The sequence below is a fragment of the Dermacentor variabilis genome, chromosome 7 (assembly GCF_050947875.1).
Source record: "Dermacentor variabilis isolate Ectoservices chromosome 7, ASM5094787v1, whole genome shotgun sequence".
NCBI classification, from domain to species: domain Eukaryota; kingdom Metazoa; phylum Arthropoda; class Arachnida; order Ixodida; family Ixodidae; genus Dermacentor; species Dermacentor variabilis.
The window spans coordinates 74,597,317-74,669,405 of NC_134574.1; the positions used below are offsets into that span (position 1 = coordinate 74,597,317).

The 72,089-nt window shown below is 47.3% G+C and overlaps 1 protein-coding gene and 1 pseudogene across 1 annotated transcript; both read right to left on the bottom strand.

The window, feature by feature from the left end:
• Nucleotides 1–4,093: 4,093 nt before the first annotated feature.
• Nucleotides 4,094–4,621, bottom strand: LOC142586848 (uncharacterized). The gene has a single exon (XM_075697719.1). It carries the CDS (start codon nt 4,619–4,621, stop codon nt 4,094–4,096), a length of 528 nt encoding a protein of 175 aa, XP_075553834.1.
• A 21,558-nt stretch (nt 4,622–26,179) lies between these two features.
• LOC142588162 (uncharacterized) lies at nt 26,180–41,149 on the bottom strand (annotated as a pseudogene).
• Between the last annotated feature and the right edge of the window lie 30,940 nt (nt 41,150–72,089).

Consider the following 72,089-nt stretch of genomic DNA (forward strand, 5'->3'; position numbering starts at 1 on the left):
TTTTGTAACGCTAATGTTATTCAAAGTAATATGCGGACACAAGTACCAAAATGTAGCACATACGTATACAGACAACCTGCAATGTTCAGTCCGTATATTTTTCAGAAGAATCGGATGACAACTTAAAAAATTTTGATACTACATTTACGCCGTGCGAAATAATGCATTTGTAGCTGCCTGAACGAGATGGTGCCACCATACTGAGGGAGGCTGGGGAGCACCTTTATTGTGTGTCTCGTCTGAATAGCATCCTGTCGTTTGCGCCTGCGTGCCTGCACAGAGTAGCAACATGGCGGTTGCTGATTTCAATGCGTGGGCGCTATGGGGAGCTTTTCCTCTAGAGTTGTTTGCATTAACTCTGTTCTTTCTGGCCTTTTGTTCGCTTCAACAGCATAACTTGACTGCCTATTGCTGTAGTGACGTCTTAGACCTTTGCTTCTCGATGCTCAAGTTATAAATGTTTTTCGTTCTGACATTTAACTTGTGCGTGCCCAACAAGTTCCATACGCCACTAAAAGTAACTGGCTCTGTGACAGCCTTCTGGCGGAGTTCCGGCAGTGACATAAATGAATCGTCTTGCTTTGTGTAGCGGATCAGCCGGACGCGAGGGCGGAACAGACAACGTTTATTGATGCAGTGCCCTTTTATAGGGTGATGAACATGTGATCCGCTGATTGCTGCTTGTGTGGCTGATAAGTGATACTCATGAAAATGCAGTGTAAGTGTGACATGCGATGTTGGTATACAACATTCCTTTCTGCTAAGATTACTTACACAATTGCAAAATGTCTGGTTAGTCATCAATGCCATAACATGCGACAGGCCGTCTAACGCGTAGTGATCTTTGCGGCTCGACTGGGTCTTCGATAGCTTGGCGCGGACTTGCCCCTTTGGCTGCTTCCATGCTGGCGAGCAACTGTTGTGGCCCTCTGGCTGTAGGAGGAAGCCTGACGTGGTAGTCCGCACTTGGGACTGGATCGTTTTCAAGCCTCGTCCAGGCATTCCTCAACTGGTACCGGTGCCTGTGATGGCGCTCGCCGTTGTCCAGCTGGACCATGTACGACACCGAGCCTCGGACAGCCACAATCCCGACCACCTTCCACCTTGGACCTGGGCAAAAGCTTTTAGCAAAGACCACGTCACTGACACGGAACCTCTTAATCTCCGGTCATTGCGGCTCAGACGCTTGTTGCCGGTCCGGATTAAGGCTGTCCTGAGCCTTCGTCCTATCATTAATTGTCGGAGATTTTCCCGTGCCCGAATGTGGCGTCGTGTGCGGTTTAATCAGAACCGCGAAATCTTGCACTGCGTCGAAGCTTCCTGTTGCTTCTTTAACTTCTCTTACCATCCTCTCCGCCCTACCATTACTGGGGGGATTATAAGGTGCAGTGAAAATAGCACGCACACCATTACACTTTAAAACGGTTTGCAACTCCGATCTAGTGAATGCTGTGCTGTTATATGAAAAGATAACGTATGGCACACCATGTGTCGCAAACATGTTCCTTAAGCTGGTGACGACAGTTGTAGCCTTCATGGATGACATGACTTCAACCTCAGTCCAGTTGCTGTACGCGTCTACCACGATTAACAATATGTGTCCATTAACTGGACCAGTGAAATCAATGTGTAGGCGACGCCAAAGTTGATCTGGCTTCATCCAACAGTGCACTGGCACCTTGGGGTCGCTTTGCCGGTTACTCTGACATGGCTGACAGTGCCCTACAAACTCGTCAATTTCGTGGTCCATTTTCGGCCACCACATGAGCCCTCTAGCTGACGCTTTCATGGCACTCATCCCACGGTGATTTGCATGCAGGAGTTGAAGTTCACTTTCTCTTCCTACATAAGGATTTACAACGCGATTCCCCCACAGTATGCAATCACGATGCAACGACAACACTGACGTCCAGTTGTGTTGACGGCCAGCCACTAAGGATTCATTCCTTTATCATGGATAAGAGTGTCCTTGATCAGCGCAGCGATGTCTGCTGCCTGCAGCGGTGCGCACTCGACCGCTTCCAACAGAAGCACGTCTCCACGAGGCTATGGCTCGTTTTCGTCTCCCGGAACTGGCAGACGACCGAGTGCATCGGTGTTGGAGTTGTCTTGGCTTCGCCTGTAGTGAAGGCTGTAGTTATACGCAGACAAACATAAAATCGAACGGAGCATTCTGGGTGACACAACTTCAGACACTCTCGTGTCCGTGTTAAACAGGCCCAGTAGCGGCTGGTGGCCGGTTATTATCGTAAATTCTTGCCCAGCAAGGTACTGGTGGAACCGTTTTACGCCAAAGACAACAGCCAAGCCCTCTTTATCAATCTGAGCATAGTTACGTTCACTGCTGCAAGCGTCCGGAAAGCATAAGCTATGGGCTGTTTCTTCCCGTCAGTCGCACCATGGGCTAGCATTGTCCCCACTCTCACAGGAGATGCGTCGCAGCATAAAATTAAACGACGCTTGGTGTCATAGGGCACGAGTGCAGAGTCGGAGCTAAGCATCTTTTTTTAGTCTCAAACGCACGTTGGTGCTCACCTGTGCCCTTCCATTCGTGGTCATTGTCGAGCAGTTTATACAGTTGTTCTGCCGCTTCAGTCTTGCCCTTGAGGAAACTGCTGCAAAAATTTAGCAACCCCAAGAAGGCTTGCAGCTCCTTTTTGCTTGTGGGTGCAGGCGCTTTATGCATGGCGTCCTGGCGTCCGTCTTGCTTCGGCTCGGATGTATTTCCGTGTCGTCAATGCTGAGACCCAAGAATTCAATGCTCGGCTGGTTTAATTCGCACTTGTCCTTATTTACTCTTAACTGTGCATTCTGCAGACACGATAGCACGGTCTCTAATCTCTCGGCGTGCTCTTCTGCGTTACAGCCAGAAACCCAGATATCATCAAGGTAGGCTTTCACGCCAGGAATGCCTGCTAACAGCCACAGCGTGGGTTGAAACACCCACGGCGCCAGCGAAATTCCAAACGGCAGCCGTTTGACTTTGTGCAGTCCATTTATCTTCTTAATTGTGAGCACTTCTGCCGACTCGTCGTCTAGCGTAAGCTGTTGATAAGCTTGAGCTAGATCCGGCTTTGTAAAAAAAATTCCTTCAACACAGCGCTACGAGCGTTTTAGCGGTAGTGGGCAAAGCGTACCCGCTGCTTTTAATAGTTTTGTTTACGGTGCTACGGTAGTCGCCGCACAATCGTAAAGTTCCGTCCTTTTTTCTTACCACTACCTGCGGTGTGGCCCAGCTGGAGTACGCGACGCGTTGCATACCACTTGTTGCGCCAAGCGATCCATTTCCTTACCCACGTCGTCATTGAGGGCCAGTAGAACTGGTCGGCTTTTGAGAAACACTGCCTGGGCGTCGTCTTTGTGTTCGATGTGAACTGGTGGTCCGCTGAAGCCAGGAAGGTCCCTGCGAAACACCTCAGAAAATCGTGAGAGCACCTCTTCCGCTCTAACTTGCTGGATTTCCCGCAAGCAAATGCCTGACGGCCTAAACCAGTTTCGCCCGATCAGGCTGTTGCCTCGATTATTTACTACCAACAAACCCAGCTTTGCCTTCCGGCAGTTGAATTCTACCAAGATGGCTGCTCGACCCAGCAGCTGTAACGTCTCCTTTGATTAGGTTACAAGAATTCTTCCAGAATCTTGGAGGGGTATTTCATCCCGATTTCTCTAGATTACTCGAAAAGTATCTTCACTCACAATTGAGCACGAGGCACCGGAATCAACCTCCATCGGGACTTCTTGCCCTTGTATCTGTACATTAATCATAAGCTTCTGTTCTTGCTCATTCGCTTCGCAGAGTGAAAACAATACTCATTTCGTACACGCCCTTGCTCTTTTCAAATTTCCTCTTTTGCTCAGGCGTCCTCTTCCGGGCCGCTTTACTTTCGTCTTTGGAACGACAAGCCCTCGCTATATGTCCGACCCTTTTGCATTTGAAGTATGCCACTTTTATAAAACTGCATAAATGCTGAGCGTGCTTACCGTTGCAACAGTAGCAACTAGATCCCTCTGCCATGGCGTCTTGCTTCTTGTGGGTTGCTTGTATCATGCCCTGGCAGTCCTTTGTCTCGTCTCGGCCTTGCATGCGTATGTCTCACTGTTGCTTGGCCGTCGCTTCTGCGTTTGCGGCCATGTTGTACGCAACGCTGAACATAAAAATGACGTCGTGTTCTGCGAGAAGTCGCTGCTGAACTGCTTCGTTCTGGAGGCCGCATACGAAACGGCCTCGCATCATGATGTCCAACGGGGGCTGCTCGTCGCCAAAACCGCAGTCTTCGGCTAGCTTCCGAAGCGCCGTGACGTAGTCCGCAACCGATTTCTCGGCAGTCTGGTTTCTCTTGATGAACAAAAACCTTGCGTACAGCTCTGAAGGCCTTGGATGCAGGTGCTTGCGAACCGACGTCTTAATTTCATCGTAGCTTGCTGCTTTCGGTCTTGCTGGCTTCACCAGAGTTACGATGAGCCCGCACGATTCTTCGCCGCAACAAGTCAGCAGGACGGCTCTTTTCTGTTCTTCTTTCACCATCTTGTTCGCTTCGCAGAACATTTCTAGCGTCTTGACGTATTCGTCCCATGACGCGTTTGTGCCGAGACGATACTCGCCGATCCTGCCGACGGCCATCGCCGTCGCTTCCTCGTCGCCAACTGTAGCGTATCAGCCGGACGCCAGGATGGAACAGACGTTTAATGACGCAGTGCTGTTTTATAGGGTGATGAACATGTGATCCGCCAACTGCTCCTTGCGTGGCTGATAAGTGATACTCATGAAAATGCAGTGTCAGTGTGACATGTGAGATCGGTATACAACGCTTTGCTTTCAGGTGGGGTGATCCTGCCGACGGCCAACGCCGTCGCTTCCTCGTCGCCAACTGTAGCGTATCAGCCGGACGCCACGATGGAACAGACGTTTAATGACGCAGTGCAGTTTTATAGGGTGATGAACATGTGATCCACCAACTGCCCCTTGCGTGGCTGATAAGTGATACTCATGAAAATGCAGTGTCAGTGTGACATGTGAGATCGGTATACAACGCTTTGCTTTCAGGTGGGGTAATTATGTTGTTTATGGTTTATTGTCTACCAGCGACTGGTCACCATCTACAGAGAAAACCAATGTTGACGACCAAGTAGATCAGTTTACAGATCTTGTTGGGAGCAAAATACGCAAATACGTTCCGCGGTATGACCTAACCTCTCTAAATATCCCCACGTGTTCTCATGTGAACTTGTAACTACTTTAAAGCATAAAGATCCCGCGCGCCGACAATTTGAGATTCCTGTGTATAACTCGAGAGTAGAGTTCCGTTTTCTGCGGACTCTATGCAAATTCCTCTGTAAGGAAGATTACGACTGATATACTGTATATTAATGAAGAGGGGCTCTCACTGGCCGGCCGTATTTCGGAAGCATATCCGTAAACGCTCTAGTAAAAGTTGAAAGTGTTTTCGTTTGCTTGACTCTAGCGGTAAAGAAGTCTAAGCACTCATCTGTGTTGCTGCCCATTATTATTCTCACGCGAAGCTTCAGGTTTCGGCGCTGGCGTCAGTCAGCAGTACACTGACGCGCACATTAAAAGTGCAGTGCTGTCTTGTCATCGGGGGATGCCTTAAGAGCATGAAGCGTTCCATATCATACGGCACTGATGACAGCCCCTTCAGAATTCTAAAAGCTTACGGCAGTATATTAGCCACCTAACTAATGAAATCTCTCTCTCTCTCTCTCTCTCTCTCTCTCTCTATATATATATATATATATATATATATATATATATATATCTATATACATATATATATTGGCGTGACATACAGGGCTAGAATCTCTTCTTTTCTTGTACATCTTTTACACCTTGTGGTGTGGTTGTGGGCAATATTTATGAACTTTCTCTTACTGAATATCAAAGTAAGATGTTATGACTCTTTCTTTTCCAGTATGGAACTCCATGACAGCATGTTCCTTTCACATGCAGGGATGGACCAATACACTTCGCTGTGATAAATACTGTTCTGTTGGTACGGGGTGATTTACGCACCTACACACTGTTTCTCTGGTGCAGTTTAAGCTGGTTGCTATTTCTGTATACTTGTGCAGTGCACAACAGTTTTCTTAAACAATGTGTGCCATTACCTGTGATATTCTATGAAGCAGTTACCTGTGACCCTTCTAGATGCAAGAACAACGGGATGCAATGTTTATTTCAACGTGTCTGTGATATGTTGAATTATGTCTCTGCTACTGCAGTACTCATGATTCTCGCACTTCTTCAATGTAGAGGCTGTCGCACGTGATGTGTACAGAAACAAGTGTTACTGTCAAAAAAGGTCTGTACGTTGAAGGCTGAAATAATTCAGAAAGCTGCAGTTTTCTTCTAGTGCTTTTATTTGCCTGTCGCTACTATATTTGCAGTGCTAGCTTGCGCTGTATAAATATTGCTCTGTAACATTCCAGTTACTAGTTCTGCCATCTACAACTGAGAGCAATTTGTTGAAATCTATGAACTTGTCATGCGTGCACGCACTTCACGGAGCCACAGCGTTTGACATGTCGGATGACCAGTTGGACGTCATTTTCGTCACTAGACAGGAACTTTGCGGTTGTTGTGAGAGAAAATGGTGGCGGACCCAGAAGGTGCGCGTATAACAGCATGGTCAATGGAGCGGAAGATGCGATGCGCACTGTGCATTGTGGTTTCTCTGCGCCAGTAGAAAGCGAGGAGACAGGCGCTTGTGCCCATGAATGCCTAAGGGAGCAAGAGAACTCTCACCGATGCGAGCAAGAATAAAAATGACAACTGCTGGCTACATGCATGGCACGCAGGGCATCTTAGTGGAAAGCACCACTAAGAGACTGTCATTCGCTTTCTCTAAACCATAATATACTTAATCGGGTGACTTCAATTCTATACTTGGGTGTCACACTAGACGAGCATCTTTATTGGAAGCCTCGCAGTGCATTGCTGTGTAAAAAGTTGAGCAAGGCTTGTTTTATGCTGTGCAAATACCGTTATTACTTCGACCCTGCCACTCTGAGAACAACTTACTTTAGCATATTCCATAGCCATCTATCCTACTGTATTGCATCTTTGGTTAACACGTACGTTTTATATGTTGAACCTATTGCACAGGCGCCCAAATCTTTAACTGGCGCGCGCGAGCGGCGACTTTTCCGTGCGTCAGCGCCGTATGACGGGGCGCGGCTGCAAAGAGTCTGAGGCTAAGTGCATACGGACAAAGCGCGCTCAGCTGGGCCCATCGTCTGCTAAGCTGTTTCCAGCCTCGCCCCGTCATACGGCGCTGACGCACGGAAAAGTCGCCGCTCGTGCACGCCAGTTAAAGATTTGGGCGCCTGTACTTCTTCAGAAAAGGGCCTTGCGATTTATGACCTTTTCGGATTACGATGCTAAATCAATGCCGCTGTTTCAAAGCTTAAATATACTGCCTTTTAATTTATTACTAAATCTTAAAACTGTATTGCTTAGTCATAATAGCATAACCACTAACTGTCCTTTGAGTGTATCAATTTTCTTACTTTCCAGAAGCAATACACGCAGCGCACTTAAGGGAAATTTTCTCTTGCCAAAAATGCATAATGTATACGGAAGACGAAGGTTAAACAACACTGGAGCACTCCTATGGAACAGTTTACCATCGGAAGTAAACCAAGCAAAATGTTTTTCACTATCAGTGAAATCCCATTATCACTCACTACTATTATCTGCATAGAGTTTTCATCTGGATGGTGTACATAAGTTTACCTTTTTGACTTGCAGTGTATACTTTACTAAATACAAATTCCTTTCTGTGGCTTTCTCGTGGCTATTACACGTAGCCTGCCTTGTGTTTTTAAATTAATGTTTTTGTATATATGATTTATTTATACTTTTTCGTATTGGATGTTAGGATTGTGAATGATAACTAGCATGGATCGCAACTAGCCTTGAGCTAGGGATTCATATGTCCTGTGCAACATTTCCTGTGAACTTTCCTATTTTGAATAGGTGACGACAGCAGCAACAAGCAAATTATGACAGACACTTTGAAAATGCGCTTATTTTTAGCTTGCTTTCAATTTTATATGTCACCACAAACGATACTGTTTGAATTACTATAAATGCAGGCTTTACATAAGCCTTCGCTACACAACTTTTACATTTCTCAACAAATCATGAATGCTTTGCATTACGTAGACATCAACTACAACTGAGCATGGGAACTATATCTGCAATTCCACAACGTGAAATGCGCAATGCAGTTAGCATCTGTTGCAAGCACCTAGGGATGCTGACGCTGCTGTTGAAGTCTCAGCTGCCATCGCACACTCCGCTGGTAACGCATGTGCTGCGCACGGTTTGTGCCAAACATGTCAGTAACAGTGTCTCAAACAGCCCGCCCTCTGAAATAATTCATTCTAGACCCTATGTTTTGGGGCAGGCCGTGTGGAATGGGGTCGCCGTCACCGTCGAGCTCACTAGTTATGCTGCTGCACCTGCTGTCGCCATCGCTGTCATCGCCCGATTCTATGTCGCCCTCAGAAAGGCAAAGGTTGTGCAACATAGCACATGCAGCGACAATGTTGGCTGTACGTTCCAACTCGTACGTTCCAGTTCGTTGTTGCTTGACTTTGACAAAGAACAATGACCACATCGTACTGACATAATCAGCCGGGTTGGGAGCTGGCTTCGTCACATTAAAATTCATTTATAGCCATCAATTGCTCTACCCTTCACAGCCACTCGGCAGTATCGCCACCGGCTTTCAAAATCTCAACAAACCGATGCACATTTTCACGGAAATAAATTCGCGTAGGTCGTGCGTCGGGATCGCATAGTATCCTGCCATTCGAGAGTGTCAAATACTGTGGAGGCCCATTAACATTATTAAATCAAACGGAACTACATCCTCGTTAGTAATGGGTAGATACCGTGTTTCATGAAGGTGGAGAAGAAATTTTCTTTATCGTTCTTTTTAGTACGTCCCAAAAATACCCCTCCCCAAGAAAGAATAAAACGTGATCTATCGTTTCTGGTTGTTTGCAGATAAGGCAGTGAGATCCCCATGAAAGAAATAAGCCCTTTTCTTGTAAAAATATTTTTACTGGCAACGCTTCAGTGTGTAACTTAAAAAAAAAGGTTTTAACCCATGCAAAACTTGCATATGCTTTACTCTCTTTAGCACGTCCTTTCCAGGGTCTCCACTGTACAAGGCTCTGTACATAATCTCCGGCAGAACAACGTCACACAAACTGTTGTACAACTTTTTCTTTTTGACAGTAGATAAATATTCATTTGAAAACCTTGTTGCAAGGAATCGTACACTTGCGACAACTTCTCTAACATATCCAAGAATACCTCCCGTGAGTGTTTCGGTTGAAACAACAAAGTCTGGCAACGCACGCCCGAGCCTCACTTGGCATGTGGTGCGCATAAAAGGATCGCTGACGTCACGAAGGAAAAGAAACCTGTTAACAATCTGCCGCAATAAAGGTGTCCCAGGTCCAAATCGCCATTCTTGACTCCTCTGAACAAATTCGTTCAGCTGCACCTTCCTTTACCATTGCACAGCTCACACAAAAATGGCGAAATTCGATGCAGCTTCTGTAGATTGAGCCTTGCGCAATGTAGCATCTGCATTACATACCATACCCTATTGAGAATGAACAGATTGCACACGGTGGCTCTAACAAAAATCGATAAGTTCGTTCCTTTCCACCTTTCCGCCTTTTTAAGTGTATCATGCGTCTGCGGTGTCCAATATGTCTGGCTATCACGATAGCATTCTAGAGGTACTGCCAAGTACTTCGTTGGGGTCGTCCCCCAGGACACGTTCGCAAAGCGGTCGTCCATTACCATTCTCCGTGCTAGAGCCCAGGTGACTTGGCTAAGTTCATTCTGCTGCCTCAGACTTGGCAGAAATCTTCTCACGTTCAATAGCCTCAGATACACCTTCCCGACTGGTTGAAAAAACTGCCGCATCATGCGCATAATGTTAGCCCTCTTTTGTTTTGCATCTACATGGGGGCGATGTGCTCAAACATTGTGAAAAAAGCGACAATTCCTGGCTTTCGGTTGGAAGCAGCGGAAGTCAAGCTGCCGGAGCAGGGTGCGATATCGCTGAAGACAGCGGAAACGGCGCTTTAAGAGCCCACTGCACCTCTCCACTGCGGAACGCATGGCGGCATGTGCTGTGTTCTGCTGCCCCTCGGCTGTCTGCACTGGAGGATGGCTGGGAACTGGGGTCAGGAGCCCCGACTCCGAGGGGTAGCTACTGTCAGCTGCACGAAGCTGGAAATAGTACATTGAGTACTCCTGTGAGGCGAGGCAAGTTGGCAACTGATAAAAGCTTCAGCATCATGCAACTAAGATAGACTTCAGAGGTTGTGAGTCCCAAGTAAAAGCATGAGTTGAGGATGTCTGTGTTCGACGCAACTGTTAATCAATTTATAAGTCACTACGCGGTGCCTGCCAGAAGCACAAGAAATCAACACTTCTTGGTGCTAGCAATGACAGTAGTAGTAGTAGCACTAATGGGTGTTCATTTCTTCTGCTTCTGGCAGGCATTGGGTGCAGTAGCAGCGTTAATACGTGTTGCTTTCGTCTGCTCCTCGCAGACATAATGTGCTTGTAACTTAAGACTTCGAACATTGCCAATGGTGGCAGTAAATGTCTTCATTTTTTTACTCCTGACTTACTTATGGGCTTGTAATTTGGTTAAATGTTTGGGTTGGAGCGGACACGGCGTTCTGCTCGCTACTGAAGAGTGACTGCGCCAAAAAAGTTTTGTTTCACCGAGGAGGTATCCCTCGGGATTCGCAATGCGTCCCGCTTGGAACCGCCGGCGCAGCCATGTCGTCCGCCAGACGAACGCGTCGTGGTCCGACCCCGGTCGAACAGGGTCCAAGGCCAGGATCTTCATGTCCGCGTCGCAGATCTGAGGTAAAACGAAAACAGAGAAAGTGCCCGTTGACAAGAGCACCATAATGTCAAAAAGAATCGGCGCCAGAAAACGCGAGGTTTACTTACGAACATGCTGTTGAGGGTGTAGTATCCCTTGCGGAACATGAATGCAGCCTTGCGCTCATCCTTGGGTGCGATAATGGCTATGAGGCTGCCGTCAAAGCATGCGATGTCGCCGCGATTAGCACAGCGCCGAAGGGAACCCTCCTTCATGGCTGCCTTTTCCTCGGCCGTCTTTGGAAAATGGACCCACTTGTGGCGGACCCCTGCGTTCACAAAAGCCTCTACCACGCGTCGCACGCACTCGCTCACCGTTGACAGCGACACACGGATCGGCTCCTCGCTCCCTACGGACGCTTGGAAAATCCCGGTGGCAAAGAAGCGCCACACAAACAACACCTTCTGCTTTACCGGCAGTCCCGTCGCTCGCTCCGCTTCTAGCTCCCCCGCCAGTTCCTCGCATAATAACCGCACCGTTTCTTTCGAGAGGCAAAAATGCCGTCGAAAATGGTCATCCGACATGTCGAACGCGTCCTCTGGCTGCCCGTGCTCACGTTGGCGACGGCAAAAAGCCACGGCCATATCGATGAGAGGGGCAGCCATTTTTGATTTCTTTGGAAACGACCCTGCCTCTGGCTGTGCCAGAAATTCATGCCTTATGCTCCTCATAATGATTGCGTCAACGTCACTTTGACGTTTCTGGTTTTTGCGGGTTCCTGACCTTGCGTGATTGACAGATAAAATGGGCGCGGCCCGTAATTTTCGACCAATGACAGCGCGGCGATGGTGGCAAAAGGCATCAAAAATGTAATAGAATTCCTACAAAATCGCACCCCTGGAGTCCCGACTAACATCATTCTAGTCTGGAGAAAGCCGCTGATACGCCACAATAAACTCCAAAGCTAAAATTCTAAAAACCTTCCTACAGAAACTCCTGCTTCCTAGGGAAACCTTAATGCGCCTTATTTGTCAATATACCCGCCGTGGTTCCTTAGTGGCAATGGTGCTGAGTTCTTAAGCACGAGGTCGCAAGATTGAATCCCGGCCACGGCGGCAGCATTTTGATAGGGGCGAAATGCGAAAACATCCGTGGTACTTAGATTTAGGTGCACGTTAAAGAACCGCAGATGGTCCAGATTTCCGGAGTCCCCCAATATGGTGTACCCCATAATCAGATAGTGGTTTTGGCACGTAACACCCCATAATTTAGTTCAATTTGTCAATACAATCATCGACACATTGAAGAAGGACATTGCACGGAAGAGAATAATATAATTCTGTCCGTCGTACGTGAATGTCCAAAAGAGCCTCGGAAGAAGACGGTGTGAGGATAAACTCGGAAGCTTTCGACGCCCTGTTATGTTGTAAGCACCAACCTTCAAAGCTGCCTGCAAAACACGTAGTCTTATCTCAAAAGTAATTCATTGTGTGTCATACCGGCGAATAAAGAGGGTGGTCTTGCCGTTTTTTTTCCATGAATGTTTTTTAGAGAAAGCCGGTAAAGCGATTTCTGCAGTGTTCAATGAACGCAAAGATGAGTTACCTGCGAAAGTAGCAGCGAGAGCAAGTTAATTTTACAGGAAATTGAGCCTCGATAGACCACTGAAATGTATAATGAAACCAAATGAGAAAGTCCTTGAGGTATTCTTTTAGTTCTAAGGCGCAAAGGAGGATGTTCCTTTTCGGGTTAAAATTTGTGAAAGGGGGCACCTGGCAGAAGCAAGCTGCCATGTACCTGCTTTAAAAGCTGTATGTTCTCGACCTTGATGACCATTTTTCGTAAAACGTTCTGACGAAGTCCTTGATTTTGTTAGGTGCCACGCCGAAAAGGGATTCAAGGCTTTCTCTGATGATGTTAATCAATTATATTATTCTATCCAGCACAGTGAAATTTTTAAATGCGTCGTGGATTGTATTGACAAATATGGCGCCATAAGGCTTTCATAGGAAGCAGGTGTTTCATTAGAAGCGTTTTTAGAATTCTTGTGTTTTTGCCTCTCAACTTTTGTACAGTGGCACAACAGGCCGCATTTGCAGAAGGAAGGCATTTGTATAGGGTCATGTCTAGCTCCCGTCCTTAGCAACCTATACTTGGCACATCTAGATAGGCACTTGTAGATTTAGCATTCAGATTTGTCGACGATTTTTTAGTGTTTCTAGATTGCGCTAGTAAGTATTTCCAGGAAAAATGTGCTAATGTCTTCACCATTGTTCGTAAGTTTTCAGAACTCTTGACGTGACTTCTGAAGTGCCTGTCGACCACGAGCTTCGGTTTCTTGACGTTCAGTTCATATCCACTGCCAGTAGGACCTGCTGGTCTTACAACCAATCAGATAATAAACCTGTTCTCTTATTTCATTCAGACCATTCGATGTTGATGAAGACGGGCACAACCAAAGTGTTTCAAAAGCGCCCTTAAAAATTCATGCCCACGTCTAATGAAAACCAGTCTCCAGCAGCAGTCTGCGCGTCTTAAGGCTCGTCATGCTACCCATGTGTTGGTATCGGTGGTGGAAAGGCTGCTAAAACAGGAACGTTCCAAAAATTGTTCCCGTGAGAATGCGAGAGCTAGTGGCCGTAAGCAGTATAAAACCGCCGTGATTCCGCACATAGACCAGCTATCACATAGCCTGGAAAAGATGGGAAGTCGCGCTAACGTGCGGGTTTTTTTTCAGCTCCAAATCAGTTAAGTACCATGTGCAAAACCACTAACCCAATGAAAACAAAAAGGCTGGTGTGTGGTAGGAATCGCAAATATCCGTTTGTTGGATGCGTGGTAGGGGTAGCCTATCGTATTACGCTGTCATGTGGTAAATGCTACATAAGCTTAACCGGAAGTTGCATGAAAGAGCGCTTAAGAGAGCTCAGAAAGGAGTGTCAGGGTGTATCAGGCGACGGTTTTCTTGCTTTTCATTACAAAACGTGTCTACAGTATATCGGCCATGTCACCCATTGCTAGAATATGCCACTATTATAATGGGGATAAGCGCGAGTGTGTAACATTAATATTAGAAACCGAGCAAATCATCGTGGCCGCTGACCAATGCATCAGCAAACCGTCACTATCCATGCCATGAAAGCTGACCGCATTTGCAATTTGTCATTTAGGTTTTCTTGTGTTTTCCTGACGTACCGGTGTTAGATTGCTTTCATGCCGTCATGTATGTGTATTTTCATGGTTGATATCGCTGTGCACGTGGAAATAAATTTTCGTTGTTGATAGTTAGCGCTTGCCTTCGTCTTTATTTCCTCTAGTGTCCTTGTTTTCCTGCGTTATCCAGTTACCTTTCCATGCATCAATTATTTGGCTGTGAAATGTTTTCTCGCGGTGAAACGAGAGGCAGCACGAAGTGTTCACTTCTCGCTGCCGGCGGTCTTCGTAACGCTAGCGTTGTGACTACGAGTGCTCGTGGTCATCGACTGAGATGCGTATATACTTGCCTATGCATGCGTGACACTATGGTTGTCATAAGCATATCTACCGGACTTGAGATTGAAAGTATGCCTCCCCCCCCGCCCCAGTGAGAAGTGAAAGGGCAAAGTAGGCCGCTTCCGCCCCTCCTACACTTCCTTGTGAAAGCGTGCACTATCGGCTGCACACAGGCAAATTTAACAAAATAGCTGCAGCACAATTTTCTCTGAGAATTGTGCCCACGTAGGTACATTTCTTTTATTACGTATTCCCTACTGGGCCAACTAGCATTTCCTTTCGGGCCTCAGCGCCACGTGCTGTAGCAGATAAAGCTCGACCGGCCGCACTAAGCAATTAAAAATTTTCGTGCGAGCCTGCGGCTGAGAAAGCTGGGCAGTGCAACACTAGCTTAACTTACCATACCCCTTGCGTCATCCCGTGATTGTTGGGTTGGTCTAACCTATGCTTGTAAACACAAAATCAGATTTGCTTTTCATAATTTGCCGGTACGTATTCAGTGTTGCCGTTTCTGCGATTCTTTCGCTAGATTAGCAACATTTGTGTCTGTTTAGACGAAGTTTTATTTTTGGCAATCAGCCGCCTTTTTTAATGATTGAATGAACAATTGGTGATATTTTTATAACTTCGAGGTTAGATAGGGTGCTTCAAAAATGGGCTTCTAGAACGCAGTTCAATGTTCGAAAGCGTACATGGAAGTGGCCGACACTCGCTGTACAATGCGTAAGCTCCGTGAACATGATGCACCAACGGTGGCCTTGAAATTTTTATTGTGCTTCACGCACAATTTCCATCATAGCCTTTTCACATTGCGCTCACAAAATTTGTTTCTTTTCAATGTGTTCAAACGCTGCAGGTTCAACAGAGTCACTAAAGCTCTTCGATCGGTGGACATATGCAAGCGTGTCAGAGACCAGAACCAAATGGAATAAAGTTTGTGATCAGATTTAGGACACAGCAAGGAACAAGACATATCGACTGTGTAAAAAAGCTTAAAATATAGGAACGGCTGAACTCATTCGCACGCGTCTGAACAAATCTCTTCCGTTTGTCCCGGTTTTCAAACTAATCAGTGCTTCGCAATGGTTTCCAATTAGATCAAGGGCGAAAATGCGATATTTGACCTCGGTAAAGCCCGGGTAATTGTCATCGCCGTGTTAACAACATGCGGTCAGCGCGTTCCGCGGAATCTAGTTCTACTACCACGAACGTCGAGAAGAACAAGATATTTAGGGATAGTATGTATATTAAGTGCATTTCCGTGCTATCAAAGTTAGGTTGCACGTGTTGTAGTGTATTTGTAACTTTCCAATCTGAAGGCAATGAAAAACTTAAGGCATAATCTGTTATGTAAATATTAGAGGCAGACAAATATTGACTTTCTCGAATACGAACCTAATAGGAATAGCAATTATGTAGTAAATATTGAATCGCACATCAAATAGACAAACGCAGATACACATATCTACAGCAGGAATATTTATTTCAGTATAATTAGGAACACGCTTGTATTGAATAGGCAGTCAACTATCCCGGACAATTGGGATAGTTATAAACACAAGATCGGTACAGTCGTCACGAAAAGAACTGCACGAGTAGCCGATTGACACCTTTAAAACCTGGTGGCAAAGAAGCTTTCCAATTATGACACACTGCTGTATAAACAGCTTTCCGAAAACGCTCAATAAATAATTCTGGAAAATATACCAGAAGTTGTGCACAAGGAAAAGAGAGATCTAATGAAGTATTTGTTTTCCGTAGACACAATAAAGGGCCCATTACAAGGAAAACATCACTGGTTTGAACGTAAAATATTTAACTGCGACATGACTAGACTGCGAGAAAGAATAACTGGCAGGCCAGTAGCCGAAAGCTACCGGTCGTCATGTAATGGTCTAAAAGAAGGTGGACCGATGGGGCCTGGTATTGAAAGGGCGCACGTTTTTTGAAGAACGCTCGTACAGTTTGTTGTTGAGAACCATATGAAACGTACAGGTAATGAAGAAGAGAAAGCATAGGGGCAATTATTTTTACTTTTTAACTGAAGTATAAAAATGAGGTGCTAGAGGAAAATGGAGGGAAAAAACTACTTGCTGATGAGGGAGCTGAACCCACAAACTTCGCATTGCGCACTCGTTGCACTAGCGATTCCTCCGTCCATTCATTCTTGTATTTTTATGTATGTGTGCAAGATCTAACCCGAAGAGTATTAAGCTGGGTAGCATTTGCATATATTTAATGTTTGGTGCAACTTACGTAGGACGCCTACTATATTACATCGACCACGAATAACTACGCGTGCAATGAATGCCTGCAATGACGCGTCAGCGCGTACCATTGCGGTGCCAAAATTGCAGACGTGGAAAGGAATATCTAAATTCCCGGAGTTGAAAACGCACACACACGTGCTTTCTGCAACGAGTCACTGCAGTATTATTTTGCTGTGACGTGAAACTTACCCTGGCCTACGTTCCCGCCTTAATGGCTAACAATACGTAAAAAAAATTTGGAGGACGCTTAAGCTTCGCCTTTAAGAGTGGAACGCCATAGCATTCAAAGACTCCTGATGCTTGTCACGCTTCCCGGCACCTGCAGCTTTTGTAACCTTAATGTTTACGGGGAAACGCTTGCAGCGAACTCTGTGCATGAAGGTGAGCTTTCTGGTAGATACTCGGCCTCTTACGTGGGAGGCGATGCTGCGCATACGAGCGCAACGTGGAGGTGTTGCAAGGAACCGGGCGCGCCACTACTAGGCCTCAGAGATTTGCGCGTGCCGGTGCGAGCGAATCTCGGACGTCGTGGCTGGTCTATGGATGGTAGAAATGCTGGGAAAGGAGTTTGTGTTTCATTTTCTGCGTAACATAATTGTTTTCTCGCATATTCAAATTACAACCCGACGCTATCCTGTCTGTAGGTTGTGCGCAAGTTGTACGTTTTGATTTTTCTTGCGTATTTTACTTTCAGAAATTCAGTTAGCTCAGTAACTTCTTTGTGCTACACGGAGCGTCTGCGTGGTTAGGTATGCCTGGTTGGGTTTGCATGGTTCGCAATTATTTTTGCCGATACAACGGTTGACGCTGGACACGCGACGTCGACGTTGGATTTTCTGATATTGTGATAAAATGAAGCGCGTAGCAGACGCCCGTTGCTAGCCCGACCGGAAACAACCCCCGAGTTTACCACGCAGCGCCTCTGGCTGCTGTTACAGAAAACGCCTCACTTTCCTCTGTGTATTCGCGCGCCTCTTTGGTCAATCTCCCATCATTTTCAGGTATACCCCGGTACGGGCTGCAACCAATCCACTCCGTATTCGTTTACAGGAAGCAAAAAACTAGGTGTAGACACGATGAAGCCTCCACCATGAAAAACTGCAACAATAAAAATATAATTGAAATATTTGTCTTACGCTTAGCAGTATACCGATTCCAGCAGAACCCATCTAATAATGTACAAGTTAATAAGATGAGCATTCAAGCAATGGAGCGGCACACCATTTTTCTAGAGAAATTTTTATTTACGATCTGTAGTTGTGATTCTGAAATTTCCGTGGCTTCTGCTACGTGCGACATTCAGCGTCTTTGCGATTGCCCCTCTTTTCTATGACACTCGGTGGCTAGGGTCGGCCATGACAATGACGGCATGGCGACGGCTATATAATGACGATGCATTGCACCTCGAAAGGCGTCGTATGTTTTACCAGCCTCCCTTGATGCTTTCCTCAGCAACATCTTTTTTTCTCCAGCAGCGTACGGAAACAATCCTGCAAGGACTTTCGGGAATCCAATTGTAATTTGATGACGTCATTACCGCGGAAAATTGCGATGATGGAACCACTCTCCGCAAAGTGTTGCAGATGTTTCGATATTGTGGATTGCGATGGCAGCTAAATAAATCGAAGTGTTGTCAGAACAAGGTGAATAATTTAGGGCTCTGAATGGGTGACCTGCGACGGAAGTGGCCTGCGACGAACACTGAAAACCTCGATGCAATCCTTGAAGTACCACCGCGTCAGAACGTACCAGAAGTGAAGTTGTCTCTGGACCTAGTTACCTATTATGACAAGTTTATTCTGAAGCCATCCGCAGCGACGGCTTTCTTGTGGAAGCCACTACGCGCGCGTTTCCATTAGGGACCGAGATAACAGCAGAATTTCCAAGACGGGAAGGACCTTCTGGAGAAAGCGAATTTTCTTGCGGGTTATTACCCCACTAAAACATTTATCTTACAGTGTGATGCTTCCCTGGCGGGAATCAGGGTGGCATTCTTTCACGACTTAGGGGATAGTGTAGGAAGACCGATAGGCTTCTATTCACATGTCCTAATTGCAACCCAGCGAAATTACTGGCAGCTGGAATGGGAGGCTCTTGTCTTAGAGTTCGAAGCGTCCTCGTTTCGGACCTACATATTGGGCAGACCATTCACTTCTTCAGAGACCGCAATCAGTTGATTGGAATCTTCAGCCTGGACCAGTAAGCTCAGAATGTTGCAGGTTGTGTGTGTAATAGTTAACCACCGACGCCGGTGTTCGGCTGCGCTTGCTCACCAATGCCTTAGCCGTATAAATGCAGGGCTTGGACTCGGGCTTCGTTGCTGCCTGTTATTTGACTGACATTTGATACCGACAACGTCGCACATGTGGCTGTCGGCTTTCTTCACCGCCGAATGAGAACCATTGTCGCACTCCCTTTAACAGCTTTGGTGTCATAAAAGTAGCAAGTGTTATATTCGTGAAATGTTAACATTGACAAATGAACGTGCCAAGTTTATTCGCGGCATGTCTGTTTTGCGCTGGTTTCTAAACGCGACTAGAGGCTTAGCTTGCTGTAGCAGTGACAAGCAATGTGCGCGAACCAAAGACGTAAACAAAGCGCATTGACACAAAGCATGATATTTAGAACTGTCAGATCGGTTGCCTTGTAGAGAACAAAGTCTTATAGTTTTTTACATTATCTGAGATACGCGCTTCAACTCATATGTTTGAAAAGTCCCCAATTTCACAACGGTAGACTGTTATATCTAGGTCCCTACCTAATATAACGCGTGATTCTCGTTAATGCTGAGTTGGCAGAAGGCTGACCGAGCAGACGGATTCGGGATAATTCTAGAAGATTTCTTTTGCTTGCGTATGCGGTTGGTGCACACAGGGTGAGCTGCAGTTTTCCTCAAATTGGAGTCTCAAATTTCCGTATCATTGACACAAGATCTTTAGAAACGGCTGCATTGAGATGTTCGCTACTGTCGGTGACGAAGTAGGTCGCACTGCGTCCAATATCCATTTTTCATGAACACTTAATTTCAGTCGGTCTCGGCCAAGTTCTGAAATTTCTGCAAGCGAGCATAATTTGGTATTAGTTTTTGGCACATCACAATGTATATTAAGAATTTTGATAAGCTACTCTGTCGCAGCTGCCCTCTAACGTAAATTTGAATTTCTACAATCTAGTTTAATAGAACCAAGACAGCACCGGTAATGACGGGAACGAAATACAGTGGCAAGTTCTGTGCTCTGTGGGTATGTGCTTCTCGTTGACAAGCACACATTTTAACTTTTCATTTGCTTTTGTCAATTATTGACAGAACGACCTTACTCAGGAGAACTCACGAATTGCTGCTGAAAAAACTGTTTTTTTTTAATGCAAGAACTATTGTGTAGTTTTCCTTTACTGTCACAACGTAATTTTTTTAAATATCAGTACTGACTTTCAATCTGAATCGTTCTGGCGAAAGATGTAGCCGCTTGAAGCTCCGCATCCAGATTGATGCTTCAGAATGTGACACTGTGATGCTCAGAAGAGCTTGATGTCGTTTTTGAAAGAATGAACGTGAAGCAGCAGCTCTGTAACCGAACATGCTGGCGCATAGCGACAAATTAGGCACATGATCAGACGTTCCTGGTAAAGACCAGGTGCTTGAAATAGGCGCAGTTTCTACGGGAAAACACCTTATTTAGCGTAACTTTCGAAGTGCTGTATGACACTATCCTAATTATGGCAGAGGAAAATGAAGCTCAATCGACTCATCCAATATGAACAACATGCTTTCTAGTGGCCCAAGAGCCGGCCTCAAGTTGCATGCAAACATCGAAATCTGGATATCTTTAACACCATATACATTAAGGTATAAAGGTTATAAAGAGCGATAAAGTGCCTCAGAAAGGCTGGCAAACGTTTCGATAGGAGGACCTATCTTCGTCGAAGGCGGCCTCGTCATCCTCGGCATGTTAGTTTTACAGGGTTAGTGCAGTGACGTCCCGTGGGGTTGTTGTCGGTGGCGGCCGGTTGTAAAGGGAGAGACTTCAAAGAGAATGAGCACTGTCGCCTGGCGTCTGTGAGCGTGGTTCCCAAGACGAGGGGACAAGAGCGGCAGCGTGGGAAGACGGGGATAAAAGAAAAGATAGAAAAGGAGAGAAAGAAAGAAAGGGGGCGGGGACACCGAAAAAAAAGAACCGGAAAAAACAAGAAAAGAAAAAGAAGGGCATGGGGGGGGGGGTGTTAGGGAAGCGAGAGGTTGGGGAGCATTCAGGGTTGGCGTTGGCGGCAAATTTTTGTGTCTTAAGAAGAGCCGGTCAGGCGGTCAATGCGTGAGTAACAAAAAAGACCCAAAAAGACATCAGTTGAAAGAGTGACTTTCGTAGCGTAGGAGCAAATGTGTCGAATAATTTTGAAGGAGTTAAGATGGCGACAAGGAGTCAGGGGTGCAATGCATGGGGTAACTGGACGGCAGCGGCATGGTCTTTCAAGGGATGTGAGCCCCAGTAGCTCAACGTAGGTGTCGTTACGGTAGTATACAGAAATGGCGATACTCTGTTTGGATGAGGCGCCGAAAAAGGTAAGCTGGCGTCTGCGACTTTGGAATGTGTTGGTGAGGGTGTCTGAAAAAATGGCTAATTAAAAAAGGCAGAAAAGGGGGGTACCGAAGCCGGAATAACAAATAGGAGGGTGAGGTGCGCAGAAGCGCGCGGGGGCAGGTGCACTTGAGAAAAGGGGGTAGTACAGTTGATATAAACGTAAAAACATGAAAGAGCATATTAAATTTCGTAGTAGGCAGGACTAAAGTTTTCGAAATGGGGAATAGGTGAGGTTAAGGATATGAAGTTGGCTGGTGGCAAATTGCGTTTTGTGCTTTGGTTGATGAACGAGAATTTCAGATTTAAGTTGCCGCTTTTAAAAGATTATAAGTTGCCACGTGCCAAATTATTTCCCGTCGGGTAAACTTGTGTATGTGGTACGATTACGTATATCTCCTTTAGCCTTACTTTGTTGAATATATGACCATGTTCATGAAGGGGCCGGCTACTGCTTTAGGTAAGTTATGTTTTGTATCCGTGCGGTGACCGTTGAGTCTTGTAGGAATTTATCGTCCAGTCTTACCTATGTATTGTTTACTACAAGCGGCACTTTCTAGACAGTAGACTTAGTAGACAGTAGTGTTGCGTCTGTAAGCTACTCTGGGCGGGCCGGGAAAAATCTTATGAAGTTTCTGGTTGCTGGTTCTGGTTGTTCACGTTTGGGAGTGCATTTGAGTATTTAGTAGTAAGGAGAGGTGTTGTTTTTGTGATACTCAGGCGGGGCTTGAGGACCTCGGCTCGATCAATATAGATTGTGGCGGTGTACGCTTTTTGAAGGTCACTGTTTTGGTGGTTCCTGTTTGATAGGGTTCATTTTAGGTGATCGAGTCTATCTATGTAGCCTTGGTTTTCAACGCAAATGCGACGTAGTCATGTGGCTTGGCCTTTAAAGATGCCTTGTTAAAGATGAAGTCTACTTGTCTCTCCTTGAATTAGTTCGAACTCATAACTACTTCGGTTTCGTTCATTACCTCTATGTCATCGTCATTCCTCTGTTTAATGGCTGAATATTTGCAAGCACCAGCCTTTATTGGTCTGCTTTTGCCTCTACTGTGTCTAGGTTGGCCTGTTTCTTCTTGACCAATTTTACTCTTTGAAGTAGACTGTCTACATGCCGACATACCCGGTTGTCGCGAAAACGTGACATGCATCTTGGCTATCGGTGCGGATAATATGTGTTCGGTAGGATGGTGAGACTGCGGGACTGATTCGAGGATTGCAAGAGCATCCATGTTGGATGAGTCAGGAACTTCTATGTGTGCTATTACATGCTCGTAGGCAGGGCCAACTACTGCAGTTAGACATCTACCCTCCGAATGACTAGCATCCGTATGGTAATACGTAGTGTATTGTAATGGGTTCTCCCTATTTACTTGTTTAACCAACTGGGAGCGGCAAGCTTGGTGTTTGTGTGGCTGCATATGTTGTAGTATGGGTAGGAACATGAATCTTTGTAGTGGACTTCATGGTGCTGAATACAACGGTGGAAAATTGGGTAGCTTACTTGTCTTGTATCCTTGATGTTCGAGCAGTTTGCGCACTTGTGGGAATACTAGAATCCTTTGAAATTGCTCATTTCTGTAAATTGCCAAGGTTTTCGTCAAGTGTGTTGAAAAGCCCAGTGGAAACCACAAAGTCGTTTGCGCCAAATCAAGGTACTCCTAAAGCTAAACTGGTCTTTTTGCGTAGCACCATCTCTACTTTATAGTGCTGTGTTTTCGTGAGGTTAATATGGAAGTTAGTAGAGCACGCGGGAGCAGACAAGCGTCTGAATAATCTTTTGAGACAAATTTGTACAAGGTGCACAAAAAGCAATCCTCAGGTCCCCAGAAGCTGTAGACTGTTGGAGCACGAAACGACCTCGCAGTTTCGTTCATAAAGTAAAGGTAAAGTTATAAGCCTTCATCCCGCTATGTGTGCATGTATTGTGCAGCTATTAATATCTTCGTCAGATATTATTGATTTGCCAGCATTAGATATTTTTCATAGTTACTGCTACAAACCTTAAGCAAAAATTCAGATTAATCGTTACAGCTTCCCATAAACCAGTAGTATTCACGTATCCTTCTTGACTCTTGCAGCCGTGTGCACCAAGTACACTTGTTATCAGCTTGATGACGGATAGTGAGGGAACTGATCTTCCTTGGAATCAGCCGAACAAGTTCCTCGGAGGGCAGTCAACAACCGGAAAATAGCAACATGGCTTCGACTGAGAGGCATTTACAGTGATATAGACACAAAGGTAGAAACGAATCTATGCTTATCAAAGGTACAGTGTGCCGCTCTTGAAGGAGCAACACGTGGTCAATCACAAGGTCCAAGATGGGTCCAGGAACGCCAGGGTCGAATAACAGCTTCTGTGTTTCGCCGCATTCTGGCATGCGAAACTGGGGCCAGTGGATTAACCACAGAAACGATGGGTTACATAAAGGCACCCCGAGTTGAAACCATTCAATTTGGATGTCATATGGAGCTGTAAGCTAAGCAAGCATTCCTTGAACATAAAGCTGAGAAACATGAAGATTTCCAGCTTCACGAATGTGGGATTTCTGTCGCACAGAAGGTTTCATTTCTGACTGCCTCACCTGATGCTATTGCTGAGTGTGGCTGTTGCGAGAAGGCAGTACTGGAAGTTAGATTACCGTTGTCATTTGATCGTGCATTTCTGAGTGATTCACCAAAGCGTTTGCCTTTTCTGGATGAAGAAATGTAGCTTAGGCACAACCACGCGTACTGCATGAAAGTACAAGCAGAGACGGCTGACGCAGAACTGAGGAAAACATATTGTTGTGTTTACTGAATATTCCATGACACTTGAAATTATAGTTTGATAAAAGGTTCTGGCGAAATTTAATACCAAACACATTTTTTTTCTTTCGTGCGGTTTTGCAGAGATTCAAGTAGGAAATTATTAGGAAAAATTCGAACTTTCAAGCTAATACACCATTATCATGGTGCCAGATCAGGATGTGTCGTAGAGTGCTGAACTTGCAGCCCTGTTTTCATTTGAGGTTCCTAAAGCACAAACGGGTGGCCAATCTGTGGAGGTGCATTAAGCGCCAAAACCAAATGCTAGCATTCTTTCAAGCAAGCAGGCAACTTGCCTTTGCAATTTGGTTTAAAATGGTTCAAGAATCAGTTGAGGTAACTGATGACAATAATGAAATTATGAAATATGGTACTACAAAGTTTTGCTGTTGGCAGAGGAAGCTAAACATTTTGTAGTTAAAACTTTCGCACTGTTAAAAGTCACATTTGCTGCAGACTACATGATTGTTGCAGTGTAATACCAAGAGATGCATGTATTGGGTGCTGAGATACAGTTGAAAATACACAGCAAATTCAATCAATGCTTATTTACTTCTAAACAAACAGAAGCATAGCGTCACAACAACAACAACAACAACAACAACAACAACAACAACAACAACAACAACAACAACAACAACAACAACAACAACAACAACAACAACAACAACAACAACAACAACAACAACAACAACAACAACAATAATAATAATAATAATAATAATCAGCCTGGTTGCGCCCACTGCAGGGCAAAGGCCTCCCCCATACTTCTACAACTGCCCCGGTCGTGTACTAATTCTGGCCATGTCGTCCCTGCAAACTTAATCTCATCCACCCACCTAACTTTCTGTCGCCCTCGTATAGGCTTGCCTTCCATTGGAATCTAGTCCGTAACCTTTAATGACCATCGGTTATCGTCCCAACTCATTACATGTTCAGCCCATGCCCCCCCCCCCCATTTCTTTTTCTTGATTTCAACTAAAATGTCATTAACTCGCGTTTTTTGCCTTACCCAATCTGCTCTTTACTTATCCCTTAACGTTACACCCATCATTCTTCTTTCCATAGCTCGTTGCGTCGTCCTCAATTTAAGTAGAACCCTTTTCGTAAGCCTCGAGGTTTCTGCACCGTACGTGAGTACTGGTAAGATACAGTTGTTATGCACTTTTCTCTTGAGGGATAATGGCAACCTGCTGTTCATGATCTGAGAATGCCTGCCAAACGCTCCCCACCCTACTCTTATTCTTCTGATTATTTCAGTATCATGATCCGGATCCGCGGTCACTACCTGCCCTAAGTATATATATTCCCTTACCACTTCCAGTGCCTCGCTACCTGTCGTAAACTGCTGTTCTCTTCCGAGACTGTTAAGCATTACTTTAGTTTTCTGCCAACAATGACAACAAGGGGAACAATGGTTGCAGTCAAATTGGTGTCAATTTTCTGAAAAGCTTGCTGCAAGATTATGATTTTGCGGAAGGTTGCTGCAGAGATTACCAAGGAACACCAATGAGAAAGTAAAGATTCGCTCTTGTACGACGGCGAATCGGGAAGCCTTTGCCCCATTTTGTTAGCCATATTATGGCTTTAAATGCAAGGTCAACATATCCATTCCCAGTGGTGGACCTTTCTTGGACCGGCCCGGCCTTATCTACCGGTAGCTTCGCGCCATGGCGCTGGTGTCATTTGTTGAAGACGGCGGTTATGTTTCACGCGTCTACGGTGTGCGAGTAACGAAGTGTGACTCGTTTACTGCGGAGCAAGGGATGAACGTGCCTGGACATACACAGGGAAATGCAGCCCACGTATGGGGAATGGTGTCTCGCTTTGAGAAGCGTGAGGTGGTGGTGTTGTGAGTTCGCAAAAGGTCGTGAATACTTGCAATACAGTGACCGTCCGGGGACGTCGCGTCTGGTGGAATCTTACCACATGGGCATCTAAAATTTAGCGCTGCGTTAGGACAAATGTCTAGACCGGTGCGGGAACTAAGTGGAAAAATAGTGTAAGGTGTGTAGAATAGTACGTATGTGTAATTACCTGTATCTACCTTATTTTGGCTAAGAAAAGATAGAGGCAAGGACTTTTTGATTCGCCCTCATGTATATTACACGGTTGCTTTGTTCTGGAGAACGAGACACTGTGCCATTCAGACATGCGCAGAGGTGCCATTCCCACTATTAATTAGAGGCTGCAGATTTGCGAGGCTACTGCGCAGAACAACCGACTTATCAATCGTGGCATAGCGCTCGTCACTTACTCGCTTAAGAAAGCTAACAGGCGTCACAGCCTGAAAAACCCTGAAAACTTTAAGCCTTTGTATGGCTCTCTCTCCATCTACGCGTAGACTACACAACTTCCTTGACGTCGTGACTTCAGCACCACGGAGCTGGTTTCGCTTCTTCGTAAATTATGAAATCCGGATGAATGCACCTCTTGCGGCAAACATTTGCTCACAGCGGAAGCCTCTGTCGACCCGGAAAACGTCACCCTTTTCAACCAGATTAAGCAGACCACTGTGTAAAGTCAGTTGTTGGTCGAAACTCTTTCCTTAAAAGCTTTCGAATGAAATGTTATTGCTGCAGAAGGAGATATCACAACAAGCAATTTATCTGTGGTATGATGCTTGTAGCTAGAAAACGTCTGCCTTCTTGCATCTATTGATGATATCCTTTGAATGAATATATCCGTACAATGTGTTATGCCTCTGACATTGTCAAACAGTTTGTCTTTGAAGGAAGGTGGGCGATTGGCTTGAAGTACTTGTCGGGACGGCCAAATTACGAACTTGCTTATCCTTACTGCTAGGGCTTCCTGCAACAAATGAAAAATGGTGCTTATAGTAGCCGACGATACGCCAAATCTACCGCCTAGGTCTTGTGTTAGCAAGCCCAGCCGTCGCCTCACTAAAACCAAGAAAAAATGCTGGCTGGGGCTGAGGCAAGTCTTGAATGGTTCATCCAAAATGTGCAACAGCAATTGCAGTAAGGAGTTAAACATGTCTACAGATACTAACCAAGTGTGAAACTTTACACTTTTGTCTGATCGTGTAACACTGTCTTGGGTTAGTTTTGTATGGTCTAGTGGCACATTCAGCTTCTCAAGCACAGAAAGATTTTAGGACGCTGCTAACTGGTGCTCTAAACTGTAGATACGCTCTCTGTATTCTTTTCGCTTTCTCAAACTTCAGCCGAAATCTGTTGCATAGAAAGCATTGACTCTTTTGTGGCGTCACATGCCGTTTCAACATCTACGGCCCCATTGCAGTCTTCAGCACCTGTATCGCTGCTTGTTGCTGCAGATCCAGCCGAAACGTCCACTTGGGCCGCACAGGATTTGTTAGTGCGCAGGAATTTATTCATTTCTTCTTGCAGAAAGTTTCTATAAGCCTGGTATGAGAATAACGTAGGAATGTAGTCTGGGTGGCATGCATTGGGAGACGGTCCACCTGCAGAACACACAGACAGAAATTAGAAAACAGGTACAATAATTGTAATATTCACAATCAACAAAGGAGAATTTTCTCACTGTTCTCTAAAACCTCAAATCCATTAAAGAGCAGGATCAGCTACCAGGAGCAATAGCTTTTTTTCTGCGGGTGCTGGAGTATACATTTTATCCTGACAATTTGAGTTAGTTAAGCTGATTCTGTAATGTTGTCATGTAGAAAATTTCTTGTCGATTTCCCCTTATAAAACAAGGCCCGTGCAGAAACTACAGAAAATATTGTTACGGAAGGATGAAAAAAGAGAGAGGACGAAGAAGATCGGTGACGTTGGCTACTGCGTGCTGATGGTGGTCAGCGATCTTATCTGCTCTGACTCAGCCTGTATATATATTGTAAATATAGTCGTTCTGTACTCGCAAGATTCCCATAACATATTGGTAGGAGGTGCGGGGTACCACGACTGTAAACGGAGCTCCGCAGTGCACATCGCGTCCCCATCTCCACCATGAATGACGGTGAGCACGCAGGATCAACGTCGTTGCCGCCTGCAACGTCACCGTCGACAGCTACATCGCTGTCACCTTCAGTTGTGGTTATGCAACCCAAGGGTCCTGGAACTTTCTGCAGGACCGATGGGGCCGACGTCGAAAAGTGGGTGGTTATGTACGAACGCGTGAGTGGAATCAACAGATGGGACCCAACGCTAATGCTTGCTAACCTGTTGTTATACCTAAGAGGCAGGGCAAAGGTTTGGTATGAAAATCACAAAGAGGAGCTAACCAGCTGGGACCAATGCAAACAAACGTTGACAGAGTTGTTTAGGAAACCAGCCGGCCGTAAAATTGCCGCAAAGCAGGAACTGGCCTCATGTGGTCAATTCCCCACGGAGTGCTATGTCTCGTACATCCAGGACGTGTGGGTACTTCGTCGTAAAGCCGATCACGACATGACAGAAGCTCAGAAGGTTGGGCTAATGCTTAAGGGCATTGCTGATGACGCCTTTAATCTGCTCATGTGCAAAAGCTGCTCTACAAATGATGCTATCATTAAAGAGTGCCGACAATTCGAGCAAGCCAGAAGCCGACGCGTCTTGCCCCCATTCGTAAGACTTCGAAATACTGTCGCAACGTCGTCCTGTGAAGATCAACCCGCACAGCAGCATGCATCGCCAATACAGGACGTTCGACTTGAACTGGATGCGAAGGCGCCCGCAGCTTTCTGTTCGCGTAGCCCTGATGCTACCGCTTTTTCCGTTCCTCTCGTACAAGCCATAGTTCGCCAGGAACTTGAAAACATCGATTTATATTTTGTATACGTTGTCGCCAATACAAGAGCTAACGAACGCCCTTCTACTGTTTTCGCTGCACCCTGACGCTTCTCTCCACCTTATCGCAGCCCGACTGAGTGGAGAACTGTGGACGACCAGCCAATATGTTTCATCTGTCGCCGCATTGGTCATGTCACCAGATACTGCCACAACTCGCGGCCCTCAACACCTCGCACGCCGACCAAACTGAGCTGTTTTGATGCAAATGCCCGCAATGTTTTGCACACGGCCGAGTCTAACAGCGCCGACAACTCTGCTAGGAACACATAGTACAGTCGCTCATCATCGTGGCGCGGACACCAGTCTCGTTCACCACAAACACGTCATCCATCTTCCCGTTCGCCACAGCCACGTCGCCTTTCGCCCCTGCGGCGTTTGGCCGCACCCTTTCAAAAACTAAGAAATGCAGTCCTCTGAAGTTCTGCTGCATTGCCTACTACAGCAGCAAATCTTCTGTCTGTGCCCAGAAGGCGAAGTGTAATAGATGTTAAAATACACGGCGTACCTGTCGAAACACTCGTCGACACTGGAGCCCACGGGTCTTATGAGTGTTAGCCTCCGTACACGTTTAAAGAAGGTCCTCAGCCCAGCAGCTGCCCGAGTGCTTCGTCTGACCAACGGCGGCGTACTGGTTGTTCTCGGAATATGTACTGCGCGTTTAATTATAGCCGGCCATACTACTTCTGTTCTCTCTGCTGTGATCGACAACTGCCCTCACGACGTTATATTTGGATTGGACTTTTTATCCACTCATTCTGCTCTCATCGACTGCGCGACCGGCGTTCTTCAGTTGGAACTGTCTCAACGCGCCGATGATCCGAGCACCGCCCCACCGCGCTTGTGCTCGCTTCACGATGTGCGTCTGTCACCCGAGGCAGCTACGTCACTTTGACCGCCCAGCCACAGGTTCCTGACGGTGAATATGTGCTTCACCCCATCATCGATGTGCTTTTTTAACCGGAACGTTGACGTTCCGCATACGTTGGTCACAGTTACTAATAACGGCGTCGTTCTACCGCTTCTGAATTTCAGCCTGTGCCCCCAAGTGATTCCGGCTGGCATGTTCTTGGCCAGCGTTTCTAGTGGTTGTGAATTTGGCATTGAGAGTCTGTATGCCGATAGTGGTTTAATAGCGCCAATTGCAGCTCACAGTTCTTGTTTCTGAACGGATGACTCCGCGAAAATGATTGGACGTGACCTCACCTTTGCACAGGCCATGAACATACGCCACCTGCTTGAATCGTACAGCGACATCTTTGGTTTCGGCGACAGGTCTTTAGGCAAAACATCTGTCGTTCACCACTGTATAAACACTGGAGAGACTATTTATATTCGTCGGCGCCCCTATCGGGTATCGCATGCTGAACGTCGAGTCATTCAATCAGAAGTCGACATAATTCTCCGCAAAGGGGTCATCGAGCCATCAGCCAGCCCTTGGGCTTCGCCTGTCGGCCTTGTGAAAAAGAAAGATGCTACCTGACGTTTTTGCTTCCATCATCGCTATTTAAATAAGATCACCCGAAAAGGCGTCTACCCACTACCACGCATCGATGACGCCTTGAACTGCTTGCACGGAGATAAATACTTCTCGTCCATCGATCTTCGATCCGGCTACTGGCAGATTTCAGTTGATGAAATGGACCGTGAGAAGACGGCCTTCATCACGCCGGATGGCTTATATCAGTTCAAAGTCATGTCCTTTGGCTAGTGCAATGCTCCTGCGACATTTGAACCTAACAGGGACCCTCGTCTGCGAGGCTACAAATGTATCACCTGTCTCTGTCACCATGACGACGTTATCATTTTTTCTCCCACGTTCGGCAGCCACTTTACCCGACTCGCTGCAATTCATGCGATCTTCCGAAAAGGCGGCTTTCAACTGAACTCCACGAAGTGTCAAATTGGGTGCCGTCAAATTACACTTCGTTGGCGCATCCGGTGTTCAACCAGGTGCGGAAAAGGTTCGCGCCGTACGCAGTCTCCCTGTGCCACATTCTGCTTCTCACGTGCACTGCTTCAATAGCCTGTGTTCTTATTTTCGTCGTTTCGCCAAAAACTTCGCCGACATTGCTCGGCCTTTGACAAATCTTCAAAAGAAGAACACGCCATTCTTATGGGGCCCAGAGCAGGCTCATGCGTTAGCCGCTCTCATTGCGTTTCTGACCACCCCTCCCATACTTGCCCGCTTTCATCTATCTGCACCGACCGAAGCCCACACTGACGCAAGTGGCCATGCTATCGGCGCTGTTCTCGCCCAACAACAGAATGGAACCGAGTGCGTGATAGCCTACACCAGCCGCCTACTGTCACCTGCCGAGGGAAATTACTCCATCACTGAGCGGGAGTGCTTGGCTTTAGTTTGGGCTGTGGCCATGTTCCGGCCATATTTGTACGGCCGCACGTTTTCGGTCGTCAAAGATCATCACGCACTCTGCTGGCTGCCTTCTCTTCGGGAGCCGACTGGACGGCATGGTCGCTGGGCTTTGCTGCGGCTCCAGGAATTTTCATTTAGTGTGCATTACCAGACTGGACGCCTACCAAGGACGCGGACTGCCTCTTGCGTAACCCCGTGGATCCTCCCGATCCTGTCGCGCGTGATCCGGTGACCTGCGTGATGGCTTTGACTGACATGACGGATATGCGCGCTGAACAACAACGCGACGCAACCTTAGTCCATCATCGCCGGAGTGCAATCTGGCCGCAGCGACGGTATGTGCCGCATGTTCGTGCTGCATGACGGCATTCTTTACCGCCGGAATAGCAACCCTGACGGCCCTGAGTTGCTCCTAGTTCTTCCTGGTCATCTGCGATCCGTCGTTCTCGAACAACTTCACAATGCACCGAGGGCGGGACACCTTGGAGGTTTGCGTACATACGACCGCGTACGACGCCTGTTCTTCCGGCCGGGTATCTATCGCTCTGTGCTTCGTTATGTCGCAACTTGCGAATTGTGTCAGCGTCGGGAGAAACCTCCCCTGGCACCTGTCGGACGACTCCATCCAATTGAAGTTCCCTCTGAACCGTTCTTTCGCGTAGGCCTTGATCTGCTTGGCCTTTTCCGACGATGTCTGGATATAAGTGGATATCGGTGCTACTGATTACGCGACACGTTAAGCGATGACAAACGCGTTGCCGGCTAGTTGCGCAACAGATGTCGCCGATTTTCTCCTCTACGACGTAATTCTCCACCACGGTGCACCTCGACAGTTACTTACAGACTGCGGCAGCTCTTTCTTATATCGAGTTGTCGACAGCCTCCTCCGCTCATGTGCCACTGAGCACAAGCTGTCCAAAACCCTACCAACCACAAACGAACGGTCTTACGGAATGTCTTAACCGAACAATCACACAGATGCTGTCGATGTACGTCTCCAACGATCAGCGCGACTGCGACTCCACGCTAGCTTACGTGACGTTCGCGTGTAACTCGTCCCGACATGGCACCGCAGGATATTCTCCCTTTTATCTCTTGTATGCTCGCAACCCCACATTGCCGTTTGACACCATCCTCCCTTCTGTTCCTCATGTTACAACTGAGTACGCTTGTGAAGTCATCGATCACGCTCGCATGGCGCGTCATGTCGCCCGATCTCGTTTATTAGCCTCGCAGCATATACAAAAAGAGCGTTACGACCGCTGCCATCGCGACGTTAAGTTCGCGCCAGGTGCTTCGGTGCTCCTGCGGTCACCATGTCGCCAGGTTGGCCTCTACCAGAAGCTTCTCTCTCTCTACACAGGGAATTATGAAGTCCTACGCCAAGTTAACGGCGTAAATTGCGAGATTTCGCCGCTACACTTTGATTTATCCTCAAGTCAGACGCCTGTTGATGTCGTGCACGTTTCGCGGCTGAAGCCATACTTCGCTCGCAATTCTTTGCCTACCACGCGAGGAGACGGTGCTGCGCCACCCGGAGGTTCTGTTACGGAAGGATGCAAGAAGAAAGAGGACGAAAAAGATTGGAGACGCTGGCTGCAGCGTGTTGTAGGTGGTCAGCCATCTTACCTACTCTGACTCGGCCTGTATATATATATTGTACAGATAGTCTTTCTATACTCGCAACGTCCCCGTAAAAATATGTCAATGTGCCTACACTGTATGCGTGAGGGACGGTGGTGCACGAGTTTTTATACTTGTGTTTGCGTAAAACAGCTTCATTAAGGACCCTCATTACTACATGGATGCTTCCGAGAAAGTGGAACACGCCACTGACCTTAATTAGCCAGTGATTTTCGTATTTCTCTACAGGCCACTTGCGCTGCAAAACTGATGCACCATAACACGAGCAAAGAAGCACAACGCTGTCGCTCTGCTGCCCCTCTTTTGTTTATTGTTTTGGATTGTACGCTTGCCTCTTCTCAGTGCAGGTTGTTGCCCGTTTATGACGAAATAATGCATTTTACTACGACGTCGGGTTACGAACTGGGAGACTCTCTGCTGTGAATGCATTGGAAATATGTGGGTTTCGAGTCTAACAGCCCGAGGGAACGAGAAATGCCTCCATATAGCAGAAACGAATCTCAAAGGCTATGCGTTTGCGTGTAGCATGCGGCGGAAATGATTGCAGAAGCCGAAAGCGCATCATGACTTCTAGGTCTTAGACATCATAGAGGTATATCACAATTCCTGAAATTCCCGGTAGTATCGCGAAGATTCGTTTTTTTTTCCTTTTCGTCCAAATTGACGGCTGAATATTCGCCCGCAAAAGGGAGTATTCCCTACAAAGGTCATCGCTGCTTATGGGCGAAGGCGCCGGCGTACCTCGCATGCTGAACGAGAGAGATGCCGTAGAGAGGGTGAGAGGGACCCGCTCGTCGGACACTCTGCGTACCGTATAGCGTGAGCCGTGCTCGCAAGCAGCAGGCTCCGCGCCGTGGCGGCGCCAGCGGCGTGTACGCTTTCGAAAACAATGGCTGGAGTGACTTGTCCGCAAGTATCGTGGGGGCGAAAAGCCCAAGTAAAACTCTTGCCTGGGCTAGTTGGTTCATGCTTGAAGTAGTAAAGGCAAGGCGCAGAAGACCAGGACTCAGGAAGGAGAACACAAACAAGTTGTGAGTGGCGCCGGTCCTGTCGTTTGTGTTCTTCTTCCTGAGTCCTGGTCTTCTGCGCCTTGGCTTTACTACGAAAAGCCCAAGTCGAGCGCGTACTGGAGACGGGGTTTCAAGGGCAGCCACTCGACACACCCTCCTTGCAACATTAGCAGCATCCCTGTTGAGTTGCATAATTAAATATTCGATCTCTTTGTCAGAACAGTTAACGGCAGTGCTATGAGCATACAGCAGGCATTCTGAGTATTCAAGGCATCGCGGCAGTTCACTTTTACAGGGCGTCCACCTGAGACCTCGCTGATATTAAAGTGAAATGAAAAAAAAAAAGGCTAGAATGTATACAAAGCTGCAATTTGGGGCATTACGTAAAGCAATTCAAAAAGTTATTTGTTTTAATTTTTCTACACGACTCCTCTCGTTTCGTCTCGGGTGCTGAAAAAATACCACGGCTTACAACACCCCAAGAAAGAACCCAATGTTTCTTGTAGCATGCGGAAACGAAACGACTCATTGCTGTTTGGTGGCTTCCGTAGAAATTCACGTCGAAAGTTTATTTGTACAGCAATTGGTGATTTAGTTACCGCGTACCATGCCACACATTGGGCTCTCTCTTAAGGTGTCATTTTCAGTATTTATTCAGCACCTGAAACAAACCAAAAGGAATTGTTTACAAAATAACTAACAAATAACTTCTTGAATTGCTGTAAACACTGCCCCCCCCCGCCCTGCAGGTTTCTATGTATCATAGTTTCTTTTTCATGTTGAAATCAAAAAGGCTTCATGGCGACACCCAACATATCAAGAACAAAGGAGGAGCCTGGATTGACCCTTGCGCGACACCGCTATTACTTTTGGTCGGAAGTTTATTCCGGAAATACAAAGTAGTTGTTCTCTATCAAGAAGATAAGTGTCTACGAGTTGTTATCCAGCAGGACAAGTGATGCCAATAACATTTCGTTTTCTATGAAAAAAAAACGTGAATAATTTAGTAGAAAGATTTAGAAAGATATATGAATAATGCTCCATCAAGATGAGCGCAGTAAATGAACATCATTATTTTATCTATTAGGGAAAATAAAGCTAATTCAGTGGAAAAGCATGCCCTAAAGCGGAATTCATAGCGCAATTAGATCTTGATCTTTGGTGGGTAACTTGTTACTGAGTGACTACTGATTTCTCTCTATTATTGCACTAAGATGATAATTTGGCGTTAGGAAAATAGCTTGAGGTAAGACACCTACCAGCTTTCTTGAAGACTGGTATAACTTGATTTTATTATACTTGAGGGAACCAAGCCTGTCTTGAAGATAAGACTAACAATGTGCATGGGAGGTTCACAAAGAATATTTGCTTTCAATTACGTAAATACAAGTTAGCCAAGCAGGGCTTGTATTTTTGACGTTATGCATTATAATATCGAAACGGGCAGAGATATAAGCTAAAATGGGATCGTGTTTATTTTGCAGAAAATATGGCCGGTACAACCAGTATGGCCGAACGTTAAGTTAGCTCCACTACGTCGTCTCTTTCGTGTTATTGGTGATCGTTGTCTTTATCTTTCGCGTGGCAGCGTCACACAACTCCCAGCGGCTAAAAGCGGCGACACGGCGCCTTCTAGATGGCGGCCTTATGATAGGGCTTTAGACGACCACGTGGATGATATCAGTTGACGCGGACGACGGGGAAGCATCGGCTGGAGCTACTTTATAAGTCACATCACTGAGCTGTAGGACGACGCGGTAAGGGCCAGAGTAGCGGGAGAGCAGTATTTCCAAATGGCCCACACGCCGTGAAGGAGCCCAAAAGAGGACGAGGTCCCTGGCAGAGAACTGGACATCGCGATGACGGTTAAGGCAAACAGACTTCTGTCTTGCCTGCAACTCAGAAAGGCGACGGATAGGGCAATCTGTCGTGCCCGGGCGGCTGTAGCTGTAGCGTACTCGTACAGGGACTCGAGAGCAGATGGCAGGAGCGTGTCGAAAGGCGATGTCAAGTCACGACCAAAGAGGAGATAGAAGGGGGAGTAGAGAGCGGTGTCGTGACGTGACGAGCTGTACGCGAACGTCACAATTGGAGGCGCGGCCTCCCAGTCATGATGATCTGAGGAGACATACATCGAGAGCATATCTGTACCAACACACGCAGCCTGCTTTCAAAGAGCGACGTTGTGCCCGGCCTCGTGTCTTCTACGGCCGGCAACCTGCTCATCTTGACAGAGACCTGGCTGACTGATAATATAAGCAACACTGAAGTTCTTTGCAACCTACCAAGCTTTAATTTTTTCTGCGCTGATCGCTCTAACTCTCGAGGGGTTGGCGTCCTTATTGCTACAAGCAATCAGCTACAGTGCTGCCACATCAACATCCCATCAGACCTTGAAATATTATGGCTTCTTAGTCGCACCACACCAGTATCTATATTAATTGGCGTTTGTTAAAGACCCCCTCATAATAGCTCCAAGTTCCCCCGTAAACTGCACAATCTTTTAAACAAACTTAAAGCTAGACGTCCTAAGGCACACATCCTTCTTTTTGGAGATTTCAACTATCCTGGCACTAATTGGTGAGCCCCTCATTGACCTATTTTTAGACAGGATGAATCCCGTGAATTCATGGATGTCTGCCTAAATTTTAACCTAGCCTAACTAGTAAGTCAGCCTACACGCATCGCCGCAGATACTGCTAACATTCTTGACCTCATAGTATCTAGCCACCCCGACAGCCTCAACGCTATTACTTATCTCTGTGAAATCAGCGATCTTAAAGTCATTCAGGCATGCTTTAACTTCACCCCAATAACAAAAGCAACTTGCCAAAAAACAACTTCTCTTTACACATAGAAAACTATGAGGCCTTCAACGAGGAATTGGAGGCCTTTTTTCCATCATATAAGGAGTCATTTGACGAACAAGACATCCACAGAAATTGGTCAATGTTTAAACATAAAATGGATGAATTGACTAATAAATATATGCCCAAATGCCGCTTTCGCGCTAACCACCACAAGCTATGGTTCACCAAGACTCTAGAAAGATTTGAAAATAAAGGGAAACGCATTTTCCGTAGTGCTAAACTGAGCAGAACAGACTGCGCATCGAAAAAAATATTACGCTGCTTAAAAGACGTATGTGGTCACAGTAAAAAACGCTAAACGTTCCTTTTATCCCGTCGACTTGCCGAACATACAGAAAACCCGACTAAATTCCGGCAGCTTTTCAACCTTCCATCTTCGCGTGTTGTTACCCTGACTGACGATTCTGGACGTTTTATTTCGGGCGTTGAGTGCGCTAACATGTTTAATTCTGCCTTCGAATCTGTATTCACTAATGAACAAAAACCACCACGCCTCATGACAGCCAGTGACCCCATAAATTCAATACCAGCCGTTACGTTCTCAGAAACCGGCATATTCCTTCTTTAGATAAGTTAAATCTTTCTTCATATACCGGTATTGATGAAATCAACACAAAGGTCTTGAAAAACACTCGCCATACGTCTCCCAAGTTTCTATGCTTGCTATTCTCTCAGCCCATTTCTACAGGTATCATAACCCATGACTGGAAAGTGGGGAAGGTCGTGACAGTCCAGAAGTCGGGTAAAAAACACTCACCACTTAACTACCGCCCCAGATCACTTACCAGCATACCATGCAAGCTCATGGACCACATCATTTACTCTTTCAGAATGCGGTTTCGGGACTCTAAGAATTTCATTCATCACAGCATTGATTTCGTAAAGGTTACTCCTGTGAAACTGAACTAGCCATTTTCGTTCACGACCTGCATACCAACCTTGACGCTAACCTCCAAACTGGCGCAATCTTCCTCGACTTTGCTAAGGCATTAGACAAAGTACCCCATAACCATCTATTTCTGGAACTTTCCTGCCTAAACTTGCATGGTGAAATAATAGCATGGATAAAAGGATTCTTGACTCACCGCTTGCAATCAGTCGTCATCAATAAACAAACGTCTAACTGATTACCAGTTTCCTCAGGGGTGCACCAAGGATCCGTCCTTGGGCTTCTTTTGTTTTTAATTTATATTAACGACCTATCTCAAAAATTAGATTGACATATTCGGATGTTTGCCGACGATTGCGTTATTTACAAAACAGTTACTGACACCTTTAAGCAGCAATCCCTACAACATAGCATTAATCTGGTACAAAGCTGGTGCAACGACTGTCTAATGACATCTAATATAAACAAATGCAAATAATATCTTCCCACCGTCACAGTAATCCTCCCCTGTTTCCCTTCACTATCTGTATCGTTCCTATCCTGTCCCTGTCGACCTGTCCGATCATACAAACGTCGCGGTGTTCATCTTAGTCATGATCTTAGGTGGAATAGCGATATCGCGAATATTTTTTCATCTGCTAACAAAACGCTTGGCTTCTTAAAGCGTCATCTCCACTCTGCCCTCAAGGATGTTAAGCTACTCGCATACAAATCACTAGTTCGACCAAAATTAGAATACGCATCACCCATCTCGCTTCTGAAAGAGGTATACCTTGCTAATTCACTTGAATCAGTTCAAAACAGGGCAACCAGATTCATCATTCCTCGTACTCTTTTGATATCAGCATATCATCTCTGAAATCGCAGTCCAACCTCCCTACTCTTGCACTTCGTCGCCGCATTGCTAGTTTATGCTTATTTCATATATTATTTTATTCCGAGCTATCAAAGGAACCCTACATCTGTCGTCCCCCACCACGTTTCTCTCTTCGCACTGGACATCAGCAGCAGGAATCTCGACCGCGAGCACGCACAACTTTTTCTTCGTCATTATTTCCCCGGACTGCTACGACTGGAACGGCCTTCCCCGAGAACTTGCTGCCATCACATGCCCATCTAGGCTCCTTAACCAAATTACGCGTGCGCTTGCATCACAATAGTAATTTTTGTTTGTATAACTCGTTCAAAAATTTTTCTGTATTCTGTTGTTAACCTATATGTGTCCCAGCCCTTATGTAATACCCTCACACAAAGGTCTTTAAGGAAATAAAGTGAAGTGAAGTAAGCGTTTGGTTATAGCATTCAGTGAGGCCATTCGTTTTAGAGTGGTACGCTGTCGTGAGCTTGTGTTTCGTGGCCCAAGAGCGAAGTAGATCCTCAATAACCCGAGATAAAAAGTAGCGGCCCCTGTCTGTGAGAAGCTGGCGAGGAGCTACGTGGTGTGTAAGATGACATCTTGGAGCAGGAAGCCTGTGACGTCGGTAGCACAACTGGTCGGGATGGCTCGTGTAACGGCATAGCGGGTTGAATAATCCGTAGCAACGGTGATGTACTTGTTGCCAGCTCTGGGCGTAGGAAAAGGGCCCAATATGTCGAGGCAAATACGATAAAACGGTTCGGTGGGTATATCAAGTGGCTAGAGAATTCCATCCGGAAGCAAACAGGCTTCATACGACGTTGGCATGATTAGCAAGCAGCGACAACGTCGCACGGTACGGTAGAGTCCAGGCCAGAAAAATCGTCGCCGGACACGGTCGTAGGTCCTGGAAACACCCAGAAGGTAAGCGAGGGGTCTGACGGGTCAGAACGGAGGCGGCTGATGAGGTCGCGCAAGGATGTACCACCTGCTTGCACGATGCTGATGTGGTGGAAGACGGAGCGCGTGAGTATTCCAGGAGTTGCATCACTGGAGCCAGGAGCTTCGACGGGGTGCCGAGACAAACAATCGGCATCCTGGTGTAGCGTACCGAACTTGTACACCACAGTGTAGGTGAATTCTTGAAGACGTAGTGCCCCGTGACCTAGACGACCCGTTGGATCCTTAACTGTTGAGAGCCAAGAGAGAGCGTGATGGTCCGTGGTAACGGTGAGAGGTCGACCGTATAAGTACGGCCGCAATGTGCTCACTGCCCATACCAGTGCGTGGCACATCACGCTCTGTAATGGAGCAATTGCGTTCAGCGTGTGGGGAAAGCAGGCGACTATCGTACGCAATAAATTTGTATCGCCCACGTTGATACTGAGCTAAAACCGCGCCAATTCCATAGCCAATACCATCTGTACGGACCTCTGTTGGGGAAGATGGGTCGAAGTGAGCAAGAATGGGCGGAGTAGTGAGCAGGGTGATAAGGCATCCTTTCAAAATGTGCATCGCTTTGTTAGTCTCGGCCATACTGGCATTGACACGGTGTCGAAGAGCTAGGACATCAAGGATATATGCAACGTACGACTCGGTGGCTGTCTGAGCCCAAGAGGATAGGTCTTTCGCAGTGGCTGTCTTGCGGCCAGCGAGCTGTCGGAAGGGGTCGCGAAGTTTTTGCTTGTATGCATCATCATCATCATCATCATCAGCCTGGTTACGCCCACTGCAGGGCAAAGGCCTCTCCCATACTTCTCCAACAACCCCGGTCATGTACTAATTGTGGCCATGCCGTCCCTGCAAACTTCTTAATCTCATCCGCCCACCTAACTTTCTGCCGCCCCCTGCTACGCTTCCCTTCCCTTGGGATCCAGTCCGTAACCCTTAATGACCATCGGTTATCTTCCCTCCTCATTACATGTCCTGCCCATGCCCATTTCTTTTTCTTGATTTCAACTAAGATGTCATTAACTCGCGTTTGTTCCCTCACCCAATCTGCTCTTTTCTTATCCCTTAACGTTACACCTATCATTCTTCTTTCCATAGCTCGTTGTGTCGTCCTCAATTTGAGTAGAACCCTTTTCGTAAGCCTCCAGGTTTCTGCCCCGTAGGTGAGTACTGGTAAGACACAGCTATTATATACTTTTCTCTTGAGGGATAACGGCAACCTGCTGTTCATGATTTGGGAATGCCTGCCAAACGCACTCCAGCCCATTCTTATTCTTCTGATTATTTCCGTCTCATGATCCGGATCCGCCGTCACTACCTGCCCTAAGTAGATGTATTCCCTTACCACTTCCAGTGCCTCGCTGCCTATTGTAAATTGCTGTTCTCTCCCGAGACTGTTAAGCATTACTTTAGTTTTCTGCATATTAATTTTTAGACCCACTCTTCTGTATGCATCCCTGCTGGTTAACTCTTCGTGTGTATCATACCAGGTGCGTGGTACCAGCTGCGATATAGAAGAGAAGATTTGCGAACATCACTGTCCGGTCCCATCGGTTGTGTGCAGCGACGCGTCGTATATGCCAAACCGCTTTTCGATGTAGACTTTGTCGGTGCCGTTACCAGAGAAGGTGCCGGGGTCGCGCGGATGGGTGAAGACGACTGATGGTTGTGGTGTCGCGGATCCTGACGGCCCGGGTGCGCCGGGTGCTGACGCCGTGCTTAACCCAGCGGCCGTGTCATCTGTCAGCATGGTAGGGCACCCGAGGACAAGTTCGCTGGGGAGTTCCGTCTTGTGCAATACCCCTCACATCCACCAAAACTGAAACGGGCAGAGATATGAGGTTAAATGGGACCGTGTTTACTCTGCAGAAGACCAACACGACCGAACGTTAGGTTAGCCCCATTACGTCGCCTCTCTCGTCTTGTTGGTGATCGTCGTCTTTGTCACTCTTGTGGCACCGTGACAATATACATGTATAGTGTATTCTGGATAAAAAAGAACTCGCTTAAACGTAAATACAGGATAAACGGAACAGTGATATCAACTTTAGTTGAGCACCCCTAAGCAGAATACTAAAAAATTTGGGTGCATGGAACTAGTCTGTTTGTGAACTTCGGGTAAACGGAACTTTAACCCGAACTACCATCCACCTTATCTGTGTTTAAAACAGGAAAATTCGACAAACATGTTTCATGGCAGTACTAGAAAATGTGAAGAAAATAAATCCATGAGGCAGTTGGGGAGAGATAGGCAATGCAAAATAAATATGACGAAGTTGCAATTGTTTTTCCGTCATCAGGGCCTCACTAGGCAACTAATGTTCCTTTTGAGAAGAGGTTTATTTGCGGCTCCTTATGCAATGGCACAGGGACCGGCAACGGCGAGGAAGACCGAAGCACCGTCCGAAAAGATGCCAGCAATCAGCAGTGCGAGCCAAGCCGCGCGTTGACAATGCCGCTGTACCGCGAGACGCGTCTTCTTTTTTTACAATCTCCCCGCGGACAAAAAGAGCAGCCAGCCAAGCGAAAGATGAAAGAGCGAACGCGAAGCGGGAGATGAAGGACGCGAGCTGCGAACAGCGCAGACCAATGAGAACGGCTCCTTTAGTGACGTGCGGGCGGGAGACTGGTGTCGTGCGGATCCGCCCGACTGCTCGATGCGTACTTGTGTGTGGTCGCAGCCGGGCCGCTCGCTTCGTATTATCATCTACTCGGGCCAGCTCGCGCTGGCGCTTATTTGGTTTGCTTGGTCTTCTCTCGTTCGCGCTTGTTTCGATTGTCATGGTTTGCGATTGTTTTGTAATCTGATTGTGTGTGCGACGCGGGCTGTGTAATACTTTCTGGAAGTCACGCGGTGCCAGCGATTACAGCGGAATCTTCAATGAGTCATGTATAAAAGCCTACGCGATTGACCCGCAGATCGTATTTTCGAGGATTGCTGACTCTGCTACATGTCTCTCTGAAATTGTTTGCATCAATACACAGCTTTAGAACTGGGTCCCTAGGCCACGCTGCGTTGGTTGGTCTTGGGTTCAGAGTAAGTGAGTAATACCTTTATTGGAAATAATAAAATAAGGCACAATGGTCGACGCCTGTATTTCAGGGCCCCAGTGGACCGAGAAGCTCGCTAGGCTTGGTCCAGAAGAGCGAATTGGCTGTTTCGGCCCTCGTCCACAAGCCATGCCTCGTTCGCAACAGCCAAGTAGATGTTGGTGTATTATGGGGCTGTCTATGTGCGGAACTTCCTGAGGCACTCCCATGTGATGTGTTTTAGTGTGAGTGTGTCTGTGCATCACGGGCAATCGTCAATAGACCTCGTGGGGTTTATTTGGTGTAGGCGGTGCAATTAGAGGTATGTATTTGTTTGAGTATGACGCCCGTCCCTCTTCCGTTGGCTGTTTAGAGTCGAGTGAGGATGTCCAAAACGTCACCGCTCCTTTCTTTTCTCTGAGAGGATATCACGAGAATTTGGTGGAACGTCGTTGCTGGCCCATGCGGTTGCTCGGACGTTTAATCCTCGAACAGTGGACTTTCCCCTTACGTTTCTTGCCAGTCCTTCGTGTGCTGTACACCATATGATTGTGTGGTGCCCTTCTAGCTGATCGCCTAAAATTTTAATTAATGATTGGGGTGCAGTTTCATTTAGAAACTGGCGTCAAGGCACTTGTGAGTCTTGAGTCGGGTAATATGACAGCCGAACTGATTTGGCGCTTCGCGTCCGGAATGGCCACAGCCATGGTTGCAGCCTCTGCTACGCATGCCGAGGTGGTTTTCAAGGATACTGTTATTATGTTGTTCTGACACATAGAATATGGTGAAGGTGGCTGACCTAGTTCGACAAGCATCCGTGTAATACACTTTCGGTCCCATGCGAAAACGTTTGTGAAGAGTCTTTACCGTTGTTCTGCGTCATCCAGCATAGTACTTGGGTGCATGTTTTTGGGAATTGGTGCCACTTCAATGTGCGATCGTACGCTGCGGTCTATCTGTACCGTTACCTCTGCGCAATACTGGTGTTTTAGGGAAAATCCTAACCTCACAAATACTTCCCTGTCGTCAGTTGAAGAATAAAGTCGTTCCTTCTGAGCATATAACGTCGCGATTCCGTACTCGTCAAAAGTATTGTAAAGACCCAGTCCCTCACATTTTTCTGTGAGGGACTGGGTCAGCAAAAAAGCCAGCAAAGTCACCAAGGGTGACTTTGCTGGCTTTTCTTAGTATTGTGTTTGCCTGAATGATCGCTTGGTTTGTCAAAGCCTGATACGGAAGGGCGTATCTAATGGTCCTTCTGTATGGTGGTTCTTTCTTGCGTATTTTGCACGCACCCGAATGAGCTCCAATTTTTCGGGTGCCCACGCCATGTCCGCCGCCCTTGTGCATTCCACGACAGCGTGTGTAACCTTTTGAACAGTTTATTGCTTGTCCACATAGGGCCCTTGGTGAGCACAGAGCGTGATGTCATCGGCATATATCGCACAGCCGAGATTCGGGTTTTTATTTAGCTCCAAGGTTAGCTTTCTCATTGCCACATTAAATAGCAGTGGAGAGAATATAGTTCGTTCAGGGGTTTCTCTGTCGGGACAGTTGAAGGTGTCGGACATCGTCGAGCCTAACCTGATGGGGAAAGTGCGGTCACTGAGGAACGAGCGCACGTAGTTACAAATTCTTGTTCCGCAGTTCACCGCTTGCAGTCCCTCTAGTATAGTGTGGTGGGAGATGGGGTTTTCGATATCCAATGCCAATACAGATTTATCGTCTGAGCCTTTGTTCATGTGCAAGACTTCGTACTATAGTAATAGGAAAACGTACTGCGCCGACACGTGGGGTCGGAAACCGAACATGTTGGAGGGAAGCATGTTGTTTAGTTCTATGTGGTTCAAGAGCCGGACCTGCAGAATCTTTTCAAAGAGTTTCCTTGCCCGCGTCGTCGGGGATATTGGTCAAAGGTTGTTAATGTTAGGGGCTTGCCCGGTTTCGGAATGAGGATAACTTTGGCTTCCTTACATTATTCTGGAAGAACGCCGTCCTTTGCGCAGACAATGTTTTTAAGGAATTTGGTCAAGGTATTTAGCGTGTCATCACGTAGATTGTGAATCATTGCGTTCTTAACCTGATCTAACCTTGGGGCCATGTTTTTCCTGAAAGGATGTACCGCTGCATAAATTTGGGTTCGGAAGAGCATCAGAGTTTTAGAATTGGGTCAAGAGCAGCGTTGGGAGGCGTGCTCTGGACGCCACAGCAGTGAAAATAGAGTACGCTTCAAAGAGAAGAAACAAGAAGAGCATCTTTTACAAGGGAAACCTAAAGCAGTAGAGGAGGCGCTGCCTAAACGCACTCATTCTTTAACAAACCAAAAAGAGCTTGGAATAATGTTTGTAATAAATATAATGACTACGTTATCATTTGCACTACTTTCTAAGCCAGAAGCGCTGGGGGGGAGGGTTAATCGAAGGGCACCGACCCCACCTGAGCGAGCGTCTTCTTCCGTTGGGTTGCATTTCGTGCCTCTATATATGTGGAAAATCATCTAGAACACGACAAGTTTACGTTGCAGCCAACAGTTGTATGCCGATTTAAGTTGTAATGCAATGCGACCGCGCATACGAATCTTTGTGGACAGTCATGCATGGCCCCATGACTTGGTTAGTGATCCGAGCTCTGGATGGCTGCGGCTCTTATGCCTCTCTTGGCTCTCACGCGACAGCTCGTCGTGCGCGCTAGCCACCAAAGGCGGCTTGGGAACCCACCCTATTTTTCGAGTTTAGGATCTCTGGGTTGCCCCTAAGGCAAAGACCTGACCGAGGCTGCCTTGCGCTCTGTGCATGCTCAATTCCGGCCCGTTGTCTTTATTGAGGCCCAAGGCGCTTTGGGCCACAATTCTAAATGTCTAATATATCTCGAAACGAAAGAACCCATAGAACTGCGCTCAAACTATGCATTAGGGAGTATCGTAATCGTCGGTGATAATTGGGAGACGTTTTACCCCTTCTTGAGAAAGTGTTTCGCATATTTCTTTTAATATGTCATGGAGCCTTGATTTGAAGCATTTGTATGACGATTTGTAGAACGCCCCTGATATTCCAAAGCACCGACCGGCAAATCTGTGTACATCGGCTTGATAGAGTTACCGTTCTTCATTGGCTTGAAATTTAATGTAAACCATGCATCAGTGGCATCTAATAATGTCAGAACACACCAAAACACATGCATTTTTTTCCATTTAAGCGCGGTTGCATAACTCTGAGTCGCGCCGGTATGAGCAATAGGACATCTTCGAAAACAGCGAGTGACACACCGTAGTAGGGGTTGTTATACTGCCTAATTATCATTCTTCGTACTCTTTTGATGCAACCAATGTGCGTGTTCCATGAAGTAGACATTGATAGAGAGTTCGCATGTATGATCATGCATTTGGAGAACACGCATTTTTCTCGCGGAAACACGGATGCTAGTTGCTAGTACTGGCACCGTTGCCAGCTTAACAAGACGGTTGTTTACGCAGCTGTATAGAATAGGTCTCTGCTTGATTCCTATGTCGATAAGAGGCGAACAGCATATCTAAGAAGCTAAATAATAGGTCAGCATAGCAATTCGTAAAAATTTATTTATGTTTGTTTGTGTGTGTGTGCACTGTACGAACTGAAGTGAAACGAAATGAAATGCAAGCAGAACTATAGAAGCACTTTTCTTTCTTATAACGGCTTAAATTTGAGGTCTCTAACGTCAGTCCGCCGGTGCAGGCGCACAACCTTGGTAACTGTTATAGATCAAACCTCGGCTGAACACAATCGACATTGGCGAAAACAGCGTCTGCCACTTACGAGTGCTCAGGTTTGTGCAGCCAACAAAGCAACATCATTTGCCCGCCGCTACAGTGCAGAGCTTCCCGTGACAGTAACTTATCACGCTAGATGGTAGCTCACGATCACCGGATCCTTGAGGCTGTCATCTGCCATTCATTCCCAGCATGCTCGGCTTTAGTTGACACTGGCGCAAACCACTCTACAGTAAGTGGGAAAAACGCAACGCAGCTCATGAAAGTAAGCACGCTCTGCTATAATTCGCAGATTGGGACAGCTGGCGGCCACGTCGTTACGCCACTGGGCGGCTTCAGGACTAGAGTTTAAATTCAAGGATCTGCATAGCGTGTTGCCTTGTCTTACGCGAATGCTCCCGCAACGTTATTCTTGGCGCTGACTTCTTGCAGGAGTATGGCGCCATTATTAATCTTCAAGAGCATCGTATCACGTTTTCAGCCGACCGAGTAATTGACGTACAAGACGATCAACGGCCTGCCGACGTACTTCGTGTTTCTGACGACGGTGTAACGCTTCCTCCGCGAGCCAATGTCCACGTCAGCGTCACATGCTATGAATTACGCGATGGTGAAACGGTGGTCGAAACTAATTTGGAACATCTCCTGAAGCAAGGTGTTTGTGCGGCTAGAAGTGTTACACAGCTTCGTAATGGCGAGTCGTTGTTACCAACTTTAGCTACGAGCATAGACATCTTCTCCGCGGCACTTCGATAGTGTTTGCAGAAGTAGCAAAAGTTAACAACTGCTTCGCGTTCCTAAGTAGTGACGACAGGAGACACGTCTCTGGGCCATATTGACATCAACTCTGAACTGTCCACCGATAGCCAGACATCACTGCGCAAGCTGTTGCGTGAATTGTGGTCCTGCTTTGCGAGTTCTTGAAAGGTACGCCCGACTTCCGTCACTAGACACAGGATCATCACTTTGGAGGACGCATGCCGGATAGACCAGTAGCCTTAACGCGTGTCGGCAAAAGAACGCGAAGCCATACGTAAGCAAGTCCGGGAGATGCATGACGATGGCGTCATCGAACCTTCCAACAGCCCGTGGTCGCCTGCTGTCATTCTTGTCAAAAAGAAAGACGGAACGCTCTGCTTCTGTGTCGACTACAGGAAGCTTAACAACATAGCTAAAAGGACGTGTGCCCCCTGCCGCGTATCGACGACTCGTTAAATAGGCTATGGCGGGCCCACTATTTTTCAGGTCCCGATTTAAAAACTGGCTCCTGGCAACTCGAGGTAGACGAACGAGATCTCGAGAAAACAGCCGGATGGTCTCTACTAATTTAGGGTCCTTCCTTTTGGCTTGTTTTCAGCCCAGGCTACTTTCCCGCGAATGATGGACACTGTCCTTACTGGACTGAAGGGGCGGACTTGTCTTGTGTGTCTTGATGATGTGTCCATATTTTCTGAAACGTTCGAGCAGCATCTTCACCGCCTACGGAGTGTGCTAGAAGCCACTCGATCGGCATACATCACACTTAAGCCGGAAAAATGCCACTCCGGTTATAAGGAGCTCAAGTTCCTCGGGTATGTAGTAAGCGCCAAAGGGGTCCGAACCGATCCAGACAAGCTTGCCGCTGCGGCTGCGTTTCCAGCTCCTGCCGATAAGAAGGCCGTCCGGCGCTTCCTGGATTTGTGCTCCTACTATCGCCAGTTTATTAAGGGCTTTTCGAAGATAGCGGAGCCTCTGACTCGCCTTATAAGGGAGGACACGCTGCTTGTCTGGCATAATGAGCAACAGAGAGCTTTTGCTGAATTGCGACAGCGCCCAAAGTCAGCGCCTGTTATTGCACATTTTGACGATGATGCCGATACAGAGGTGCCTACCGACGCCAGTAGCAGTGGTCTTTGTGCACTACTCGTCCAGCGTCCAGATGGAGTGGAAAGTGTTACAACCTATGCCAGCCGCGCCCTGTCCCGTGCCGAGGTGTATATTTCACTACGGAGAAAGAATGCCTCGCACTCATGTGGGCGATTATCAAGTTTCACCCTTACCTCTATGGTCGTCCCTTCAAAGTAGTGACGGACACCATGGCAACTTTTGGTTGGCAAGCATGCGCGACTTTTCAAGACGACTGGCACTGTGGAGCGTGCGGCTACAGGAATTTGACGTCACTATAGTGTATAATTCTGTGCGTAAGCACGAAGGTGCTGATACTGACCCTGTCAGTCAGGAAACAGAGGACGATGACGGCTTCCTGGGCACCACTAGTTTGTCGGACATGATCAGACGGCAGCGCGACTACGCTGAGATTCGACCGATCATGATTATTCAAATGGCCGTGGCACAGTCACACCACGCCATCTGTCCAGCTTGTTGACGTCCTTCTGTATACGAGACAATGTGCTGTATAAGAAGATTGGCCGTTCGAAGAGCCGTGCTTACCTCCTGGTGGTTCCAAGAGACATGCGAGACCACGTCGTCTTCAATTGCCATGACTAACCCACATCTGGCCATTTAGGCTACTCACGAACACTCGCTGGGGTAAGCGAGATGTACTATTGGCCCAGGCTTTCGGCTAACTTAAAACATTACGTTAAAATCTGTCGGGAATGCCAGCGCCGAAAGACGGCATCTGTTAAGCCGGTTCCCTTCCTTCAGCCAATCGAAGCACCTTACACACCTTTCCACCAAGTCGGCATGGAAATTCTCGGACTGTTTCCTCTTTCTGCAGACGGCAACAAATGCGTGATCCTCGTGACTGATTATTTAACACACTCCATTAGAATACGGGCAACACTAGACTTTAGTCAACCAAAGGAACAGGGCGAAAATAAGTGTTATTCGAAACTGTAACGTGAGAAAGAATAAAGAAGCCGTAAAAATGGACGGGGCCTGAAATCAGTGACAAAGATCCATGCACTGAAAGATAAGCAGGGTAACATCATCAGCAACCTCGAATGTATAGTAAAAGCAGCGCGAGAATTCTATACTGACCTGTGCAGTACCCAGAGGAGCCACGATACCTCAATTAGGAAAACTAATGAAAGGATACAGGAACTCCTCCTATAACTGGCGGTGAGGTCAGAAGGGCCTTAGAAGATATGAAACGGTGAAAATCCGTAGGAGAAGTGGGAATAACAGTCGATTTATTCAAAGATGCCGAAGACATATTGCTTGGAAAACTGGCAGCTCTCTATCGAAGTGTCTATCGACTTCAAGGTTGCCAGAAAACTGGAAGAATGCAAACATTAAACTAATCCACAAAAAGGGAGACGTTAAAGAATTGAAAAACTATAGGCCCATTAGCTTACTCCCAGTATTATATAAAATATTCACCAAAATAATCTCGAATAGAATAAGGGCAATACTCGACTTCGGTTAACCAAGGGAACAGGCTGGCTTCAGGAAGGGATACTCTACAATGGATCACGTTCGTGTCATTAATCAGGTTACCGAGAAATACGCAGAGTACAATAAGCCTCTCTATATGGCTTTCATAGATTATGAAAAAAGCATTTGATTCAGTAGAGATACTAGCAGAGGCATTGCATAATGAAGGAGTACAGACTGCTTACGTAAATACAATGGCAAATATCTACAGAAATTCCCGAGCCACCATAATTCTACACAAACGAAGTTGGAATATACCTATAAAGAAAGGAGTCAGAGAAGGAGACACAATCTCTCCAATGCTATTCATTGCGTTCCTGGAAGAAGTATTCAAGCTATTATACTGGGAAGGTTTAGGAATAAGGATTGACGGTGAATACCTCAACAACTATCGTTTGCTGATGACATTGTCTATTCAGCAACACTGCGGACGAGTTACAATAAATGATTGAGGGCCTTAACAGGGAGAGTGTAAGAGTGCGGTTGAAGATTGTATGCAGAAGACAAAGATAATGATAAATAACGGAACAAGGGAACAAGAGTTCAATATTGCAAGTGAACCTCTAGAGACTGCGAAGGAGCACGTTTACCTAGGTCAACAAATCACAGGGAACCCAGACCATGAGAAGAAAATTCATAGAATAAAAATGGGTTGGATCGCATACGCAGACATCGTGAGCTACTGACTGGGAGCTTACCGTTATCATTGAAAAGGAAAGTATACAATCAGTGAATTTTACCGGTGCTGACATATGGGGCAATGACTTGGAGACTGACAAGGAAGCTTGAAAAGAAGTTAAGGACCACACAAAGAGTGATGGAAAGAAGAATCCTAAGCATAACGTTAAGAGACAGGAAGAGAGCAGTTTGGATCAGAAACCAAGCGGGTATAGACAATATTCTAATTGACATTAAGAGAAAAAAAGGGCGCTGCGCAGGTCATGTAATGCACCGGTTAGATAATCATTAGACCATTAGGGTGACATAATGGGTACCAAGAGAAGGGAAGCGCAGTAAAGGATAGCAGAAGACTAGGTGGTACGACGAAACTAGGAAATTTGTGGGTGCTAGTTAGAATCGGTTGGCACAGGACAGGGGTAATGGAGATCGCAGGGAGAGGCCTTCGCCCTGCAGTGGACATAAAATTAGGTTGATGATGATGAGAATGATGCTGAGACTCAGGTGATCCGACGAGCCACGGCTTCAGAGGTAGCGCAATTCTTCATGCCCTACATCGTACTGCGTCACGGTGCTCCCTCCACTGTCATAACAGACGCAGTGACAGCATTCACAGCCCAGCTTATGGATTAAGTTTTTGAATTAAGCAACACCAGGCATCGAATGACGACCGCATACCATCCACAGACCGACGGATTTATAAAAATAAATGGACGGCTAAAGTGCAGAAGTATCTATACCTGAAAACCGTGGGCAAAGATTGGAGGAAGAGGTCACTAGAGCTGGCAAGCAAGCACAGGGTAATTGAAAGTTTAAAAAGATAACCAGGAGTCAAAAGAAGGAAAGAGAGAGAAACAGAAACAGCGAATTGGATGCAATGAATAGAAAGAAAGAAGGCTATGGAGATTTTCAAGAATAGCATAAAAGAAAGAAAGAAAGAAACGAATGGCTCGAGCCGGTTGACTAAGCACAATCACATATCGGAGCGAATAGTCGCAATTAGATGAGGCATGTATATCCTGCTGCAAAAATTTGGACATCCTTATGGAATGCGAATTCGCTGACCCACCGAGACCAGTACGTAACCTAGAACTTAAACTAGCGCTTGGATATAAACTGGGCGGAAACATCAACCAGTCAGCAGTCGAGATAATCAAGAGACATTTAGGGTATTGGTGGAAGAAAAACAGGGAAAATATCGATACGACAGTATCTCTTCCTGACATAGGTATCGGTGCAATGTTGACAGAGGAATTCTCAGGAAAAAGAAAAGATCGAAGATATGTGTACAAAAATGCTAGAAATAAAGAAACTTGCATTACGTACCTGATTCAGTCAAGCAGGCTAGGTGACTATCTATCACCGCCCGCTACGTACGGGATGCCAATAAATTATAATCAAGGACTGGAGAGAGAGCTGCGATGCGAGGATCCTTTGAGAATACGAGGGGGCGAACGACCTGCGGTATTGCGAGAGCTCTCTTTGAAGATGTCTTGAACGTCATTATGTTATTTCTACAAACATTTATACAATTGTGTTTGCACACTCAGCACAGTTCATCAGCAAATGCCTGTGAGCATTCTATCGGCTGTTTAAACAAATTTAATAAGAATATTGACTGGACCAGCGTATCCCCTAGTAGCGGCACCATATTTCGCACATAGAATATTGGTTCTGTAGGCATTATCTTAGTGCTTCAACGCAAACTTAAGACTTATGTACCTAACCCTTTAAAGCCCGATGTAATTTAAACTCGAGAAAAAACGTGAAACTTGGTGGTTTATTTTGGTTTTTGGTCTTATATAAGAGATACGTTGGAGAACTTCATTTCAGTGCTGCATTTCGAAACATTGGTATGTCGTGAATTTGCGACACTGGGTATTTGGTTCATTTTTTGACCAATTACGAAAACTTATTCAATTGGGCAGGAACATGAATAATGCCTGGTTCTTGTCTTGCAAAACACTTTTTATATTAAAAAACTTACAGACCGGTCTTACTCGTCTAAATTGCTGATGAGTTTTGAAGAAGTAGTTTTTGTGTTTATTGAGGTAGAGCTAGACATTGCGTTAGGAGAACATGAAAAGCATCTGTTCTTGACATTTAGGTGGTTTGCACCTCTGCCGCGTGTCTTTTGTAAGTATCCGGTTCCCCATATGCTCATCCTCCCACAAGAAGTTGGAACTGGCTTGATGAGACTGGCGTACGGTCTTTGCCACTAGAAATGTTTTGGTGGACGATGACAGTATGCCGCTCTGCTTTGGAGCAGTACAGTTTCCATCTTATACAGCATTCTGCTGAATATGAAATTCCTGAAATATTTACCAGGACGTTCCTCCCTCTCACTTTCAGGTAGATCCTTGCTACAGCATCCTATTACATTTCTCAATCCAAGATGTCTTCGTTAATTACATCTTCTCAGTTGCTAAGAGGCGCGCGTTTGGTGCAACTGCAGTTTTACTCTCGTCCTCGCTAGTCATGTCATTAAACAGAGGGGCCTTCCCTTGAAATATTAGCACATTATCCTCATTTTCGTTGGTAAGACTCCTGTCATCACGGTCACATTCCGGTGGAAGAAATGCTTTCAGTAGACTTGATGCAACAAAAGATTGTACATAGATAACATAAAACGAGCACGCCAACTTGTAATCAGTTGAATCCCTTCTCCAAGCCATACAGCCGCGCTCCGAAAACAAGAACAAAGCAAAAAAGTGTTATACACAGCCACATCCTTAGCGTTGCATTGAAGCAGAACACGTGAAACAGAGGACTCGAATAACCACTATTGTCACAGCAACAGGTGTCAAGCTGTCCCTGCTCACCTCATGTCACTAGCGCTGCTATATCGGGCTCCTATACTATTTATTTACTCACCATCCAGCGCAATCCCACTTTACTGTGGAGTACAAAAAAAAGGGGGCGATTCCTCGGTGTAACGAATTCGTGACATAGTGAAAATCCAGCCATCCGATGGATAAATTCACATTGCGGAGCACTTATTGTGTTAATAGTAAATATTGAGCACCACAAGAACAAAAACCAATTTGATGAGCATTCTGATATCATGTATCGATACAAAACCGTCGAAAGCCGTCCGTGGAGCCGTCAAAGAAGAACGCACAAAGCCTAAACCTAGCCTGTAATTTCACGTGTGTCATGCGGAGTCAACAACTATTCGGCAAGTCGCAAATTCGTGAAATCAGATAGTAAGGGGTGAAGAGAGCGTAAAAAAAACAAGAAAAAAATATCTCCCCCATCACATCCAACACAAGCGAAGTACATCACACCCTCACGACGTGTCTGAACGTGCCGCCAGGCCCCGCACACTCTCAAGTTCGACAAATGGCCACAGAGGGCGAAAAATCAATCGAGGCGTGTTTCAGCGTAAGCGCGCAAGTGGAGCTACTGTAATTTGGTCGAATACTTTAATTTACGCTTTTTCTGCTAGGGGCGCTGAACAAGCTGAATTTTTTACTTTACACAAACCATTGACATAAACAATCGAGGTGTCTAAGGATGTTTTGTTACCTCAGGCAAATAGGCAGTTGATTTTCTTTAATTTGATTGTTGAAGCTGCTTTTTAATCATAGCGTCAAGGTTTTTGTACTTGATTAACCGCCGACAGCCTATTGGTATCGATGTGTTTCCTGGCCGTTGGCGTTCGAATACTACGGCGGTAAAACATTTTCGAAAGCATGCTGGTTTCGTCCGCGATTCATTACATAGACTTGCTGTAAAGAGGTCTACTCTTGGCAAAACATAGCGCCTCATTTTGTTTAGGCGTTGGTTATCATAATGAATGCGGCGAAGGTTGAGGGAGTACACTTGAAGGTACGTTTTTATGCCGTTGATCTCCACAACACCGTAAGTACGCAAACCGATGTCGCAGAACACCCGATGCATCATTGTGTGTTCTCCGTCATCGCTTGTTTGCTGTACGCCTACTAATTCTTCATTTCTTCAAGTGTTGTATCCTCCTTTTGTCCTTGTTCTCTAGTGCTTCACTTACAGTATGTCGTTCCGTCAGCTGTAATGCGCATTTGCAAAACCAATACGTTTGATAAGACGCAGTGGTTATCATAAATTCACTACACATGTATTAAGCTGGCACATATGGTTCAGATACAGATGCCTGTATGCGGACTTGCACGACGTTGATGCGGAGATTAGGATAATTATGACACCCGTAAGGAAGAGGCAGCTGACGGCCGTAAGCTGTTGCGTTCTTTCCGCCAAACTACCCGGCCTGGTAGTGCTGTAAAGATGCTGTATAATATTGACACGCGGTGACAGGGAAATTATTATACTTAGTAGCCGACCGTACGTTCTGTAGCTTAGGTCTTCTTTCTTGTGCGTTTGTGCTACCCTTATTAATGAGCCATTTCTTGACTATGTTCTTGACTATGTAACCGCGTTTGTGTGGATGCGTAGACGTGTGCTTTTTGTTGTACTTGTAAAATGCAAATAAAATATTTTCAGGCTTACTCAATCTTTGGTGTCGTGTGCGTTTATTCCAGTCGAGGCCATCGTGCCACCTGGAAACCGCATTCTGTCAGTAGCCCTACACGAAATGGAACAGATGTAGCGCGGCGGCAGAACTCGGGGTAACGGCGGCGTAATAAACGAAAAACCGCTCGGGATGCCCTTAAAAGTCAGTTCAGAGTGTGCCTTAACTCGATATGACTCTGCGCTACATGTATTCTGCTGCGCCTCGATCGTGCTCCCGCCAGTTTGGTTGCTGTGTGGCAAACGTAGCGCCTACATATATATGTAAGCGCTACGTTTGCCACACAGCAACTAAACTGGCGGGAGCACGATCGAGGCGCAGCAGCCAGAAACCCAGTAAAGCCACAGAACACCTGGTAAAGCGTGTGCAAAACCCCGTTTCCGGATGGATGGATGGATGATTGTGGCTCAACCCTTTGAATCGGGCGGCGGCGGCGCGCGCCACCTAGCCTTTAATGGTTCTATATGCATGCATACCTATGTATTTACTCCTTTACTTTTGCGTTGATTTTCCGTTTCCTGTTGTACAGCGCCACCTGTGGTCCCATACTTCAGTTCACGACGCCACCGCTACGCTTATTTCCGTAGCACTGTGGAAGGTACAGTTTCCCTTCTCTAAGTTTGTATAGGTGTTCTGTGGTGCCGCATGCAACCTCATTCTTCTGGGCCCTCCACCAAGCGCAAGTGCTGTTGTAACCTCAGTGCTGACACCCGTTCTTGCAAATGGGTCGCAAGCCCCAAGGGTAGCGTTGGCCTGGCGGCCTGGGGCACAACGGGAAGCATCCGAAGGTCCGAGCAAAGCATGAGTCGACTGCTAACAGAACAACTTGTTTATTCTATCATCGCATAAGAGCGGGCGGTCAGGTCGTTACTCAACACGTTACTCAACACGTTACTCAACAGAAGAAATCGGAGCCTCTCTCGGCGTCCGGGGGCAGCTGCTTTTATACTCTCGTAGTTGAGGGCAAGAAGGAACGCCTCTATAGACGCGCACGTGACGGCGCCGCTCGGGCACGTTGAGACGAGTAGGTGACGCATCCGCCGGGCTGGCGCCGGTCAGACCTCCTCGCTTCACAGTTGGGGGAGCTCCTCTCCCCGGCTGCCGCGCTTTGACAAGCGTGGGCACCAACATGCACACACACACGCACACACGAAGACACGTGGCATTGGAAGATGCCTGGACGCGCTTGGCGGGGAGGCGTAGCGGCGGCGCCGAACGGGCCAAAATGTCCGCCGCTTTGAACGAAGCCCCGGCGTCCGTTGCATCCGCGCCGGCTATACCGCGCGTTGTAGGCGAAACGTAACAGACCGCCCCGCCGGGGGAAGGAGATCCCGATGGTCAGGGGACTGCATCCGCTGTCCGGAGGGATGTCGCTCGATGATGCTCATAACCGAAGTCGGGCGTCCCTCGACGTTTCTTGAGCGCAGCGCACAGAGAAGGCCTCGTTCTCTCGTTCAGGTTCACACAAGACACTGCAAAGTGACTTCGGGAGAGTTGACATTTTTGTTCTCGTTCCCGGCAAGCGTTAGAACTACGCCGAAACTCAACCGGTCAGTCAGCAAGCACGGCACAAACTTCACTAAGCCCTGCCAGGCTCTTTCCCCTTTTATACCACTGCCTAGTTCCTTACAGTAGTCTAGCAGCACTCAGAACGCGTCCACAAATTGGAAAATTGCACTAGAAAGCACGTCATCACTTTGAAACACTAAACAAAAGCAATATGTTAAAAATCCTGCCTCAGGAAGAAAAACATCAGTAACGAATAACTTTTGAGGCTGATTCCTACGTTAGGGGCTTCGACTTAAGCCATCGGCGTTACCGTTGAGACAGCCCTTTTTGTAACGCACCTCAAAGGAATTTTGTTGCAAAGCGAGGCTCCAGCGCAGGAGGCGGCCATTTGTGAAAGAGATGGTCTGCAGCCATTGGGGAGGGCAGTGATCCGTCTCGAAGCATGCGAAGCGGAGATCGCAGCGAGCGACCGTACACCAGCTCAGCTGGCGAAAACCCCGTAACCGCATGCGGCGCGGTCCTTAATGCAAGCGTCACCCCAGGCAGACACAGCTCCCAGTCAGTTTGTTGTTGAAACCACAATGCTCTAAACACGCGCTTCATGACGGAGTGGAGCTTCTCAACGGAATTCGTCTGTGGGTGGTACACTGAGCTGTGTAACAGCTTTACCCCACACCTTTCGAGAAAAGTTGTCGTCAAAGCGCTAGTAAACACTGTGCCCTGATCTGATTGGATTTCCGCAGGAAAACCAACTCGCGCAAATATAGACAGTAGTGCATTGACTATCTCAACTGAGCTGAGTTCTTTAAGCGGCACTGCTTCAGGGAACTTTGTCGCTGGGCAGATCACAGTCAAAATGTGTCTGTACCCCGTGGCTGTTACCGGCAGAGGTCCCACTGTACCAATAACGAGCCGTCTAAAAGGCTCCGTAATGATAGGTACCAACTTCAACGGCGCCCTCGATTTGTCCCCTGGTTTGCCCACCCGCTGACAGGTGTCACATGTCCTCACGAAATGGTCTGCGTCCCGAAAACACCCTGGCCAATAGTACTCTTGCAAGAGACGGTCCTTAGTTTTCTTAACTCCTAGGTGTCCGGACCACGAACCCCCATGCGACAAGCGCAACAGATCCTGACGATAGCATTGAGGCACGATCAGCTGATCGAACTCCATTCCCCTGCGGTCTAGATACTTCCGGTACAGGACCCCACCTCTTTCCACAAAGCGAGCATTTTTCTTGGCGATACCTTCCTTGACAATGCAGCGTATGTTTTCTAGGCTGCCATCCTTTTTTTGCTCGGCTATCAAAGCCGACCGGCTGACTTTTAGCAACCTATTAAGTCCGTCTGACGTAGGCGCGATGAGCAAATCTGCAGATAGCTCTTCTAACTTTCCCGTGTCGGGCGTTTCCTCTCCAGTATCTGGTGCCTTCAATGCTACAGGCCCAATTTTATTCAGTTCGGACGTGCTCTGAATATCTGCTTGCTGCGCCTCCGACCGTTTCTCATTGTTCGACAACGTCGGCACCGCAACTACCGCCTTTGCAGCGAGCTCCCGAACTCTCGATCTGGTTAAGGCCTGAACGCTAGCCTCACCAAACAAAAGCCCCTTCTCGCGCAGGAGGTGATCGGACCTGTTCGAAAATAGGTACGGGTACTGGGGGGGCAGCATAGATGACACTGCCGCCTCCGTCTCAAGTGCTCCGAAAGGTCCTTCAATAAGCACTTTTGCTACGGGCAGACACACGCTATGAGCTTCCACAGCTTGCTTGATCCATGCGCACTCGCCCGTGAACATATCGGGTTCTACGTAAGAGGGGTGAACTACATCCATTGTAGCTGCGGAATCGCGAAGCACTCGGCACTCTTTCCCGTTCACGAGGAGGTCACGCATGCAAGGCTCGAGAAGCTTCATGTTCTCGTCAGTGCTGCATAATGACAAAAACACGACTTTTGTTTTTGTTTCCGGACACTGCGCCGAAAAGTGACCCGGCTTCTGGCACGTATAACACACGCGCGCTTGCCTCGTCTCGAACCGCTTTCTGCGTTCGGCTTCGGCTGCCGCCGTCTCCTTACGTTCGGTCGGACTGCTTTCACTCGCATCCGCACTACGTGTGTCGCCCCTTGCTCTCATGGGTGTGAACTTTGGCCTCTCAAACTTGGAGCCAAATTCACCCTTTTGACCGTCCTTAGCTCCGCGAGCCCGACGCGTCACAAACTCCTCGGCTAGCTCAGCGGCTTTAGCCACCGTACAAACGTCTGGCCTATCCAAGACCCAGTACCGCACGTTCTCAGGTAACCGACTATAAAACTGTTCCAGCCCGAAACACTGCAGAACTTTCTCGTGGTCACCAAACGCTTTCTCTTCTTTGAGCCACTCCTGCATGTTTGACATAAGCCTGTAGGCAAACTCTGTATATGACTCACTTCTGCCTTTCTCATTATCCCGAAACTTCCGACGGAACGCCTCCGCTGACAGCCTGTACTTTTTTAGCAGACTTGATTTCACTTTGTCGAAATCCTCTGCCTCCTCTCTCTTCAAGCGAGCGACTACGTCGGCCGCCTCGCCGGGTAACAAAGTGAGCAAGCGCTGTGGCCACGTTTCCCGAGAGAACCCCTGCCTCTCGCACGTTCGCTCAAAGTTAACCAGGAACAAACCAATGTCCTCTCCAAGCTTAAACGGCCGCATCAGGTCAGTCATTTTGAACGATACTCGTTCTCCTGCACCGTGTGCCTGACTTCCATTACGAGCGCGTTCCATCTCTATCTCGAGACGCTTCATTTCCAAAGCGTGTTGACGGTCGCGCTCCTCTTTTTCTTTCTCTTTTAGCTCTTTTTGCGTCTTCCTCTCCTCAATGGTCTCAAGGCATTCCGACAGCTCGTCATCCTCAGCTTCTAACTCAAGAATAGCCCTTAGCAGTTCTGGTTTTCTGAGTTTGTCTGAGACATCCAGACCCAACTCTCTTGCAAGCTCCAGCAATTTCGGTTTGCGCAACGACTTCAAATCCATGGCTGCTCTGAATGCTGCTTTCTCTACTGCCTACTATTGTCTTGCCGCAAACTAACCCGGCAGCAACGACAACCACAATTACCAGCTCTGTTTCTGACACTAACAAAAGCCTGGCAAAACTCAGAAGAAGAAAGTCCCGCACTCACCAAACCTCGCAGCCAAGAATTCAGCGCAGTCGTTCCACTGCAGGCAACCAGTCATCACACAGGGCTCGTTGCACTGCTCCCGGATGGTCGTTGTGCTGCTCAGCATACAGCCAACCGCATATCTTCGCTGCTGGCCTCCGTTGTCGCGATCTCACCGCTGGCAGACAGTTGTTGGAATCTCAGTGCTGACACCCGTTCTTGCAAATGGGTCGCAAGCCCCAAGGGTAGCGTTGGCCTGGCGGCCTGGGGCACAACTGGAAGCATCCGAAGGTCCGAGCAAAGCATGAGTCGACTGCTAACAGAACAACTTGTTTATTCTATCATCGCATAAGAGCTTGCGGTCAGGTTGACCGAAGTGGAGAGACGGGAGAGCACGTTACTCAACAGAAGAAATCGGAGCCTCTCTCGGCGTCCGGGGGCAGCTGCTTTTATACTCTCGCAGTTGAGGGCAAGAAGGAACGCCTCTATAGACGCGCACGTGACGGCGCCGCTCGGGCACGTTGAGACGAGTAGGTGACGCATCCGCCGGGCCGGCGCCGCTCAGACCTCCTCGCTTCACAGTTGGGGGAGCTCCTCTCCCCGGCTGCCGCGCTTTGACAAGCGTGGGCACCCACATGCACACACACACACACGCACACACGAAGACACGTGGCATTGGAACATGCCTGGACGCGCTTGGCGGGGAGACGTAGCGGCGGCGCCGAACGGGCCAAAATGTCCGCCGCTTTGAACGAAGCCCCGGCGTCCGTTGCATCCGCGCCGGCTATACCGCGCGTTGTAGGCGAAACGTAACAGTGCATTATGGAACTAAATGAACGATTAATAGTAAAATGCATCAGTAAAATGTATAAAGTACGATTTACGCACAAGCTGCAGACATGATAGCTTCAGATTGTTATTCGAATATGCGAGAAAATATGAAGCTGTTACGACGAGGCTGAAAGGCAAAGCCCTTATTGAGTGGCCGCTTGAGGTGTTTCTGAGTGGCCGGGGCCGCTACATCCTCATTCTTGCATGCCCTCCGCCTAGGGCAAGTGCTTTATTATAGTAATTGAATTTCTCAACGTAACGTGCGCCAGAACATTTGTAACATACAACTTGCGCACAACCTCCAGATATGATGGCCACGGATTGTAATTCAAATATAAGTGAAATTATGATCCTGTTACGCGGGAACTCGAACGCAAGACCTCTGTAGCTGCCGTTTTGCTGTGAGCAAAACTGCGCACGCGACTAAATCTCGACCAACTAGAGGCTACCAGCTTCACTGCAAAAAACATGTAAGGTGGACGGCACTGGCACTCCAGCGGCCTTTCATTGTATAAATTATGATATTAAGAAGAAGTTTGGCACAACGTCGCACAAATGCCATTGGAGGGTTTCAAATCAGGCATAGAGGTTGTGCGACTGCGTTTTTAACACGTCTCTGGAATTGAGAAAAGGTGGGAATAGGAACTGGAAAGACTTATTTAATGAGTTTATTAGTTCTGATGAATAGCGTTTCATCCTTGCGGTGCTTTTTTGTTCAGCGCATGTGAAAAGCATGAATTTTCTTTTCACTTGTAATTAGAGGCTCAGTACTATATTTAGTAGATATTTTCTGTCTTTTCTACCTCCTTTCAATTTATGAAGCTTAATAAACCAATTCGCCAAACGATTGTTGTCAAGAGAGAAATTGAAAGGGACAAAAGGCATCTCAAGTTAGCCTGATGAGAATATCTGCTTGACTACCTGGCACTGGTGTAAGAGAATTTGGCTCGAAAAGGAGAAAAGCAAGGAAAACGTAGAAAAAAGAACACTAAGGACGTTTCCTCGGCTTCCTCGGCATTTTCTTGTGATAAGTTGCGTCTAGGCTCTCCCAATTGCTCGTGACCTTAAATTTCTTTCATATTTCAAACATATGTTTTGGGATATCTTACTCTTTCACATGTTTCCACGTTTTTGCCTTGTTTTATGTCAACAGCTATCATATTCTACAAAAAACCATGACCACATTCAATCAAGCAAGCATTATCTTCCTTCTAATATGTGGCGAATGGCGCATTCTTCAAGGTGAGTGCTTTTTTTGTACCAGCGCCAAATAAGCATTTATTAGAAATCTTTTTACCTATGATTCCTCGAGTGGGAGTATGAATGAAGGCGCGATTGCTCGGTGTAGCGAATTGGTGACGTAGTGAAAATAGTGAAACTCGTGAACATAGTGAAACTCTTATAGGCCAGCTTTGCCTAGCGCTTTGCTGCTATACCTAAGCGAAAACGGAACACAGGGCATACTGCAGAGATAAGTGCGTGATAATTACCTTGAGGATGGACCATCAACCTGCTGTCTACGATATTTACGGAAACAAGTAAACAACACAGGGAAGTACGCGAATGACACAAGTGAATAGCCGAAGAAGTCGCTTTCAGAATAAATAAGCACTAATACTTTTTGATCTCAACTGACAGCCAGAACTCATTCAGTTCAGCATAATACCTCCTGAAATCAGTGCTATTGAACACCGAATAACTATTCCGTATTGCCAACGGTTGGGGATGCCCTCGCATGCAACGGTTGTCCTGCCCCAACAACAGGCGGTTTTTTGTTGTAGCATCCATCGCGCCCTGTGAAGAGATATAATAAAATACACGCAGCAATCAGACGGGAATTCGACAGTTTGGGCACCTATATATCGGTGGGCCTGGTGGTAGGCTGCGCAGGTGAACGCATCAGGCAAGACCGTAAGTTATATTTCTGAGGCTGCTGATCGCACTCATTGGCGCAGAGTTTCAAATTATGACTTAGCCCTGGTTTATTTTATAAGAAGCCGGAGCTCCGGTTGCGCGACTGTGGACGACGCAATCCTTCCTGGATGGTGCCTCCTTCGAACACAACGTTACGATCGACTGCGTGGATAGCAAAGCTTTTTAATGGCAGCATGGCTCCCGCTAGAGAAAGGCACTTGTTTAGTGGGTACATGGCAGCGCGACGTAGAAAGAAATAATTATCAGGTAGTGCGATTGAAGAGGGTATGAGCCATTGCTGACAAAGAAGTGCTCATATCGGCTCCGTCGTTAATGCCCGCTTTCGCAGTGCTAATTAGTTTGGATCCCGAAGATTTTATTACCACTGTGATCACGAAGGTATCCGCTAACCTCCGATACCCGGCTTTTCATCAAAGGCGCGTTTTTTTATCGATTTATCGGACTTTACCTGGTTCACCGCCTATAGGCATTGCTAGGCCTAAGCGAAGCCAAGGCTTGCTAGGCCTAGCCAGCCGTATTACTGCCACAACAACATGGAGGTTTTCCCCGCCGCTTTGACGCACGGTTCTCAGGTTCACACAGCCAGCACCCAAGCCAGAGGCAACACGTTGCTGATCGGAGGGGACTTCAACGCCGCCCATCGAGCGTGGGGTTACGTGAAGGACACGACCAAGGGACGGGGCTTATTACAGGATACCCTGGGCCACAAATGCGTCCTAATCACGGACCTCGCGCATCCTACCCGCATCGGCAACTCCGTAGCACGAGACACCACACCAGACTTTACATTCATCAAAAATGACCACACGGGCAAAGTAACATGGCACAATACGGGCGTCGATTTGGACAGTGACCACTACATCCTCGAAATTACGATACCCAACCAATTACGGAGCAACCCCATTATACACAAGTGGACGGACTGGGACGGATTCCGTAAGGGGCGCCTCACCACAGCACAAGACATCCCAGAGATCGAAATCGGGACGGCGGAGCACTGCGATGCAGTGCGCTCAGCCACAAAGACCATAGAAACAGATGAGGATGTCATCATCATGGAGAGCCGCCTGACCCATCTGATCGAGGCCAAACCTTCTATACAGGCGCGTTGGAAGCAGCACCGGTTGAATCGCAAATTGAGGAAGAAGGTGGCTGACTTAAACAGGGCCATTGAACACCATTGCATGCTCCTGTGCCGTCAGCAGTGGAACGAAATCTGCAACCGAGCTTACAGAGAACTGCATCGCACTTGTACGTGGAATCTATTTCGGCACCTCCTAGACGAAACAAAGACCAAGTCATACCAGCGCGACCGCCTGGCCCGCCTCATGCACACCATCACACAACAAGAAAAAGACGCTGTTATCAGGAGCCTGGAAGCCAAGCATCTGCTAGACACGCCAACGGAAACCCACCCGCCGTACGGGGGGCTGCGCAACGCGTGGCTCGACCGAGACATTACGATATCAGAGGTACGGGTCGCGCTGCACGAGCTCAACACCCGCTCAGTAGCCGGCCCCGATCTCGTTACCAACAAGATGCTACGCAACCTGGACGATGCTTCGATAGAGGCCCTGGCCCATTACTTCAATAAATGCTGGCATTCGGGCAAGCTCCCCCGACAGTGGGAAACGGCAAGAATGATCCTGATTCCGAAACCGGGAAAGCCACTGGACATCGGCAACCTGCGTCCCATCTCACTGATGTCCTGAGTGGGCAAGGTGCTGGAGCACGTGGTCGCGAACCGGTGGCAGGAATACCTAGAGAAGGAAGGCCTCTATCCTGACACAATGATCGGCTTCCGGCACAGACTCAGCACACAAGATGCCATGTTACAACTCAAACAAGAAATCATCGACAACAAGACACAAGACAGCAAAGTAATTCTGGGTCTCGATTTACAAAGTACATTCAACAAAGTCAAACACTCAGCCATATTAGCACAAGTATCAAGACTCAACATGGGGGTAACGAGCTACAATTATATTCAAAACTTCTTGACCAACCGCACGGTGGAACTGCACGCCGGAGACCTAAAGCTCCCCGAACACAAGCTTGGCAGTACGGGTACTCCGCAGGGTTCAGTCATCTCGCCGTTGCTCTTTAACCTCGTCATGATCGGGGTAGCGAGGGCAGTAGCAGGGACCGGCGTCCGGCACATTGACACGTGTACTTATATTTAACGGGCGACCACGTTTCGCTGCCTAACAAATGTTATCGCACAGCGCGGGACGCGTCTGCATGTATCCGAAGTTTCTGGAAAGTTATCGATGCTTCTATCCGCTGTCTGTTGTCGCCGAACCTTGCGTTATCTGATTTCATCGCGTGACTCGAATGTTGTAGAACTTTGTGGAAGGCATGCGGGTCCCAACGATTAGTCTGGAACATTCGATGACTGCTGTATAAAGGCCGACGTACTTGACCCCCTGATCAGATTTTCGACAATTGCCGACCGTGTTCGCCGCTATCGCTGTGCTATAAGTGTAGCCTGTTTTTGTGGGCACCAGTTCGCTCAATAAAAGTTAGTTTTGTCTTTCACAGTATTTGCTACTGTGTTCTTCAACGCCACCACCACGTGACAATATGATCTACGCCGACATTACCCTGTGGGCGGCCGGCGGCACCGATGCCAGCATCGAGCACCAGCTGCAAGCGGCGGCTACCGCCATCGAGCAGCACCTTGACGGCACAGGCCTAATGGGCTCGCCCCCCAAATCCGAGCTGTTCGTCCTCACACCGCTTCGACCGGGACGGAAGCGCGCTCCCCTTCGGGAGTGTGACCACATCAAGATTGTGACTGCATCGGGGCAACGCATCCCCGAAGTTCCCAAGATCAGGGTCTTGGGCCTGCTGCTCAACAAGAGCGACCGCAACGTGCTCAGCGATTCGAGGAATGCTGTGCGCAACTTTTCCAAGGGGGGAATATGCGCGCCGGCGGCCGCCATTATCGGCAAGCTCCAACTTCAAGACCGCGGTAGCACCGCCCGTGTCAAGTGGTTCCCGGCGCACGCCGGCGAGTGCGCATCCTCACCGAACCACAACGAGACGGCCCATTCGGCGGCGTGAGCGCTTACCTTCCTTGCCCCCGAGAAGGACCGTTCCGTGTGGTGGTTCGAAACCAAGGACAGATTGACGAGTTTTGCCGAAGTAACCAAGTGTTACCGCTTAGCTCGACGGACAATGCCGCCTCCCCACCCGGCACTCAGTCGGGACGAGGCTGTATTCCTAAGGCAAATACAGACCGCGTCACTCCTCGCCCCCGCAATGCTGCACGTTCTTCACCCAGAGCTCTATCCGAGTGGGCTGTGCGGTGTTTGTGCAGCGGGTCCGGCGGACCAATGTGCAACTGTGCCAGGTTCCCGACGGCAACTACCTCCAGGACTTACCCGCCCGAACTTCAAGGTGCACTGCAGTCTGCAGACAAGGACTCACAACTATGGGCCGTCCAGCAGGCCCGGGGTGCGCTCGAAAAGCACAAGCCTCATGACCTGCTACAAACGGGCCCAGCTGGGGTAGTGCAGAGTAGGGTATAATCCCGGGTCGATGCTTGGCCAGCGTCACGACGCGTTAAACCGTCGTTTGCCGGCACTTTATTAAAGTTATCCCTATCCTATCCTATGAGGTAGTACAAAAGAAAATGGCGACCACTAAACTTTAACTGGTTATACGTAGAGCGAAGTCTGAGAAATCCAACACCTTTGCATGCCTGGAGTAGTCACGTTAAAAAAGTTCGAAGGCTATTCAAGCTCCAGTTGAAGTCAAGAGTTCGGGATGGAGATAGGAGCAGAGTCACTGCACACGGTTCTCTATCGCATCCCGCCTCACCTGAGGTTAGCTGGAGGCGCGTCCGACAGAATTGCGATATCAAGTATATGGACACTGCCGGCGCATTTGTGCCGGCGCCGCGCGTCGTTGCTGTATGTGCAAGTAAAAGCACGCGCGGGAAGCCCACGATCACGGCTCGCCCTGGCGCGCGCGAAGGAGAAAGCGGTGAGCAATCGCGCCGTCTTCCGTCGCGTGCAAGCACGGCGGGGGGGGGGGGGGGGTTGATGGGAGATAGAGAGGGTGGGGTGGCTTTGCGCTCCTGGAGCGACTGCTCATTTCGCGATCGGGTGCAAGGGGAACTGACAATCGAGGGAAGGGGGAGGGCGGGAGGGACGGGAGGCGGCGACTTCGACTCCGCCAACATGTGCGTGCTTTGCACCGCTGCCGACGGTCGCGCGCGCCGTATCTTGGAAGGGATCTGCAGACGGCTCACACCTTTCCGCGCGCTTTGTTCTCGCCATACTTGCGTTTAAGCGATAGACGGCACGAATGTCACTGAATGTCACTTCGCTCCATGCTGCTGCCACGCTTGCCCCCCCTCATCGAGTGCGATGTGTTCGTGTTTGCTTGTGCGCGCTAAAACCATACTTGTTAATTCTGTTAGTAAGCGAACGTTTCCACGTTTATACGGCAGGCAAAGCTACTATCCTCACTTCGTATAGCAGTATACTAATTTGCAATCGCAATCGATGCTTCGCCTTTCAGGCGAAACTGCGACGTTTCAGTGCACGTCTTCGGGATCGGCCCACATTTTCACGAATGAGGACGTGTTATCATAAATAATTTCGTGGATTTGCCACGTGAAAACTACGATCTGATTATACGGCAAGCACTTATGGGGGAAATGCGTCATCTGCGCAATGGTTACAATATCGGGCTTCTCTGCTAGATGTCCTGCATTCGAATCCGGCCGCTGGAGAATTTAATTGACTTCACCATTTAAAAAAATCACAATATCCTCATAAGGGCGACACGATGAATGTGACAGCTACATTACAGAATATTACGCGAAACAAGGGTCGTAGCTTTAGTTTCAGCATGCATCACAGAAAGTAAGCTTAAGCTGGCTAAGTAAACACGCCTGAAGTGACGTGTGCAGACACATATGCACAGAAAAAACTCTGTGACAACGAGTAGCACCGAATAGAACTAAAGGTTCTTGTCGGCATTCTCTCCTTGTGTCGGCCTTGCGTTCATGTACCGCGACGTGCTCACGGCAGGCACGATTTGCGTTCGCTTCGAGTTTTTGAACTACAGGGTTTTGTCAGTGATGTCGCTTAGCCTCGGCCTCCTGCTTACGCATCACCGCGTCTGTGCGCATCCGGTGTTGAGCTGCAGCGTGCGCCGCACATGCTGCTGGACGTTGTTCCTGCGTCTGGACCGAAGAGTCGTCTTGGCGTATATGTGTGTCCTCCTTCCTTCTGTGCGATTAGCGTTTCACAGCAGCTTCTTGGCTGACGTTCTGACAATTGACAGGCGGATACATTTTCGTGCGATGTGAAAGACACGGTGCTTCGTTGGAGAAACACCGCACCGACAGCTACTACCATAGCTACTATAGGAGCCGAAAAACGGTGGCACAAGCTGGCAGGGTGTGTATTGCTCAGCAGACCATAAATATGATCGCATAGCGCAAACGAGAAACAAAGGAAGGAAACAAGGGGTCCTTCAACAGTGAAGCTGGAGGTCTTACTTTATATGCACCGTGTAACCCACAACTTAAAGCATGTTGCAGATAGACATGGGGTGCCAGTCCTATTCTCTGCGCCACGCAAGCTCGGCCAGCTGTGTACACGCTTCTTCTTGTTTCTGATGGGAGCAAGAAAGGCGGTCGTTGTAAAACACATGCGAAGACGTACACAAAACGTGGTACCGGTGTCGTGAGTGAGTTTCTGCTTTCTTGCGGCAAGACATATGTCGGCCAGACTGGGCGATGCGTAAATGAGCGTGCGTGGGAACATAAGGCACAGGCGGAGCGAATTTTCTCAAGTACTGCAATTCACACCTATGTAAGCCACGACTGAGCAAGATACGGAATCTAGGAAAACGCAGGGACGCCACATCAAGTGAATTGTTATAGGCGTTTCACATTAAAGAGCGAGGTTCGTCTTGTATTAGCGACACATCAGTTTTACTTTTGAAAGACGAAAGAAGGTTTTCGGATATCCGGCTGTGATTAGGGTGTTGCGCGATTGAAGCTGTTCTGCGTGTTGCGCATTCGCTTGCATGCATATATTGGATGTTATACAATATAGAATAAGCAGTCGAAAGTAGACGCTCTCCTTGCTCCCTTCCTTACTCGTTTGCGCTAAGCGATCATATTTACGGTCTACTGAGCGACATAAACCGACTAGCCCAGCAACATGTACTTCTGAGGGTATGCATAGCAGTATTAGAATTCCCTGCAGCAAGCAAACCTGTCTAACCTGAATTCTTAGCATAGAGATTCCTGTGTGTACCCTTCTGTGCAATGGGAACACAAACACGCCTCTGTCTGTCTGTCTGTCTGTCTGTCTGTCTGTCTGTCTGTCTGTCTGTCGAGTAGGTCAAGTTGCCTACTTGTTCGGGCTACTATGTTTATGCTTCACGTATCGGTGCCGTCGTGGTCGTTCTATTGTCATCAACCTAACTACGTCATACAATATTTTTGTCATGCCCTCGTCGTCTTCTCTTCTACCCCGACCCAGTTCACCAAGTTGTCTAATAGATCGAATCACTAGGCATGCGCTCGTGGTCGGTTGCATCGTAATTAAAGCTTTGTCATCCGGCATTGGTCATGCCCTCGCAGTCACACAGTCATCATGCATTCGTTCTCACACCGCCTTATTTATGCCATCGTGGTCATTCAATGACCATCATTCCAGCTTCGTGATCTGACTCTCGTCATTCCGGCGTTGTCATGTCTTGTACTCCTAAGCAGGGGTAGAAGTTGTCTAATGGCTCAGTCTACAAGGTATGTGTTCGGGGTCATAAGGCCACCGTGGTCGTTGCATTGCCGTCATTACAGCTTTGCCATTCGACTCGTGTCATGCCGTCGTCAACACGCCATCGTCGCTGCACAGTCATGTCATGCCATCGTCATGACGTGGTAGCTTTATCCGTGTCATCGCTTCACTAACGTTATCGCACTGTCGTCATCTCCTGGTCGTCGGACCGCCTTAGTCGTTATGTCGACGTCAAGCTTTCGTAATTGTAGTGTTCTCATACTGTCGGGATTTAATCGTGGCTATGCTACCTTTGTCACGACGTCATCGTTAGACAGACGCTATCATGACTCATTTGTCAGACAGTGTCATCATGGTCATATCATCATCGTCCCTGTAGCTTTGTCATCCGAGTCTCGTCATGCCGCGTTCGTCATGCATGTTTCTCGATAAAGCAATCATTGCTCTATTGTCATCACACACTATCGTCAACCCATTCTCGTCATGCCGTTGTCATAGCATCGTAATCATATAATCGTCGTTACGCATTCGTTGTCATACCGTCGTAGGGATTCCGTGGCGGTGTTCCACCATCATCATTGTAACTTCGACATCTGACTTTCATAATGCCGTCTTGGCGACACCATCTTCGTCATATAGCTTTCGTGATACAGCCCTCTTCACGCCATTCTCAGCAAAAACTCGTCGTTGCCCCACTGTCTTGACGCCATTGCCCTGACACCGTCATCACTGTATCAACGTCATACCGCTGTCACGCATTCGTTGTCATACCGTCGTAGGGATGCCATCGCGGTCATTTCATCGTCATAGCTATAACTTATACATCAGACTCTCGCCGTGCTGTTGTCATCTACACCTTTGTCGTTATGTCAACGTTTTCAAGCCCTCGTTTCATAGCCGTCATCACTTAAGCACCATCATCGCATCGTCATCATGTCGCCGTCACCATATCCCTTTACTCGATCAATCGACTTGATTACTTCTTCAATCTAACTTATTCATGCTGTCGTCATTCAATCGTGATAATAGCCTTGTCTTCATTGTGTCTTCGTGACATAGACGCTATCATGCATCCTTTTTCATACTGTCGTCATACCGCCGAGGTTGTGGCATCGTAGTAATTACCGCTCTTTCATCCTCTTCTTGGCATACCGTCGTTGTGTCATCAGCGTCACACCAGTTTCGTTGTCCGACTTTCGAAACGCCATCGCCGTACCACCATTGTCGTCTACAGGTTTCGTGATGCGGTCATTGTCACGTTATTGCCATCATAGACTTGTGGCCATCCGATGGCCATCATGCCGTCACTGCATCGTCGCCATGCAGTCGTATTCGTGCATTCGCCGTCCCACCGTCGCCAAAATGCCGGCGGGGTCATTCCATCGTCATCACGGTAACTTCGACAACCGACTGGGATCATGCCGCCGTCGTCATGGCGTTATCGTCATGCCGTCATTGTCGCGCTGACCTATCACCATCGTCATCGCTTCGGTAACGTTATCCTATTGTCGTCATTCCGACCTCGATCCACGCACGTCATTTCTTTTCCATTATTATACGGTAATACTAGTTTCATCATTCGCGATTATTGCGTAGTTGTCATGGCATTGTTGTCATTGAATCATTGTCACTTAGGGTTTATGAAGCACCCTTGGTTTTACTATCGCCGTCATACCGTCTTGTTCATGACATCGTCGTCATACCCGCTTCTTCATCTGGTTGTCGTCATCCTGTCTTCGTCATCTCATCGTCCTCATGTAGTCGTCATTACGTTGTCATCGTTATTACATCGTCATAATTCAGGATTCGACATCTCACTACTGACCTGCCATCGTCATTATGCGTCTTTTTTAATATATGGTACTAAGATATTGCCTTTACTTGGCGCGGGCTACTTTTTCACATGGAGCGTTAAAGAATAAATAACACTAAAATTAAAACTAAACATCAACTCCAAATGATAATAACTCGAACTCCAGTCACACAAGGACACTAATGCCTCACGAAAACTGAAAGTAAACTCAGAAACACGCCCAACACAAAGTCCAGTCCCATAAGTGCACTAAACCAAACACAAAGTGCTGTCACATCACTACACTAATATCAGTGCACATAAGAAAACACGGATTAGATTGAAATGAAGGTAATTTAATCCAGGCACTGAATTGGCCAAGCCGCGTTAGGCCATCGACATCAGATGTTCCGACATGGACCTAAGATCTTCTAGAGGCTGAAGGGCCTGCGGCCTAATGTCACTAGATCACGTGCTAAGCGTTGCCTGCGTGTGTCATGTCGCGGACACTATACCAGAACATGCTGTACATCCTCTTCCGCGAAGGCACAAGTGCATTCCGGACTCTCAGCTCTTGAAATTTTATGTAGAAAGTGCTTTTTGTAAGCGGTAAAGAGCCGCAGATGATCAATGAACGATTCAAAGGCCCTGGTTGTATGAAATACGCACGGAATTTTAAATTGAGGTGATGGGTCAATGTGAAATAAATTTGAAGCTTTCGAGTTCTGATGAAACCATGTCGCTTTGGCACGAATGGCTGAGATCTGTCTTAGTATGTTGCGCAATTCACCTTGCGTTAGAGGGAGACCGCCTGTAGCGTTATAACGTGTCCTCGTCCAGCTGCCTTGTCTGCTTCATCATTTATAGGGATATTGCAGCGGATAGGTACCCATTGGAAGAACATTATGCGATTCTTTTCACTTGCTTTTGTGAGTTCCTTTAGTGTCTCCTAAACTAATGCTTTGTTTGCGAATTGATGATGTCACCATGAAATGAAAACAAAGCTGGCTTTAAATCACAAGGGATGACCCATTGTTCTCTTATTTGAACTGAATTTATGTATCGTAACAAATGCAATATTGCCAAAAGCTCTGCTGTTGATGATGTCGTGTGAGATAGTTTAAACGTCTGTATTTGGTTACATTCGGGAATTACAAAGGCAGCTGTAGAATAATTTGTTTCGCAAGAGCTATCTCTATACGTTTGAATATAGCCGGGGATTCGAAAGTATATCTTGTATAACGCTAGTTGTTGTGCTGCTAACGTAAACATATATCGTGTGCGAATAATTCCTTCAATTGAAAGTTCGACTTCTGGGGAGTCGCCATGGAGGCTAGGAGATATCTGAGAAGGAAAATTCGTGGTGTGGTAGCAGATTCTT

Excerpts from the sequence above, each read along its gene's own strand:
- LOC142586848 (XM_075697719.1), bottom strand. The coding sequence starts at position 4,621 with ATGGCCGTCGGCAGGATCGGCGAGTATCGTCTCGGCACAAACGCGTCA.